Source organism: Dipteris shenzhenensis, chromosome 3 (assembly GCF_047967505.1).
Source record: "Dipteris shenzhenensis isolate YYH24624 ecotype China chromosome 3, Dip_SZ_1.0, whole genome shotgun sequence".
In the NCBI taxonomy this organism is placed as follows: domain Eukaryota; kingdom Viridiplantae; phylum Streptophyta; class Polypodiopsida; order Gleicheniales; family Dipteridaceae; genus Dipteris; species Dipteris shenzhenensis.
In genome coordinates, this window is record NC_141598.1 from 4,967,179 (window position 1) to 5,039,267 (window position 72,089).

General features: G+C 41.9%; 2 protein-coding genes across 2 annotated transcripts; one reads left to right on the plus strand and one right to left on the minus strand.

Moving 5' to 3' along the window:
- Positions 1–2,749: 2,749 nt before the first annotated feature.
- On the minus strand, positions 2,750–13,812 carry PUX4 (plant UBX domain containing protein 4). Its single transcript, XM_087373025.1, has 4 exons — positions 13,138–13,812; positions 3,611–3,959; positions 3,431–3,526; positions 2,750–3,274 (listed from the first exon to the last, which is right to left on the minus strand). Exons 1-4 carry the CDS (start codon positions 13,584–13,586, stop codon positions 2,900–2,902), a joined length of 1,269 nt encoding a protein of 422 aa, XP_087229151.1. The 5' UTR covers positions 13,587–13,812; the 3' UTR covers positions 2,750–2,899.
- A 22,526-nt stretch (positions 13,813–36,338) lies between these two features.
- Positions 36,339–39,319, plus strand: LOC147903263 (pentatricopeptide repeat-containing protein At3g16610-like). The gene is made up of 2 exons (XM_087371242.1): positions 36,339–36,465; positions 36,867–39,319. Exons 1-2 carry the CDS (start codon positions 36,339–36,341, stop codon positions 39,317–39,319), a joined length of 2,580 nt encoding a protein of 859 aa, XP_087227368.1.
- The last annotated feature ends 32,770 nt before the right edge of the window (positions 39,320–72,089 follow it).

Genomic DNA, 72,089 nt, shown 5'->3' on the forward strand with positions numbered 1-72,089 from the left:
CCATTCTTTTACTTCAAGACAAATGGGAGTATGTCGATAGGTCTACACCTAGACCATCGGACGATCCAGCATCCACTCCCACCATTGCCGCAGCACAAGCAACTTAACTTATGGGAGGATGTTAGAAATCGTTATGCAAGTGAAGCTCTAAGTAATGACAAGCACGAAGACGTGACGGTCAGGGTCAACACCTTCTTGATGCATCCTTGTATACAGCTCGATTCCACTATTCGCTCTAACATGAGGATAATGCGCTAGTGCATGATTTGTCAACGCATTGATGGCTCTCTTTGCGCTATCAAGAACAAAAGTAGCTTCAACCCAAGTTCTACTTCTTGGAATCCATGCACCTCTTCTCAAGTCGACATGAGCAAGAGGGAATTCTTCTGCTGCGTGAAACTATGGAAGAGTTGAAGACTGGGAGGACATTTGAAGAGGACTGTCCGAGAGAATATTAGTTACAATCGATTGTTAGTTGGAAGGAGACGAGCTTAACTTACGGGAGGATGTTAGAAATCCTTATGGAAGTCAAGCTCTAAGTTTACGTAAACATTGTTACGGTGAATTAAATCATGTCATGAATAGACACAATTTGAAAGGCATTCGGTTGTAATGTCCATCGCTCGAAGTTATGCCATCTATTTTATTTAGCGTGATCACAATAAATCAATGCAATGTTTTTCGCCCCCCTCGATCGTCTTGCTTGCCTGCCTTGTCTTTGATCATAATTCATTTGGATAGCCCTTGTTCTATTTCAGATAGTTCAAAGCTTGTGCTACGAAGGCAATGTTCAACGATCTCATTCTGGCTTTGCTATACTACTACCGCCCATCTCGATGATCCTCACATCTTAGCAGATTGTGGAATCGAGCTGTATCCAATGATGCGCCAAGAAGGTGTTGACCTAAACGATCACATATTCGCACTAGTCATTATTTCGAAGAAACGGAAACTATAGGAAACAAGTACCGGAAGTGTGAAATATCTTACTACCATTACCGTTTGCATATGCGTGTTTAACAACTTTGAAAGCCTTACGGAGTGAATTGTTTAAGGTCTTCTTAATTGGTGAACTCTTCAACAAGTGAACCATCTTTGCTTGGCTTTGCACTTGCTATAAGCAATACACGGGTCGTTAAGTGCCAATCCTAAACCAAAATCCTCATTGAAAAGCTCCACAGCATCCAAGCTATGTATAAGGAACCATGCCTAAAATCCTGGCTGCATTGAGAGAATTGTCTTACATAAATTCATCACTTTTTCCAACATCCTATATTATCTGCATTCTCGTGATAAAAACTAGTGCCTTCCCTCTTTACAAATCTCTTTCTCGTACCAATCAATCCGTGGGTACCCATAAGGAAGATTGAAAAAACAAAAAGGAAAATTACCCTACAAGATGGAAACGATGTCATGCAATTGCTAATCCTAATGTATTGGGACCTAAACGAGCAACCAGGCATATAGAAAGAAGTATTGGCAAGATACGGAGTTCAACACAAATTCCAGCCTATAAAATGCATTCATAAGCCAAATAAGGGAGGCGATGCAGTTGGCAAATTGCCACCTGTTGGGTCGTCACCTCCATAAGTCCCTAGGACTGGTCAGGGGGCCATGTGGCCCCATTATGGCAAAGTAAGGGTCCGTGGCATTCTTAGCAAGAGCACAATTGCTCAATGCCCTAATCAAGCCTCGTGACAACAAAATGGATCACCCTCACGACCTAATTTTAGTAGCCCAAGACATTCTGCCCAACAAATGCATCCCCCCCTCCTCCTACTCAACCCCCCATTGAGTTGAGAGCGAGAAGAATATTATTTTCAAGTACAAAACCTTAGTGTAAGTGTCTATTCCCCACATCCTTGTCCTTTGCAAACTTTGTAGCAAGCGTTCAATAAATCTTGGAATTTACCCTAACAAGACATCTATATTAAGTAAATGGGAAGAACAATTCTTCAAAGCTTTTTCATGCAAAGCAAAATACATTTTGTGGCAAAGTTTGTGCTTTCATTTTGAGATCACATTGGGCTCTTTTCAAGAACTTTTGAAAAAGCGTCCATGCCCTGAGTTGAGCTCGACCCTTGCTAAAATGAAGTGAAACATATATGTTCTATATTTTGACATGTTTTTCTTCTCAGAAGCCTCTGAGCACCTATGTTTGGAAGACTCATTAACAACATTCTTGGTAGGCCATTAAAGCATTCACCACAACTAAATCCCATGCAGTTTCACATTCACGAATAACCACTATGTCCTAGATTGCTGGAGGAACAAGCCCTACAAAGAGAAAAAGAAAGCTCTGAGATGAATGAAAAGATGCTACACCAAAGAGAGGGAGGGGATTTTGTTCAATTGACTGCCACTATCTATGAAGGTGTGACTTCCTGCACACAATCAAAGGCCTTCCTGCTGGCAATGGGGGCACATGAACCCATGTGCTTTTGGGGAGGGCAAGGCAAGATTACTCTTACAAGCATTATCTAGACAAGAAAAAACGGAATGGAAGAGGACCACAAGGAGGATCACTTACTTCTAAATAGTCTAATACAACCAAAAACGAATTGCATGAGCACCAGCTCATCAAAGCATTACGAAGACATGCAAAGTTGATCAGACAGCCACAAAAGAATTAATGTTACCGCATTGATCTTTCAGCAGGGTTCCGGTTGAATCCACAGCATTAGTACTGATTGTCAATACACGTCTTTGATCCCTAAGCTAAGGAAATATGTATTGCAAAAACCAAATAGGACTTCAGACCCACAAGATTATCATGTTGAAAAATATTCTGACAGGCATACTGCCCAGCCTTCAAAGTTTGATTAAGCTGACTAGATTAGTGCACTGTCCATAAAGAGAGTGTTTCTGGAGAAACCAGGATTCACATGAGTCGTCAATCTCAAGCCTTTTGAATGACAACTGCATTGATGAGACCAGCAGCATCGATAGTCTCAGCCTGATCAACTAAAATTTTGGGAGGAAATCCCATGGCCTGCAACTGGTAGTTTCCTAAATGACCAGGCCTAGCCGCATCGATGAAACGACGAATGTCAGCAACAGTATGATAATGATTGAATCGTGCCACCATACGCGTCCCATCGGACAACCGGAGCTGAATAGATGTCACAGGCTGAGAGTTATCGACAATGAGACCTTGTGAGGGCTGGTTACTGGTAGCCTGAGCAATAGGTGCAGGTGCTGCATCAGCTGCTGAAGAACTTCCTAAAGTCCGTCCCAACCCTTGAAAGGGAACATGCTTAGGTTCTGGAGGGGGCTGCAAATAACATAAGAGTAAGATATCAATTTTTTTGAAAAATCACATTCGCACCAATGCCATGCATGCTATCTACAGATCATCCAAGCAGAAGAAAGGTGGGGTTGAAACTTGAAATTGAAAGAAGACTTCCAAGACGACAAATTACGAACATACATTCCAGTCCTCATCCCTCCGCATGAGATTCACATGCACAGGAGTGCCTCGATCAGCTGGTTCCAACTCCTTAGGGCATTCAGACTTGCTAATGCTCTGCCACAATATCCAATCATTTCAGCTTCATGAGTTGCTCAGAAATTCCTTGGCACAATAAAATAGATGAAACCAATATCTTACCGCCAAGAACTGGGCATTGGCAGGATCATCAAGCCTTCTCAGAGGACCATCATCCACTGTAAAACCATTCCTCCAAAAGGTTATGCTGCGAACTATAGGATCTGTCTGACGCTCTGGTCCTGCCCCTGCCTCTGTGCCTGTGCCTGCGCCTGCCCCTCCCCCTGCTGCTGCTGCTGCTGCTGCTGGCTCTCCTGCCAGTGTCCGTCCTACCCCAGCAAATGCACTCCTACTGCTGGAGCGAGCCTGTGGTGGTTCTGAGGGTCCTTCCTGAGCACCCATCCGTCTCGCTTGCTCAAATATGGAATCAACATCCCTATTACCTTTCTGAGGATCCTGAACCAACATACCACTAAAAGGAAAAAAGAAATTAAATCTTCAGGATCCTTCCATACTCAAAAGACCTTCCTCTCCTTCTGAATACAAACAAAAAAACTCAAGTTAGCTTCTTTATCATTACTTCCAGAACATAGTAGTCCTAATCAACGGCTCAATGTCAGCCACAGCCATAAATAACAGAAACAGACCACAACCAGCCGACAAGACATGATTGGTAGCATCCCTAACATTACGACCTTCAACATGTCGCATAGTAAACTTACAGAAACAAAAAAATAAGGCCCCTTTGTAAAAGATCCTCATTTCCATGGTTATCATTTCTCAATTTTTGATAATTTATTCATTGTTTGTGTGCAACTTTACTAGTCACACATTTGTGTGAGTTCGAGTTAAAAGAGTTCACACCAGCCAGTTATGTTCAGCAAATCCCAATGCATTGTCTTCATCAATTACAAAAAAACTCTTTCCACGGTCTTCGCCATGAGATTTATACGAGCCAGCCATGGTGGTGGCAACACTAACACTTTCTACAATGTTCAGCCAATCACCACAAATGACTGGATGTTGGAAACCCATGCATGAAATTATGGCCTATTTCAGCTGTGCTGGATCATTGTACCCCTGATCACAATGATCAGTATGTCGTACAAGAATGAGATGCTTTGGATTTTCGCACGCACTAGGGTTTGTATACCCTTCACTTAGTATCACAACACCCTCATATCGGGTTTTCAAATCACTAGTAAGATGCCATTCAACTCAAAATGTTCCATGGCCATCTACTTGTAGTGTTTTCCCTTCCTCTTGTCTTTGGATCATTGATGGGAATCCTATTCTATCTAGAACCCACTTGAATGTCTCATGGCACTCTTTTGGAGTCTCAAATTCTGTAAGTCACCATTACTTTTTTCTGATCGAATTGAGAAATCTTGCTCTACTTCCTCTTTCCCTTGAACAAAGGCTATGGCTTTTTTCATAATTTAGATGCTCACTCTCTCTCACCAATTGAGCTTCATCCATTTTGATGACAACTATGAGCTTACCATTGCATTCTATACAACAAAAGAAAGAAATAGTTAGGATAAACACGATATAGGAAATGAACTAAGTAAAGTGCAATCCTATAATGGATTTCCACTTACCATCTTCTCTCATGCCATAGAATTTGACCATTTCTTGTTGCAGTTTCTCAACATCTAAGTAGACATTGTTGAAAGCATTCATCTCAAAAGTTTGCAAACCAGATTTCTTTTGACTCTTCCAAGTCATTGTGCCCCTTACGCAATGGTACCCTCCAAGCATTTCTCTTGCACGTTGGTTTGTTTCTCACTATGCATGCCTCTCAAACCAAGGTGTGGGTAGTGGTACTATAGACTTCTTATACTTTCCTAGAATAGCAGACTTGAAAATTTTGAATTTACAGATGTATAATCTTCACAACCTACACTGGAAGTATCACAAACTACAAGCATCTCCTTTGCATCTACAATGTCCTTGAAGTCCTTCATCACCTCTTCAACAACTTGCACATGTAGGCACTTGTATCTTGGGTCCCTTAGTATCACAATGACATTGCTTGACTTCAATAAACTAGCTAAAGCATATGGATAGTCAATATATACTCATCCATTCCTCCCATCACATCTTCCATAAAGTTCCTAAAGAAGAACACAAGCAAAACTTAGTAAAAAACAGTGTAGCATAAAAGAGTGTAATTTCATTGGAACATTTGATAGCCAACCTTATAGCCTAGATTCCCCCCTTTCTAGCACCACCAATGGGCATTGACGCAACCATGTTATGTACCTTCTTTTCCTATCCTTCAATCCCAAGGGTGTTTCTTTCATCTTTGCACTCATTCTTCTGCCTTCTCTCATTCCTTCTCTATGGCTCATTGAACTCAATTGTATATAGATCTTTCCAAGCCTTTTTTTATTTCAAAAAGCTAATAGATTGACTCTTGCAATTTTTGTTGCTCCAAGTCCAATGCTTTGGCTTTATCATGAAGATCCTTGTTCTGCCTTTGAAGCTCCTACATAGAGTTATGCATTGCAACAATGGTGCTATTTCCTAAATGTGCTAGCTACTTTGCTTGGGCTCTATGCATCTCCTTTCCTTGCATAGCTATTGTCTGAGGATTGTTGAACCAATTACAATAACCAAGAAACCTAGAATGTCCATTTCCAACAAACCAAACTAGCTCATGCATTGTATCAAAAGGAGGGTTCTTTTGGTTGGCAAGATCTAAAGGATACAAGGATCCTTCTACCCAAAGTTCAAGATGCTTCTTTCCTTGCAAACAAATACTGTGGATCTTGGAAGCTCCCCTCAATTGAGCCTCAATTCAAGACTACATGTGCTTGCATATTCAACCTCCAACTCTAAGTGAACTTGGTACTTGTTGGAGACTCTACTTGAATGGTGCTATGAGTAAACGAGTGTAGAGGAGGCATAAAGAAGGAGAATGTGTGGAGAAGTAGTCTTGAAAGAGTATTGCACAGGAAGGGGGAGGGCAAGGAGGAGGAGGGAGCACCAGATGTTGAAGAGGAGGGATGGAGGGGAAGGACCAAGGAGCATGGAGGAGGGGGGAAGGGAGCAGGACCATTAGGTGTGGAGGGCGAGGAAAGGGGAGAGGACCAACAGGTGTGGAGGGTGAGAACGAGCAGGCATGGAGGAGAAGGGAGGAAGGAGGGAGGAGAATGAGAGAGGAGGGAATGAGGGAGGAGGGAGGGAGGAGGAGGAGGAGGAGGAGGAGGAGGAGGGAAGGGGAAGGAGGGAGGGGAGGGGGAGAACGCGCACGCGTGTGTGTGTGTGTTGGGGGGGGGGGGGGGGGACCGGGGTGGGGGGTAAGGCTTTGTGTTAGGCAATGACGCTTGGTTTAATGTGCTAATCTATAAGGCAAACTTAATTTTGCATAGCTTTAAGCATTTTCGTACAGAGCCTAGCAAGGCCATGACAATATGCTTGTTCTAGGCCTATTGTGTCTATATGCGTAGAGGGAGTGAACAGGTAGATTGGTCTTTGCCATAAAATTAGACAGATGGGTGATATGAAACAAGTATTTTTCAATAAAATCTATCAGAGAGATGGTTGTTCCACGGGAAAAGTGGCAAGGCTACCATCAATCTTTACCATATTCACTTGGAAGACATGGACGTCTATCTTCATGTAGCAATGCCTTAGCATAATCACATTTGAGTCATTCAAAGCTTGTTGGGTCAGCTCAAAGACTAAAAAACAAGGTCACTATCAAGATTCAAAAAACAATGTACCTTTGTAAGACTAGAATAAGTCCAATCATACAAATTTAGATTTTTTGTTGTTCTAACGACCAAAAATCTACATAGACTATCAGCCTCAATCCTTTCTTTTTGGCTCTTGAGCTTTTCGTGCATTGCATGATGTATCCCGTATGGAGCTTGCTCTAACGGTTTTTCTTTAATACTTAATAGAAGCCTCTTTTTGCCCCCAAAAAAAAAAATCTACACAGAAAATAAAAGAGAAAATGAAAGAGAAGGAAAAAGAGGTACACTAGAAGTTTTATGGGAAAAAAAAAAGGGAAGACATACTTAGCAAGCAAAGCAACACTTATGTCGTCATAAGTGCCCAAGCATAAGCAACTATACTGGGTTTCTAAAGACCCACGGAGTCTCTTGGGCAATCCCAGTGCTTACTAAAATACGTCAAATAAACAAAAGAGAGAGAAAACAAGAAATAAAGAAGAAAGTCAAGAAACAAAATCTTCCACCAAAAAATTAGAATAATTTCTCTCTCTCTCTCTCTCTCTCTCTCTCTCTCTCTCTCTCTCTCTCGCATCATCCCCAGATTTTGCCTCCCTCCCTTCAGATTTTCTCCACATATTATCTTAGCTTCGCTCATCTCACTCCTTCTAGATTTCAGCGCGCCATTCTCTTGCTTATAAGCATGGCGTTGCGGCTTCCCGATCGAGCAATATGGACGCAATTCGCAAACAAGCAAGTAAATTGCGGGAGCAGGTGGCGAAGCAACAACAGTGCTGCTAAACCACCCTCTCTCGTATGCTCCATCATCCAAGTGTGTCCCTGGAGCTTCCGTTCTCTGAAGGGCACTCCTTCAACTGGTCCGAAGCTGTGCCTGTCGGTCGATCCAGCGAGGCACAAGCGTCGGAAGGAACAAGGGAGAGAGAATTCGACTAAGGCAGAGCTGGGGAACAAGGAGCACTACGAGCTGTTGCAACGCCTGCTGTGACGGTACACACATGAGGCTCACCTGAGGACTGCTTCTCTTCATCGAAGGACCGTCTCTCGCTCTCTCTCTCTCTCTCTCTCTCTCTCTCTCTCTTTGTTGATTTCATAAAAGCATTTGATACAGTACCACGAGGAGGTTTATGGGATAGAATGCACATCCTGGAGGTCCCTCTGACACTCAGAGTGGGCATCTCCCGGATATATGAAAAAGTTCTATGCTGATTGAAGCAATCTCAGGGACTATCGACTGCATTTCAAAGCAACATGGGAGTCAAGCAAGGCTGCCCACTCTCACCCACTTTATTTGGGATATGCATTGACAGGCTAGAAGAACTTGTAAAAGAAGCTATGTCAACAGAAGACATACAAGGCCCCAAAATAGGAGTGTGGGTAATATTGTTACTGCTATATGCAGATGATATAGTTCTTTTTGCATATGATCCCGACCACATGCACAAACTATTACAGATATTGAAGACCTTTTGTCTAGAGAGAGGGCTGCAGGTAAATGTCAACAAAACCAAAATGATGGCACTGTGCACCATTCAGCCTTTACATCCCCCAGACATTATATTTGATGGACAGCCCCTCGAATATGTCAATACTTTTAAATACCTAGGAATTGATATTCCAGCAGATCATAGATGGTGGCAATGTGTCCAAAGAAGACTAGACACAGGCTGGGGCAAATACTATCACTTTGAAAATGACTGCAGGCCAGCACACGGGCTGGTCGCAGCCTGCAACAGCACGTATAAGGGGTCTTTAGGCCTCACATGGAGGCTTCTGCAGCAGCGCAGACTAGCTGCCGAGGGCACCCTTATATAGGGGCCTGTGGCAGGCCAAGTCGGCCAACCAGGGCCACCGACCAGGGCCAACCCTGGTCAGTTTAATGGGGCCCATATGGTCGGCCACCAGACAGGGTACCGACCCTGCTGGTCGGTCATCTGAAGGGGGCTGGGCAGTGCCTATAAAAGGCCCACTTCTCCATTCAGCCCAGCATCCAGTGCGATACTGAAAGCCCTTCTCCAAGGATGTGTTTAGCACTCAGATCTGGTGCAGTTTGTGAGAGAGAGTCCATCAGTTTTCTCCAGCACTCTGCTGTGTTTTGTATTGCTCCCTTGGAGCCATTTTCTGCCCTCCATCCGGTGGATGAATATACTCTCTCTCTCCGTCTATATTTATTTCTGAGTGTGAATTTGTTGCATCTGTGATCATCTATCTGAGTTGAGTGTGTGAGAGTTGGAGAGTTTCTTGGGTGGAGGATTGAGTGATTCTCTCTTCTTTTGTAACACTCTGTTGGTCTGCTTATAATACTTTCATAGGTCTTAAGCAATCCAATATTCCAAGCCATGGGTGAGGAATGCATTTCCTGCAATACCAATAGTCTATAGGTAGAATTCTCCAAGCACTAGAACAATCCTCCCTTTGTACCATAATAGGCCATTGTACAACTTGTAGTTGGGATGGTCTTCACAAGAGGGATTTTGCAAGTCTTGAAATATGATAGCAATTGCCAGATCCACCCTTATTCCTTTGCATCTCACCTTGTTGGGATCCACTCTTATTCCTTTGCTGCCCACAATATGTCCCAAATATTCTACCTCATTTGCCATGAAGGTGCACTTGCTTGACTTAGCATAGAGCTGGAAATGAACTTGCTTGCTGAATCTATCAATGATAGTCCAAATCCCATCATTCCCCGACTTCGATCTTGGCAAATCAAAAATGAAGTCCATTGCGATACTTTCCCATGGTGCCTGGGGCACGGAAAGAGGCATAAGTAGGCCAGGTGCCTTCCGTCTTGTCATATTTGACCTTCTGACAGGTGACGCATTCTGTAACAAACTAATGTATATCTTTCCACATCGCTGGCCAATAGAAATACCTCTCTAATGCTTGAGTTGTAGCTGCAAGTCCTCTATGCCCAGCATATGGAGGTGCATGGCATTCCTCCAAAATATTTTTCCTCCTCTCTCGAGTGATGTACAGGCAGTCATCTTTCATTAGATACCCATCTTTCAAGGAATAGTGACCGGTGGACTGCCCCTCTTGCATTGCTGCAAAATCTCACCAAAATGCTCTCGCATGTCTTTTAGCTCCCTATGATAGCCAATAGTTACATTGTTCACCTAGGGTCTTCAAGACAAAGCATCTACCACTCTATTCTGAGCTCCCGGAGTATGGACAATCTGAAAATGATACATTGACAACATATTTGCCCCGTTCATGTGCTTCTCGCAGAGCTTAGTCTGAGTCAAGGGGTTGTGGCTTATAAAAGTCGCATTATACAGCCTCCGGAAAGGCATTTACAGATTTATAAGGAAGGAAATGTTGGCTGTAATTCACGCCCTTTCTACTTGGAAGCATTATTTATTGGGAGCTGATTTTACAGTACAGATTGATCATCATCAATCTTCGAGGTATTTCCTCATGCAGTCCAAGTTATCGGAAAAGCATATGCGATGAGCAAATCTCTTGTCCATGTTCCATTTTCAGATTATTCACTTGGAGGGTAAGAACAATTTTGGCTCAGAATTTTTATCAGTTATTGGATGGGCATCGCCTAGACCATTATGCTCTTAAGGAAGGGTTTTAAATGATGCATGGCCACTTGTGAGTAACCAAGCAGTTGAGGCCCAAAGTGTATATATACCTAGATGAATCCAGGAACAAGCAGTTGAGGGCCAAAGTGTGATGGACAGTCAGAACAAGCAAATTCAACGGTGTTGGATCTTCTGAAATGCTATGTCTCTGACCATAAGGCTCAATGGGAGCAATATTTAATACCTTTAATTAAATTTGCATACGATAATACGATGCGCACTGCCGCAAGAAAAAATCCGATTCAGATTGTTGAAGGAGGGCAGGCAGTTCCACCTATATTACATACCAAATATAAAAGCTTTGAGGCTGATAAGTTTGTAGAGAACTGGGATGAAGCTCAAGGGAAATCAAGCCTGCTCTTTAAAAGACTCGGGAGAAGCAAAAAAAGGCCGCAGATAAGCAAACAGCAAAATTTGTAGTTCACAGAAGGCGATTATGTGTTGCTGCATTTTGCAGGAACCAAAAGTGCAAACTGGAGCCAAGCTTGGTTTGTTGTGAGCAACAAGCATCCAAGAGAGATTGCGCCCAATCTTGTGCAAGCGAAAGCTGCCAAAGAGAATTACAATTTGTTTTTAAATGCTTCGAGGCTGGTCCGGGGCAGACCTGGCCAGGGCAAGTTGATTCTGGAGGTTTGCAGGCAGTTCTGGAGTAGGTTTTGCATGGGCGATTTCATCTGGGGCTCGATTCTAGTTGTCCCAAGTGCCAAGAGGCAGGGAAATTGCATGCAGGGATGAATCTTGCTGATTTTGGTGCCAATGAAGGGAGGCAATTTCACCAGGAGGGGATTTTTTAAGTTCCGGGGGCCAAGAAACAAGGCGAAATTCATCTAGAGGCGTTTTTTTAGCTGATTGCTTGGCCTGGTAGCTGGGTGACTTGGTTCTAGGGCTATGCACGTGATCCTGGAGTGGGCCAGGTCAGGCGATATGATCTGTGGTAGTTCTGAGCTGTTCCGGAGCTCCTACAGGCTATACAAGTTGCTTTTTGGGCCTTCTGGGCTGTGTTTTGGTTGGCTGGTCTGTCTTTTGCTGATTTCTAACAGAGACTAAGCTGTAGATGCTGTGGTTGGTCTGTTGCTGGGCAGATGAAGGCTGGTCGTTGAGATTTTGGGCTGATTCTAGGCTGGGCCTGCTTTCCGGGTGATTGTGCGGTGAGATTACTTGCAATTGGTCAGCTAGTGAGTCTTGCTGTGCAATGCAATCCACTGGTTGTAAGTCGGGCACCGTAACAACCAAGGGCTGAGTGTTGGCCTTGCTTTCCACGAGATTGATGTCATAACAGCTGGGTAGGCTGAGATTGTTGGGTGCTTTCGACTGCAAGAGCTCGAAGCAGGTTGTCCAAAGGGTTTTGCTCTGGGATTGGATGCCTACATGGTTTTGATTGGCTGAGTTTGGCTGGAAGCAGAGGCTATGCTGTGTTTTGGATGCCTACATGGCTCGTTGTAATCTGTTTTCAGTGAAATAAATAATAAAAAATAACCGCAAGGGCACCAGCTGATTTGGGGCCAAATTGTGATTCTACCACCCTTACTTTATCATAGGTCGGTTGCACCTATTATCCCTATTAAAAAGCTCAGCGCATTCATGAACTTACGTTACTTCATAGCCACTCGAGATAGATTCATCCTTTGATTCAAAAATTACTCAACGTGCGTGCCAAACTTAGTCCTTGGTTTGCAAAATTTCTTGTTGCCCACCAGTCTACTTGTCCCCACATTGGAAAACCTTCTCCTTGATTTTACTTGCATTATCTAGCTTACAGCTCTTACCCACAACTATGGAAGGCACGCATGAAGGCATTCTTCTAGAACCATGCAAATTTCTTGTCATGATGTATAAAAAGGCAATTTTAAGGGGCTAACTAACTGGTTAAGGCTTGTTAGAAGCGTTGTCATTACTATATGCTAACACGTCTAAGTTTCATTTGAAATGCAAGGCTCCTTCCCAAACTTAAGGAAGATAAAAGAAATACAGGCTTCGTCCATCGAAGCGTCGAAACCAGAATCTACATTGCGTCCAACCATGATATAGCACACTTAAACACTCTATGAAGCTGTACTTCACAAGACGATTGATTTGGAATCCTCTATACTATTTGCTCCGCAGCAGGCGTAATGCAATAGATCAATCAAGCACCGTGCATTTCACTTAATCAATGTAGTCGTAATGATTGACATTTAACAAAGATCCCCGCCATTGTAGCTTTACAAAGGATGTCACAAGGAAGCCTAATTTTTTGCATATTTCGCAGAAACTATGCGTACGTTACGATGCAAATTATGAGCTTGCAATAGTATAATGTAGAAGTATTAGGGTTTGTGCTAGGGAGGAACTTCACGAGGAAAGAGGAAAACGTTGATACCTCTTCTCACCACCAGTATAATACTCTTGTGGGCTGTCTTCGTCACTGTCAGAGTCGGAACGCCTGCCAAGATCGGACAGAGTTTTGATGCCTCCACGGCTACTGGCTGATTTTTTGTCTTTCGCAGGCTTGTTACTTCTGTTACCGGGGAAGCCCCCAAATCCCTGCACAGGTCCCGCAGCAGAAGTGGGAGGTTGGAAGAACCGCTGACCGGCTACAGGAGGAGGCACGGCGGAGGGCGGCTCTGTGGGCTGAGGCTCAGGCTCGTCCTCCTCACCTTCATCCCTCACAAGGCCGGAATCAGCTTCAAAATAGGTCTGTACAGCGGTCTCGAGTTGCCAAGCAGAGCTGTCCAGGAAGAAGCGGGCCTGTTCAGGGGTGGAGGAGGTGATGCTGCAGAACTGCTGGATCGCATCGTTGGGATCGATGTGCTGCTGAGTCAGATCCATAGCAGAGAAGGAAAGAGAACTCGACAGCTATATGTCAGAATGGCGATCCTAGCTATATATATATATATATATACATAGGTCTTTTGAGAGCCTTGACGCTCACGCATAAGAGAGAAAATGTCCCAGATTTGCACTCCTTTTAAATGTAATGCAAATACTCACAACTAGGTTGAGGGAGCCAGCCTTTTCGTCATGGCTCTAACTCCAAATTGGACTTTAATCCTCACTATTGTCCAATAGAGTTTCTGTAGCTTCTCTTATATTCCTTATGGGGACTAATCCCATACCTGAGAGAAGGGAGGTTTGTGGTAATCCCATTCGTGAGAGAAGGGAGGTTTAAGGAGGTCCGGTGGAGGCGTATAGGAGGTTCGGAGGCATTTTGGAGGTTTGGAGGGAGGAGGAGGCACGTTCAAGGAGTCCGTGAGGAGAAAACAGCCACGTGGCGCAATCTACAAGACTCAGTTGCTGAGGGGCAGCTCAAGAACAACCACGTGGCGAATGCGCAGAGGGAAACAAACCCTCCGCAGAGATAGAGGAACAGAGAGCGGGCCTACAGGGGATAGCCACGCGCAAAAATGCATGCAACGAGGCGCTTCGGTTGATGTGGCGATGATCTAGACAATAGCAGGCAACTGATACGAATGCACAGGGAGTCCATCAGACTGCGGCAGTCTGCAAGTAGTCCGTCAGACTGCAGGTAGGGGCAGACTGCGCAGTGAGGACACGTGGACTGGACTGTGCAGTAAAAGAAGAGCTTGCTTTTGTGTGGGGACACGTGGCATACGCAAAGTACCAGAGGAGCGCCGACTAGAGACAGCCGGTGGGCTAGAGCCACCAAATTTGCGTAGATCTGAAGTAAATCCGTGGCAGAGGCAATGTGGACACCACCACGCCACGGTCGACCACGTGGCCACACAGCGCAGGTCCAACATGCAAGGATTACGCTGTGAGGGTGCCACATGGAATGGCGGACCATTGTGGCGCAAAGCACAAACGGGGGCCCAAATCTCTAAGAGCAATTCGCCACATCTGCAAAAACCGCACTCAGAGCAACACTCAGATGCAGAAACATCACTCAGAGCAGGCACGGTTAGCAGCTCTGAAGCTCGGGTCCCTGGATCCTCGAGCCACATGGCACAGGCGCTACATGAGCACAACTAAATGGCATGAAGAATGCCACGTGGTGGCTCGAGGCCGCGACTAGCACGGGATGAATGGGGGCTGGGAGCAGGAGTACAGAGGCAGAGGCGCCCAAAAACAACGCGGGCCTTGGCCAGATAAAATGCCACATGGCACCCAGAAACTGTGCGGGCTGAGGCGGATTAATATGCATGGCAGTAGTTTTTTGAATGCCTGGGGCAGGCTGTGGGTTCTCCGCGACACATGACCGCGGGTGAGACGTGGAGAAATGACTCTTATTGCGGCTCGAGGTTGGTGGTTGGCACTAGACGAATGGGGGCTGGGAGCAGGAGTACAGAGGCCGAGGCGCCCAAAAACAACGTGAGCCTTGGCCAGATAAAATGCCAGATGGCTCCCAAAAATTACGCGGGCCGAGGCGGATTAATATGCACAAGAGATGGCGGTGGTTTTTTTAATGCCCGCGCCACCACCTTCAATGCTCTCACTCTCCAAAGCTCCCTCCCCATCACGTTTGGTCTTTTCCTCTCCATTCCCAATTTCCCACTCCGTTTAGCTCTGACGCCTCTGCCTCCATTCACGTCTGCCTCTAATGCCTCTGGCTCTGCTGACATCGCCTCTCTGTGTGTGCTGATAACACCTCTCCGTCGGACGATGTTAGACTCTCGGCGTCCGCTCCTGCTCACTTCGTCTGGCGCCTTCGCGTCAGACTCTCCCCTTAGCTGAGAACACCTCAACTTCCGTTAGAGTCCGTCAACGTGGCAGGCCACGATCTTCTGTCTCCATAATCCATCGACAGATTCCGTCCCCACGACCATCAAAATCCATCCTGGCCCCATCAAGTATTTGAAAGCATCTCTCTCTCTCTCCCTCTCTCCCTCTCCACATTCTCTCTCTATGTCTTTCTCTCTCTGCATGTCCACTCTTTCAATGTCTCTCTCTCTCTCTCTCAAAACATATTTAAAAAATATGGAGAGTTTTTATTATGTTTTTAGTATTATGCAATAATATTTTCAATATGGAAAGAGAGATTTTTAAAATGTAATAAGGCATTTTTTAATATTAAAAATATTATTTTTAATATGTTTTCAATGTGGGGAGAGAGAGAGAGAGAAGAGATTTATTATGTTAGAAAGAGAGAGATTGATTATGTTTTTATGATAATATTTTTTTAATATGATTTTATGATCGTATTAGTTCAATTATAACAGAATTATAATATGTTTCTAAGATAATGAATTTATAATATAATAAATATATAATATAAAAGAGATACAAAAGAGAGATTTATTATGTTTTTTTAAAAGATGTTTTTAATGAAGCAATTAGATAATAATAATTAATATTTCTTAGGTGTTGTATAATAAATTCATTCTAAGGTGTGCTACATTAACATTGGCTATTATATGATGCCACAAGCTCATATAATAATAATAATATTTTTAATACGATATTTCATATGTCTTTTATTCAAGAGAATGTATTAAATGTGGAGAGAGAGAGAGAGAGAGATTTATTGTGTTTTCAAGTTTGACAGACATAACCATAGGCACTTATAAAGATATGATTTGGATGTGATTGGATGTTTATTTAAATTGGATTGCATTCTACCATATGCTTTTAGTGCATGCTCTCTCTCTCTCTCTCTCTCTCTCTCTCTCTCTCTCTCTCTCTCCCTTTATATCCTAGAAAATGTTTTTATTCTAAAAAATGTTATCTTAAAGAATATTACACTCTCTCTCTAGGATAGTACTCTCTCTCTCTAGGATATCATTCTCTAGTAATATCCTAGAGAGAGAGAGTGAGAGAGAGAGAGTAATATATTAAAAATGTTAAAAACGTAGAAAATGTAAAAAACATAGAGAGTGAGGGAGAGAGAGAGAGAGATTTTGATTTTAATATGTTTTTAAAACAAAAACATTTATGGCATTTTTAGATACTAATATTTTTAGCATACTATAAACATGTCTTCAATGCGGAGAGACATTTTTAAGACATTTTTAAAGATAATATGCCATGCTGCTTCTATTTTGATAATATATTTTTAAGATACTATTTTAAAGATGTTTTTAATGAAGCAATTCGATAATAATAATTAATATTTCTAATGTTCAGAAAACATGTTTCAAGATGATTTTTAAGACATTTTTAAAGATAATATGCCAAGCCGCTCCTATTTTTTGAGCACATCTATGAATCATTTATCAAGCAAAGGGTAGACGATGAGTTCATTGGAAAATAGTTGTTTGTGCCCAACTAATATTTTTAATGTTATAATAGTATATAGAGACGCGGGAGGGAAGAGAGGAGGCGAGAGAAGATGAGGGAGGTAGAAAGAGATATATATAGATAGAGAGAGAAAGTGGAGAGAGAGAGAGAGAGGAGGGAGCAACCATAAGGAGAGGGGACGGGAAGGTGGGACACAGATTTTTCTTTTTTCTTTTGTTGAGGGGGGGGAGGACAGCAACCATATGAAAGGTTGGTGATTAGAGGTGAGGGGGTTGAGGGAGTCACCATGGGAGGGGTAGAGGGAGAGGTGGAGTGAACTTGAAGGGGGTTGAGAGAGCAACCCATGAGAAGGTGGTGGTGAGGAGTAGAGGTGCGGGGCTAAGGGAGTAGCTGCACCACAAGGAGAGGGGAGCGAGAGGTGGAGCAAGGACTAAGAGAGCAAATGCAAGGAGAGGTGAGGGGGATGTCCATGTTTTTAAAACAAAAAACATTTATGGCATTTTTAGATAGTTTGATGCTAAGGGAGAGTCAAGGCTCTCATCAAACATTTCTTACTTAATATAGGGCTTTAATTATATAAAGTACATGCATGCATGCATTTTTAAAAAGTAGCATACGCCACAAAATGGCTAGGGTGATCAATGTGTGTATGAAAGAGACATATATAAGCCAGATGCTTGATTAGGTTGTGTAGCCATAAAATTGTGCTTTCGAACCTACAAGACCAACATTGAGGCCTTTGTAGAAAAACTTTGCTAGACATAACCATAGGCACTTGTAAAGATATGATTTGGATGTGATTGGAAGTTTATTTAAATTGGGATATATTCTTTAATGCTAAGTATGCTTTAATGGTGACAAGTGGGAATATTGACATCTATACTAAATTATAGTGAAGATGGGAAGCCTATTCATTACATAAGAATGCAAGGAGAATAGTTATCATGTATGTTTGAAATATGGCCATATCTATAAAAAAATGCATGAAATGGGCGATAATGATCCACATTTCTTACTTAATATAGGGCTTTAATTATATATGTGATTGGAATGTCATCAAATGTTTCTTACTTAATATAGGGCTTTAATTATATAAAGTACATGCATGCATGCATTTTTAAAAAGTAGTATATGCCACGGAATGGCTAAGGTGATCAATGTGTGTGTGAAGAGACTTATATAAGCCAAATGCTTAATTAGGTTGTGAAGCCCATAAAATTGTGCTTTTGAACCTACAAGACCAACATTGAGGCCTTTGTACAAAAAGTTTGCCAGACATAACCATAGGCACTTATAAAGATATGATTTGGATGTGATTGGATGTTTATTTAAATTGGGATATATTCTTTAATGCTAAGTATGCTTTAATGGTGACAAGTGGGAATATTGACATCTATACTAAATTATAGTGAAGATGGGAAGCCTATTCATTACATAAGAATGCAAGGAGAATAGTTATCATGTATGTTTGAAATATTGCCATATCTATAAAAAAATGCATGGAATGGGCGATAATGATCCACATTTCTTATACTTTATAAGGGCCAACCTTCATTGAGAATGTGTTATAATGGAGGGCAATAGGTTAGGGGCTAATGGTGAGAAATAATAAGGTATACCTTTGCATCTCTTCTAATTAAATTTAAAACCTATGAAAGATAGAGTGGTGTACCTTATGATATTTTATATAGTTTCCTTATAGCTTAGAGTAGCCATCCTTAGTAATCTATTTGTATGATGTCCGTAAACTATAAAAGTGCATCGTGATTTGAGAGTCTAATAAGTAAGGTGGGACACATATTTTTCTTTTTTCTTTTGTCGGGGGAGGGGGGGCAGCCACAAGGAAAGGTTGGTGATTAGAGGTGAGGGGGGTGAGGGAGTCGCCATGAGAGGGGTAGAGGGAGAGGTGGAGTGAAGTTGAAGGGGGTTGAGAGAGCAACCCATGAGAAGGTGATGGTGAGGAGGTGCGGGGCTAAGGGAGTAGCTGCACCACAAGGAGAGGGGAGTGAGAGGTGGAGCAGGGACTAAGAGAGCAAATGCAAGGAGAGGTGAGGAGGACGTCCATGTTTTTAAAATAAAAACATTTATGGCATTTTTAGAAAGTTTGATGCTAAGGGAGACTCAAGGCTCTCATCAAACATTTCTTACTTAATATAGGGCTTCAATTATATAAGAATGTAAGGAGAATAGTTATCATGCATGTTTGACATATTGCCATATCTTTAAAAAAATGCATAAAATGGGCAATAATGATTCACATTTCTTATACTTTATAAGGGCAAACCTTCATTGAGAATGTGTTATAATGGAGGGCATTTTTTAGCATGTTAAAAACATTTATGGCATTTTTAAGATACTAATATTTTTAATGTTTTAATAATATATTTTTATAAAATTTTTAAATATATTTTATGATCATATTAGTTCCATGATCATTTAACATAATAATATCATAGTATGTTTTTAAGATAATAAATTTATAAGATACTAAATTTAATCTAAAAGAGAGATTTATTATGTTCTTTTGGCACTCGCCTGACAGCGATCGTGCCCTTCCTCATCCTGACAGATTTTTGGAGTCTCATCTAGTAGCTCTCCCTCCAACAAACAGAATCTTGGCTGGAGCAGATGGAATCAATTGAGCGGAATCTTCCCTGGAGCAGACGAAATCAATCGAGATCTCCAACGTTCCATTGGAAAAAAGGCATAGTCTTTTTTTTTACATTAGTGCATGCTCTCTCTCTCTCTCTCTCTCTCTCTCTCTCTGTGTTTTTATCCTAAAAAATTATCCTAGAAAATGTTTTTATCCTAAAGAATATTACACACACTCTCTCTCTCTCACTCTTTATGTTTTTAACATGTTCTACGTTTTTAACATCTTTAACATATTACTCTCTCTCTCTCGCTATGTTTTAAACATTTTCTACGTTAGAGATTTTGATTTTAATATGTTTTTAAAACAAAAACATTTATGACATTTTTAGATACTAATATTTTTAGCATACTATAAACATGTCTTGAATGTGGAGAGACATTTTTAAGACAAATTTAAAGATAATATGCCATGCTGCTTCTATTTTAATAATATATTTTTATAAAATTTTAACATGTTAAAAACATTTATCGCATTTTAAGATACTAATATTTTTAATGTTTTAATAATATATTTTTATATTTTTTTAAATATATTTTATAACCATATTAGTTCCATAATCATTTAACATAATAATATTATAGTATGTTTTTAAGATAATAAATTTAATTTAAAAGAGAAATTTATTATGTTTTTAAGATACTATTTTTAAAGATGTTTTTAATGAAGCAGTTTGATAATAATAATTAATATTTCTAATGTTCTGAAAACATGTTTCAAGATGATTTTTAAGACATTTTAAAGATAATATGCCAAGCCGCTCCTATTTTTTGAGCAATCTATGAATCATTTATCGAGCAAAGGGTAGACGACGAGTTCATGGGAAAATAATTGTTTGTGCCCAACTAATATTTTTAACGTTATAAAAATATATAGAGACGCGAGAGGGAAGAGAGGATGGATGGCATTTATATATCCCTTATAGAGATGTTCCTACTCATGTATCATTACATGATGTGCAAAGGAAAAATTGTGTGACACAGAGATAGTATTATGCGTACCGTCTGCAGGTAAGGCCTGATACAAGTGCGGCGTTTTCGGGCATAGAGTTGTGTTGCCATCCTCTTTTACAAGAGGACTGCGGTATATGTGCCACAGTTATACCAGGATGCAGTGGCAATTGTGAGAAAAAAGGGTAAAGTAGATTTGTTTATTACGTTCACTTGCAACCCAAAATGGTCAAAAATATCTGAAGGATTGTTGCTAGGTCAAAGAGCACAAGATTGCCCGGATTTGACAACCTGTGTATTTTATAAAAAACACAAGGATATGATGCAGTAGATTATAAAGCATGATTTGTTTGGAAAAGTTGCTTGGTATGTATGTGTGATTGAGTTTCAAAAGAGAGGTCTTCCGCACTCACACATACTATTGATTTTGGAAGGTGCATTCAAACCTACTCAGGTTGGTCACTACTCAGGTATGTGTAGAAGTTCCAGATAAAACCCTTTTCCTTGAGTTGCATGAGATTATTGCACAATGCAATGTTCATGGCCCATGCGGTGCACTTAATGTCTATGCTACTTGCATGTTTGATGGCAAATGCAGTCGTCACTATCCGCATCCCTTTTCTCAGTCTACTGTGGTGGGTAACGATGGTTACCCTATCTACATGCATCGAGATGATGGTAGAAAGATATGGGTGAAAGAGGGTATAGTGGATAATCATTGGATTGTGCCATTTAATCCTTTCCTCTCTATGAAGTACAAGGCACATATCAACATTGAAATTTGTTCCACAATTACTGCAATCAAGTATTTATATAAATATGTGTATAAGGGACATGACAAAGCAACCGTCACGATGTAGATAAATCATGTGGAAGGACAAGGACAACTACACAACCCAATCGATTGTGGAATTGATGAGATAAACAATTATTTAAATGCACGTTATGTATCAGCATCAGAAGCATGTTGGCGCATTTATGAGTATGATATGCATGATGAAAAGCCAGACATACAAAGGTTGCAGGTCCATCTTCCGATGTTGAATAATGTGATATTCAAAGATGATGATGATTTGCACAATGTGGTGGATAGGGAACAAAACATAAAGACCAGCCTCATGGAATGGTTCACTTAAAAATGATTGCAACATGATGCTTTACAATGACTTTCCATGCGAGATGGTTTGGAACAAATCCAATAAAAAGTGGTCTAGAAGAAGGCGGGGCAATAGCATTGGTTGGATGTATAACATTTCTCCATCTACTGGTGAATTATATTTCATGCATATGCTACTTAACGTTTGCAAGTGTGTAAGTGTTTTGATGACTTGCGCACTTTTAATGGGCAAGTTTACCCTACTTTCAAGGCATCATGTGTAGCTAGAGGGTTGTTGGAAAGTGATGAGGAATGGTTTATCTACATGTGAGAGGCCGCTTAACATCAAAATAGCACACAGTTGAGGCACCTTTTTGTTGTAATTTTGATTTTTTGTGAGCCAACATCTCTAGGAATTTTGTGGGAAAGATTCTCAAACGATCTATCGGATGATTTTTTCCATGCATTTGAATCAAGTATGGTTGACCGTCGTGGATTGGCACGAAAGGAGGCTCTATGGCACTTGGAGCACACTCTCCAACAACATGGGAGAAGGTTGGTAGAGTTTGATGGATTGCCTACCTTGGATAGATCATGTGTATTGGCAACTACAAATGCTCTATTGCAAGAAGAAAGAATGTTTGATATTGAGAGTGAGGCACGACTTGGTCAACAGATGGAAAGTACCTTAAATCATTGTCAATGGACTGCCTTCGATCAAATTCTGGCAATGGTCTATGCAAATGTTGCTGCGGTGTTTTTTCTTAATGGTCTAAGAGGATTTGGAAAGACTTTCCTTTACAATTGTTTGCTTTGTCAGTTGCGTGGGGAGGGGCATGTCGCTTTGGCATGCGCTTCTTCTGGGATTGCAGTGTTGGTACTAAGCAATGGATGCACAACACACTCGCGGTTCAAGATACCACTGGATTTGGATGCCACCAGCAGTTGCAATATAAAGGCTAACTGTCATCTTGCAGATGTTTTGAAGATAGCAAAGTTGATAAAATGGGATGAGGCACCTATGACTCATCGATTCACATTTGAGGCATTGGACAAGATGCTGCAAGATATCATGTCAAATGACCAACTATTTGGTGGAAAGGTGGTGTTGTTAGGGAGGGATTTTGGCAAGTCTTACCGGTTATTCCCAAGGAAAGACGAGAAGGTATTGTCAACTCTACATTGTGCCACTCAAGGATTTGGAGATGCATCAAGGTATTGAAGCTGGTACAGAATCTGCGGGTTATTCAGGAAGGTGATAATTCAATAGAGCAGGAATTCATACAATGGGTGTTAGATATTGGAAATGGAACTAGCAGGTGTATAAGAGAAGACATTATTGCAATCCCATCAAAGATGCTTTTAAAAACAAACTCTATGGAAGGTGTGATTGAGTAGGTGTATACAGGACTTGCAAGGGTTGTGGATTATGCACCGTATTTTCGAGACCGCACTATTCTCGCACCTCAAAACCTTGAAGTTGATGCAACCAATGCTACTACACTAAAGGTAATGCCCAGTGAGAAAAAGGAGTATTTAAGTGCAGACTCAGTAGAGAGCTCATGTGGAGATTCTTTTTTGTATGCAGTAGAGTATCTTAACATGCTCAACCTTGGTGGTGGATACCCACCTCATCGGCTGGTTTTGAAACAAAATGTTTCCCTCATTTTGTTGCGCAATCTAAATCCTCAACAAGGATTATGCAATGGGACTTGGTTGATATGCAAAGAGTTCCACATGAAGGTATTGGACGTTGAGATTATCATTGGTACCAATGCTAGAGATAGGATGTTCATTCCAAGAGTAACTTTCATTCCTAGTAACTTGAAACTTCCATTCGATATGAGAAGAAGACAATTTCTTGTTCGGCTAGGATTTGGCATGACGATAAACAAGGCACAGGGCCAAACAATGTCTATCCTATGCTTATACTTGGCGACACTGGTGTTTAGTCATGGGCAATTATACATGGCTTTCTCGCATGTCCTATCATCAAATGCAGTCAAAGTATTCCTTCCAGAGAGTGTGGATTGGGTTAGTGATGAGGATGTTGAAATGAGTTGTACCACAAATGTTGTATACAAAGAGGTTTTACAATTGACATCAAGAAGAACCTAGTAGTATGCCAGTGCTCTTTGAAAGCCTCTTCAGACTTTGTTGGGTGATAAATTTTCACTATCTTTTTTATATCATTGTGTTCTTTTAGGTGATCAAAGGTCTATCAATTGTAAGCCTTTGAAGTGTGGATTAAAAATCGGTGATGACTATTTTTGTATAATTTTCATGAGCTCATTCCATATTCCTTTCAAACAATGTCATCTCTAGAATTTTGACAATGTATGATTTTTTTGAGTTTTATGGGTTCACACATTGTTATTTTTTCTTCAAATTATGGATTATCAAATGTACTATAACTAATGTTCTTTTTAATTTGTGGCTTGGTGAAGCCTTTTATTTTCTTCTCTATATATAGGTTGACACATCTATTGTTACTATAATATGATATGTATTGTTATTGTAATACGATATGATAGGATGGCAGCGTCATTTACATTCACCACTGAGACAGTTGCACGGGTAGCAGGTACATAACTGTGTAGTAGTCAGTTGCTAAGTTGACTTATATTTAATAGTATAGTTATTTACCTTTAGGAATATATAGATCCCGATGGTTGGAGAGCTGGGGTGCATGCCCAGCTATTGTTTGACATCTTGGAGTTGGAGAGCTTTGTTGGGTAGATAAATTATATATTTATTTGTTTTGTTGTTTTCATATAGGTGAACGTTACTTAGGTCACATATATAAGCGAATAAACATGATATTATTTTCCTTTAGGGTGGTTCTCAACTCAAGTTTTGCAATGAATCTCCTCGGTCCAGCGTATGATGGGGTGGAACATCTCAATTTTTGATATTTTGTCGTGAGTTCTTAGTGTCTTGCTGGGAATAATAGTCCTCAGACCATCTGTGTGCACTTCATTGGGTACTTGGAGCCGATGGGAACATATGTATTTTATTGAGGGGTGAATGGAGACTTTGTATATGCATTTATGTACCACATACACACTCCTGTGCACCAGTGTAAGCATTCTAATTAATGTGTTGAGTATTATTAAGACACAGTTCTAAATTTTCCTTGATCTAATGATTATAATTCTTAAATGATTTTTTTGCCTTGCATAGGTTGACACCGCATGTGTGTGGTGGTGCATGGGGTGGGACACAGACGTAGTTTATTTTCTTAGGGGAGTTGATATAGACACTCTATATCTAAATATATGAATTTGTAAGATTTTCTAGTATTCTTTTATAGAGCATATATTTTGTTAGGTATGCTATTTTTAAGTAAATCTTTTTTTGTTGTGTTTATTGAAGCATGCACATATATGTTTATACTAAAACAAATTCATAAATTCTATTTATTTATACTCAAACACATTTAAATCAAAAAATTCATGAATTCTATTTATTTATATACTCAAACTAATGTATCCTATAAACCAAGATTGATTGTGTTGCAATCTAGCACCACATTGGCATACAATGCATTGCGCACATAATCTTGCAAAATTCCATATATGAAAGCAGAGAGGGGATATGCATACAAACATGTTTGATTCAAACAAATTCATGAATTTTATTTATTTATACTCAAACTAATGTATTCCATAAACCAGGATTGATTGTGTTTGCAATCTAGCACTACATTGGCATATAATGCTATTACGCACATAATCTTGCAAAGTTCCATGTATGAAAGCAGAGAGGGGATATGCATACAAACATGTTTAATTCAAACAAATTCATGAATTTTATTTATTTACACTCAAACTAATGTATCCCATAAACCAAAATTGATTGTGTAATCTTGCAAAATTTCATGTATGAAAGCAGAGAGGGGATATGCATACAAACATGTTTAATTCAAAAAAATTCATGAATTTTATTTATTTACACTCAAACTAATGTATCCCATAAACCAAGATTGATTGTGTTGCAATCTAGCACTACATTGGCATACAATGCATTATGCATGTAAGCTTACAAATTTTATGTATGAAAGCAGAGAGGGGGTTTTAGGAAAGCTGGTGGACAAAACTACAACAATACCCTAAGGAGTAATCCTGAGTGAGCCAAGCCAAGCAATTCCAGTGTTGGAAGGGGTCATCAAACTTCAGAATTTCTCTTTTGAAATTAAAGATCCCACCTTGAGACCCAGCAGAGCGGTCTCCAACCCATCGTAGATGGGCCAAGCTACTCGTCGTCCAACAATTATGCAATCAAGTGATGGAAAGAAAGAAAACATGTAATTATCTCCCTCCTTATATAATAGATTTGCAGGAAGAATGAATAAAAAAGTATGCTTTTGGGTCAAATTTGGAAGGAGTGTTGTTTTAGTCTTTTAGATCAATCTAAAATAAGGGGCCTAAAATTATACGCATGGATTAAGGAGAGCTCACAAAAGTTTTGCTTTTCTAGAAAGCACGTTTCAAACCCTTGGATCTTCATAAAAATCAATGCCTATAATCATGACACATGGCTTAACGTGGGCTTAGAAAAGATATCTTGTCAGACCATGCTCTAGGTGCTTACTTCAAGCCATACAAGGCTTTCTTCAACCTGCAAACAAACTCAAGATGAACAGCATGAACATAACCTAGTGGCTGCTCCATAAAGACCTCTTCTTGCAAATCACCATGCAAGAAGGCATTCTTTACATCCATCTGATGTAAAGACCATCCCTTTGATGCAGCCATAGCAATGACTGCTCTTATGGTTGCCATCCTTGCAACCAAACTGAATGTTTCTTCATAATCAATGCCATATGTTTGTGCATACCCCTTGACAACTAATCTTGCCTTGTATGTGTTCATAGAACCATCTGCATTGTGCTTCACCTTATACACCCACTTACAGCCAATTGCATTCTTGTCTTTAGGCAAAGGCAATAATTTCCATGTAGCATTTGCTTCCAAGGCATCCATTTCTTCATCCATGGCTTTCTCCCATTTTTCTTTTCCCATGGCTTGCTCAAAAGAAGTGGGTTCATGTTCCTGTATCACTTTGACCATATAGGCATAGTGAATGGCTATAAATCCATCATATTTCAGCCTATCCACAGGATACCTAGCTCTGGTAGACCTGCGCAAAATAGGCTCACTTCCAGGTGCTCTCAAAACATCCCCGATCTTCCTTACTCTAGGTGTAACAATAGAAGGAATACCCAACTCATCATCAATGCTCTGTTATGAGCCACTGGATTCACCATCCACGTAAGAGTGACCTGCATTCACATCGAACATGAGCCGGCTATTCTACCTTCTCTTTTCCTTTTTGTAAAATCTCCATACCACTATCTGCATTGCTTTGAGGAGATTCTCCTGATCTCAATCTGCCTGTCCATGGCGAAGTATGTGAACCATTGCCAGAGGACACTGCAGGTCCACTAATATTTTGTGATTGCTGCTGTGAATTCTGTGCAGCATTACCATTTTGTGCATCTACATCATCAATCACATTTACTGGTTTATACCAGCTGCTCATCTCATAAAAAACAACATCTCTGCTCACTGTAAACTTACAAGGGTTATAGCATCTATATCCTTTCTGCTGCATCCTTTCTGCTGCAGAGAATAACCAATAAAGATGCACTTCTCAGCTTTTGTATCCAACTTGGACCTCAACTCATCTGACACATGAACATAGGCAATGCAACCAAAAATTTTCAAATGAGAAATATCTGGTTTCCTACCAGTATACATCTCCTCTGACGTCATGCCATGTATTGCTATAGTGGGAGTCCTATTCATTATGTAAACTATTGTAGCAACTGCTTCAGCCCAATAATAATCTGGTAGGTCTTTTTCATTTAGCATGGCTCGAGATACCTCTCCAATATGCCTGTTTTTCCTTTCTGCAAGTCCATTTTGCTTTGGGGTATGATTGCATGAATATTGTAGCTTTATGCCATGCTCCTGTAGGAACCTTGCAAACTCATTTGAGAGGTACTCCCCCCCTCCATCTCACCTTAGGCATTTTATTTGCAGGTGTGTTTCTTTTTCAACCATAGCTTTAAAAGCTTTGAAATGCCCAAACACTTCACTTTTCTTTTTCATAAAATACACCCAAACTTTTCTGCTATAGTCATCAATAAAAGTGACAAAATAATGACAGCCTCCAATAGATGCAGCTTTAGTAGTCCACACATCAGAGTGGATTAATTCTACTGGCTTCTTACTCTCTTGAACATGTCTAGAAAATGGTTTCCTTGCCTGTTTTCCAAATTGACAGGCTTCACATACCTTAAGCATTTCTGCAACCTTGAATTTAGGCAATCCTGCAATAATATTTTGGGCCTACATTGATTTAAGTCGCTGTACATTAACATGACCAATGCGTTTATGCCAGATATCAATATCTGCAACTACACTAGTCCCATGTGCAAACATTGTTGCACTCAATTCAGGCATGTCCGCATCCAACGTAAACATCCTACCCTTCTTCTTTTCTTTTGCTATCAAGCGACTGTTATTTTTCATATCCTCAACAAAGCATCCATGAGGATTAAATCTAACCTGCAAGCCCTGCTCAACCATTTGACCAATAGAAACTAGGTTCTTGGTGATATTTGGGACATGAAATACATCAGACAGGTATTTCCTTTTCCCATCCTACATAGACAAAGGAATTTTACCAATCTGCACAATAGGATGTGCAGTATCATCACCAGTCTCCACAAATCCTAGTCTTTTCATTTTCCTTGCATCCTGCATCCATTCTGCATGACCTGTCATGTGGTTTGATGCACCTGAGTCAACATACCACACATCATTGCTTTCTTCTGCACTTGTCACAGAAGTGGTCATGTGCTGTACCATAAACAAATGCTCATTTTTGTCATCACCCTGTCTACTAGAAGATGCATAATTCCCTTGCTGCAATTTTCCATTCATGATGTCATTCTGCTTTTTATAGCAAGTCTTTAGCCATATGACCCATTTTACCACAGTAGTAGCATTCAACATTGGTGTTTGCATTTTGGCCTCTCTGCCATCCACCATGACCTCTTTGGCTCCCCCTGCCCTAGAGTTACCATGTCCTCCTCCATAGGACTGGTTTTCTTGAGTTTGGTGCATATTCTGATTTCTACCATGGCCTCAGATCGGCCTCCTCTACCTCTGCCTCTACCTCTTCCAGCATTTGAGTAGAAGACAGTTTCTTTTGAATTTCCTCCTGAAGAAGATGCACCACCATTTCTCTGCTCTTCAAAAATTAAAAGAGCAAACAACTCCTCAAAATCAGGAAAATTTTCATGGATGGCAAAGGATGTCCGGAACTGTGCATAGTCCTTTCCTAGACCATTCAAGGTCACAGAAACTAAATCATCATCTTCCACTGGCAACCCAATGGAAGCAAGTGCATCTGCAATTTTCTTCACCTTCATGTGGTAGTCGTTGATGCTCATTTTTTCTCTCTGCACAATGTGCAACTCCTGCTTGAGCTGCATTTTCCTGGCTTGCGTATTTGTGATGTACATTTTTGCCAAAGTATCCCATGCCTCCTTTGGCGTACTTGCATCCTGAATATGCACAATCATAGAATCCGAAATACTGATAGACAGCCAATACATAACTTCTCTGGTTCTCTCATGCCATCCTTTAAATGCTTGTTTGTATGTCAACAGTGACTATAACCATACTAGGATTTGACATTGACTAGATTGGGTCAGTTGTGTGGGGTGGAACTTACATGGATGAAAACGTATTACGTGACATTTTTAGAAATTCCCTGCTCCATTTCTTTTGCTCTCCTTCTGTCACTCTAGCTACTTGAAACTCCCACTTCTATTTGTCGTGGTGTTCTGCCCATCTCCAAGGATTTCCCTCTACTTTCTTGTTGCTCCCACTCAACTCCATGAAGCCATTACTCTGCACTATCCACAAAATGCAACTAAGAGCAAACTTCCATCACTCTTTCTAATATATCCTTATACCATTGATTTATATTCCATATTTTCCTTCTAATCTTGTTCCCCAATCTCCATCTTTCTAATGCAACCAAAAATAGCCTTCACTTCTATGAGGCTCACACACTTGCCATTAGATATGACATAGAATTTTGTGTAATTTCCATTCTCGACATTTGACCATTTTACTATCCAAGGAAGTGACATTGACATGCACCGAGATAAAGGTGTTGATTTTTTCACTCTTAAGTTCATGGAAAACCACAATCAACTCGGTAGCCCATTCAAACTTGGCATCTTTCTTTGTCAACTCATACACTGGAGCTACAATCTTGAAAAAATCTTTGATAGAGCACATATAGAAGCTTATAAACCTCACAAAAGAATGTAATCAAGTTAGATATTGAGGCTCAGGCATTTGTTGTATGGCTTGAATCTTACCTAGCTTGGTTCGTATTCCATCTTGAGAAATGACATCACCGAGCAGCATCCCAATTCGGACATAGAATACACTTTTAGCTGGGTTGAGTGAAATGCCCACTTGTTTGCATCTTAGAAAGACCTTTTCAATATAACCAAGATGATCTTTGTCTAAGGAGTAAACACAAAAATAATATAAGTAAATGGCAATGAACTCAATGAGATAATCTCTAAAGGTTTCTACCATAAACTTCTGGAAGGTTGATGGGGAATTTCTTAATCCAAAGGCATTACTCGAGGGGTTGCATAAGCTCCCCATTTTGTAATAAAGGCACTCTTAAACTGATCTTATGGAGCCACAATGATTTGATTATAACCACTATAACCATCCATAAATGAGTACATCTCATATCTTGCAACTTGATCCAAGATTCCATCAGTGAAGGGTATTGGAAATGGATCAAGACTATCTATGCGTTCACCTTTCAGTAGTCCACATAGACTCAAAGTTTACCATTTTTCTTAGACACAACCACAATAGGAAATAGCCAGTCACTCTGCAATCAATAGCATAGATAAAACTAGCACATAGAAGTTAATCCAACTTGTATTTCACCTATTTGGCATAGTTGGGATTCCTTCTATCCCTTTGTTGTCAAATTGGTTTTGCATCTGGCACCAAAAGTATCTTATGTTGACACAACTCAAGAAAAACTCCTCGTAGATTAGTGTAACTCCAGAGAAAAACATCCTTGTACCTGACAAATAAATCTCTTATAGCCCTTAGTTGCTCAAAAGAAAGGTTGGCACTAAGCACTACCATTGCAGGGTTATCTTTTGTTCTGAGATTTAGTTCTTGTGTTGGATCTGGTACTAACCGTTTAGTATCGAGTCTGGTAAAAGTCACTGGCATTTTAGCTAGCTCTCATTCACCTTCAATGTCTTCAATGAAGCTACTTAGAAAGAGATCTTTTTGTTTAGCATTTTGTTTGGCTTTCAGCTTCTATTTGATATCTGCAACAACCACTTGAAAAGAATCAGTCTCACTCACAGGTAGGATTTGTAATTCCATCAGTTGTTGTGATTTATCATCCTGAGGAAATAGATCTGTGACCTCCAAATTTTATGATTGATAATTACCTGCAACCTTCCAAGGATTTGTAGGAATACACACATCTTAACTATCTATTTTAATGATCATCTCTTCTAAATCCCAATCATGGAGTGCTTTTGCACTTATAAGCTAAGGTCTTCCCAATAAGATTGGATAGGCATGCTGCTCCATAGCCTGTAACATACCTTTTGGGTCAAGTGGTCGTTGATCTACCATACGTACTCAAAAAGGTGATGTTTTGTAGAACTTAAACTTCATCCTCTTAGCAATTTCTTCAGAAATGATGTTACTCTAGAACCGCCATCTTCTATCACTCCTAGTATAGTTTGTTTCTTAACCTTGATGGGAATCACTGGCAATTCCACATCCACTACTAGAGTGTCAATTATAGGTATAGTGGCTAAAGAAATCTACCACCTTTAGTTGCTCAGAGGATTCTTTAATTTGTTGGGAAAGAAATCCCAACAATATGGAGCTATCCACATTAATTTAGCAAATGTCAAACTGACTTGCATTTTCTTGAATATTTTCCATACTCAAACTAGCTTTGTACCATGTTCTATTGAAACTATTGGTTCTAATGCATTTGCCTTATATTTTGATGATTCTCCTTACTTGGTAATGGATTTCTGAATCTGTTCAAGCATTTCCACTTCTGGAGCTTTCTCCTTTAACTCTCTTGTGATTTTTGCACAGCTAACTCCTTTTGAGCCTTCCAATTGATGTCTTTATTTGAAGAATCCATGTCTGCAATGGTCATAACTGATCCTTTCAACCAAGTAGCCACTTGGACATCTATTGCATTCGAAAGCTTGATTACAACTTCTCATCATTCTAGATCCACTTCTTTTCTTTCCATGTTAGTTTTGAGAAACTTCAAATCACAATGTAGATGATTTTCTCCATAAAAAAAACACTTGATCTTAGATGGATCTGTTTTTTCCTTACCATTCTTTCCTTTTTCGTTCTACTCAAGACATGGTGGCTTACCAATTGGTGGTCGAGCATTAGTCATCACCTAGTTTGTTGACACTTGGCAATTTTTACCATTGAACCAACATTTTGAGTCATCATGTCCAAAACTGGTACAAGTATTGCAATACTTAGGTTTTCAGTCCTCTTCTAAGTGTCCACCCCTTGAACACTTATTACACCATTTCTCATTGTTTCCTAGTTTCCCTTGAATGCCCAATTCTTTTAAGGCCTTCTTTAACTTAGTTTTGAGCTTATCTTTTTGCTGGTGTCTCCTCGGTGTCACAGTCATCATCTTTCTTCTTTGCCTTTTTCTTCAAAATTTCACTCTTCTCTAGGATGACATCTCAGTCTAGCAATTCTTTATAAGTCTTAGTCGAATTGACTATCTCTAGCTTGCACAAATCTACCTGAGTGCAGCCTGTAATCAACCAGGCTTGCATAGACTTGTAATCTGGGAAAGTGCTCAATTGATTGATAAGAGCTAGAGTTTGTGAGGAGTGCAAGCATAGATGCAAACCATTGTTGTGGAGGTTGGCCATGATCATCTAGACTATAGTGGTTGCTTGTAAGTCATGCATGGAACCTTTGGAGGAAATTAAGGACCATTTGTTGATACTAAATATTTGACATCATGAGTGGAAATCCTAGACTTGCATGGCATTGTATGCTTCCTTGCTTTCATATGCAGCCAAGGAGTAGAATGCAAGAGCATCCTGTGTTTTGATCTAGTTCATGTTGGAGGAGTGGACAGACTATGCAAAAGGCTAGGTAGTGGAGGGATCTGTGTGTTGCTATGCCACGGGCTGAGGCTATGAGGGGTGTAAAATATTTTGGAGTGAGGTGAAGAGATCCAAGATATGTTGTTACTCTTGGCCTATCTGATGATAGACATCGAGGATGGCTTTGTCATGTAGTTCTACCACGTCCTCCTATTTGTTGTGGATCTGGCTTCCACTTGGGCCTTGGATTGCTTTGCCTTTTTCTTTTTCTTTGTAGGCCTCCTAATTTGCATGCATTTTGGCCGCTTCATGCTCTGCCTTTTCTTTTGTGTGTGCTCCATGTAGTCCTTATATTCTTGTTTGGCTCGTGCCTCCTCTGATGCTTTAGCCTTTTCTAGCCCTTCTTCCTTAGTGGAGTTCTCTTTGTTCCTTTTGGTTGGCATGTGGTTGGGAGCCTACCTTGAGGCAACTGCGAGACTTTCCAAGGCAGTGAGGGCAAATTCTTTGGTTGTTGCAAGACCATAAGTGTTGTGGGGAAGTCCCTATTCTTCATCATGTGGTAGACGATGCGCATGAGAATAATTGGGTTTCAAATCTTTTGATCATGATGGAAGTAGAGGTTGCAAAAATCCTTGACAAAGTACATAGCCCAATTAGTAGGTTGGGGTTTATGCAAGCGAGCCAATGGATTAGGGGTAATCTTATTGAGATGGTCCACCATTTCCACCTTGGTCAGGAACTAAGTCCTTGTGTGGGTTTGACCAAGGTTGGAATTTGGATTGCATCAAATGTACACCACCCCTATGCTTCTCTATTGTGTATGCAACCACCCCCCCAAGTTGTTAGTCCAAGTTTTAGACATTCTTGTACCTTTTGCCATGACTAGAAGATGGTATTGCCCAAACTATGTCCATATCAAGTTGATAGGGGGTAAGTTAACCCTTTGCATTATGGATGAATGTCACATCCGTTGCTAGATTGTACTTGACAAGAAATTCTATAATCAGTGGCATGTCAATGTAGTAGGTTAGTAGGTCGGCAAATTCTTGATCTCCTAGGCCTAGTATACAAATATGATTGGACTTTTGGGTCATCGAGGGCCTTGTAACATGATACCATGTGGTAGTATAGGTTGTATTCATATGTGGAATTGTATTTGTATCTTGAGTGGATGGCATGGCCACCGATATTGTTGAGCCATTGTGCACCCAAATGCAATAGTGTTGCATTGGCTACAGTGCATTACTATTAATGCAACAGTGGTGCATTAGTGGCATCACATTAGTATTATCACAGTGGGCGGGCTTTAAATTTGTCATGGTGGTAGTGGGTTGGCATTGACATGATGGCCATGGCGTTAGTGTTAATGCAACATCTGACTATACTTAGCATTTAGAAGGTGTTGGTCTGCACCATGTCCTTTGAACGTTCTCTATGCATACACTTATTGAGTGCCTAGTGCAAGTTTATGTGCTCAATTTTTCCCACTATATTTGTCCCAGGATCATCAAGATGGCCTCCATAAACCTCTTCTTTGCTTGCAATCACCTCCATTATCCCCTCCATCTATGTGCTCAATTTTTCCCACTATATTGGTCCGTCAAGATGGCCTCCATAAACCTCTTCTTTTGCTTGCAATCACCTCCATTATCCCCTCCATCCCTTGTGTCTTCACCACCACCCCCCTCCCTCCCCTTGATCATCCCCCCTCCCAACCCTACCATCTCCCACCAAATCCCCCCCTCTTTTCAAATTAGAGAGCATCGATGAAGGCATCCTAATTTGTGGCTGCAAACAATCAGGTGGTGCATGTCAAGAGTGAGAGAAATAATTACAACACATAATAAAGCATTCTAAAATCAGTTGTCTTAAACTCTAGGGCCTTAAAAGAAGACATTGATGTCTAGGGAATTTTAAAGCCACAAAGAAAGCAACAAATGGAGAGGAAAGGACTCGGTAATAATAATCCATGTACCATGTCCAGACGAGTAAATATGTGTCACATCCAAATGAAGAGTCAGTAGTAGACATTGATGTCTAGGGAATTTTAAAGCCACAAAGAAAGCAACAAATGGAGAGGAAAGGACTCGGTAATAATAATCCATGTACCATGTCCAGACGAGTAAATATGTGTCACATCCAAATCAGGTGGTGCATGTCAAGAGTGAGAGAAATAATTACGACACATAATAAAGCATTCTAAAATCAGTTGTCTTAAACTCTAGGGCCTTAAAAGAAGACATTGATGTCTAGGGAATTTTAAAGCCACAAAGAAAGCAACAAATGGAGAGGAAAGGACTTGGTAATAATAATCCATGTACCATGTCCAGACGAGTAAATATGTGTCACATCCAAATGAAGAGTCAGTAATAATCCATGTACCACGTCTAGACCGGTACTCAAGTAGTTAGCCATATGCCACGTCCAAATGAGTAGTCAAGCAATTAGCCATATGTATTCATAAATGTTGTCACCTGAAAGACGTTGAACCTTGTCACGGTCAAACGAGTACGCAATAAGTAATCCACAGGTGCCACGGCCAAATGAGTACTCAATAAGTCAGCCATATGTGTTCATCATGAAAGACATATAAGTATACCTCACCACATAAAGGGCCAATTAAAGTATGCCTTGCTTAAAGATATAAGGTGAACCAATAAGTTAATACATACCATAAGTCAATAAGAAGTTAATCAACACTACAAGGCATAGGTCCTTTTCCTATGAAAATACCAACCTTTTTTACACTAAAAAGTTTTTTTTTGAAGGGTGCAAAGGTCATTATTTACGTCGCGATAAGCGTCGAAAAAGAACGGTCGCTATATAAGCGTCGCTATATAGCGACACTAATAAACGTCACTATATAGCGACGCTGGTAAACGTCGCTATATAGCAACACTGGTAAATGTCGCTATATAGCGACGATTAAGAGAAGGTAAAAAAAAACATTAGTGGGGCTAAACAGGGCCACAGCAAGCCCTGTTTTGCCCCACTAATGTTTTTTATTTAGTAATTACAAAAGAAATGTTTTTTATTACAAAATTTCCCTTGTGGAAAGGGTGATACAAAATCACTCAAATGAACCGAGTGACAAAAGCATATACATGTCGAAGATATACAACATTGTTTGTTACAAAATTACCCTTTCGAAAAGGGTGATACAAAATCGCTCAAACAAGCCAATATACAAAAGCATATATATGGTGAAGTATATGCAAACCGTCGATGGAAACCAAATCTCCACTGTTGGATAGAAGAGCTTTCAAAATCGAACTCGAGGTAAAATGACAATAGGAAAAGTAAATACGCCAACAAAATCCATCAAATTTTGAGACATCAGCATTTGCACAAGTCGAAAAAGACATCTGACTAATTTTCCAATCGCCAACTGTACCTTTGATAAGAGGCGATTCTGGCATGGTGGCGCCACATGCACCAGTATTAAATCCACCTCAAGCAGCCTGCCTCTGACATTGGGCAGTTTGCTCGCCACATGGCAGTTTGCCCCTCTACGCATCTTGTTGGTCTGGCCGTCCTCTCATCCATACGGGCGGCTCTGCTTGCAGTGTCTGTTCATGCTCAATCACCTCTGCCTCATGCGGCCATGCCACCTCTGCCTCGTTAGCTTTGCCCCCTACGCCCCGAGTCGCAGTCATTTACTATCGTGGCATCTCTGCCCAACTCGTAGACCATCCATACTAAACAAGGCCGCCATGTGTCGAATCGCATGGCCGCCACATCACGAGCGCCTCGTCCACCTCTATAGGCCGCCGTGAAAATCGAAGTTACTTTAAGCCCTCCTCCCTGTGACTGGAAAAGTGCCCTTTTCCGGTGCTGGAAAAGCCAGCGGGCCCCTCTCCGCCTTCCTGCTTTCCTTCCGTAGAGGTAATGTGGAAGCATAAACCGTTCTAGTAAGAACATATGCTACATATACCGGTCTCAAATGATCGCTTGAACGAGGCTTCCGTTGCACTGTACGGCTAGAACGCGCAACTTGACCCTGCCTGCCTCCATTTGCTAGAGCGCAAGCGTAATGCCGAAGATTACAAGCTGGGAAGACAACAAGCTCCTACGGGCACGGTGGCCAGAACGCTGATCGAAGCGGTTCGGACGGTTTGTGGTTGGCTTGCAGCTATGTTGGTTAATGAAGCTGACTTCTGCACGGGTGCTAGGCTTGTGGGATTAACCAAGGAGCATCACGAACTCGAGTCCTGTTTACAGAAGAGACCAAATCCTCCTACATCTAAATGCCATCGGAGCCGGTCTATGTGGACGGATACCCTGGACAGATTGGAACAATCAGCCATCCCGGCCGATTTTTGTACCTACGCTGCTTTGATACGCTCCTGCGGGCTTGCAAATGCCTTGATAGAGCTGAAGCGCATACATGGCCACATCATCAAATTTGGGCTCCACCGAAATGTATTCCTAGGAAGCCTTCTCATAGAGATGTACGAAAAATGTGGAGCTTTGGAGGATGCACTGGCATTGTTTGCTAACCTTCATCCACGAAATCTCCTGCTCTGGAATTTGATAATCAAGAGCTGCGCCCGACAAAGGCAGCTCAGGAAGGCGTTCCAGCTATTTGACCAGATGCAGCATGAAGGGATAATCCCGAGTAAGGCCACATTTGCCTGCATCCTTTCCGGCTATGCAAGACACGCAGGCCTAGCTGAGGGCAAGCAGACGCACGCTCGCATCTTGGAGCGAGGTTTTGATTCCCATGTGATCGTCGGTACTGCCCTCATCAATATGTATGGAAAATGTAATGAAGTCAAGGATGCACGAAAGGTATTTGATAATATGCCTCAGAGAAACCTTATATCATGGACAGTCATGATTAAAGTGCATGGGCAGCATGCCCAAGGCACGGAAGCTCTCCAACTTTTTGAACAAATGCAGTGGGAAGGAGAAGTACCAGATAGGGTAACCTTTGTCAGCATCTTTGCGGGGTGCGCCAGCATAGCAGCACTTGCTGAAGGCAAGAGGATGCATGCACGGATCGTTGACAAAGCATTTGACTCAGATGTGATCGTAGGGACAGCCCTTCTCAACATGTATGGTAAGTGTGGCAGCGTGAACGACGCACAGAGGGTGTTTGACCAGATAAGTGAGAAGAACGTTGTTTCGTGGACTTCCATGATTGCGGTGCATGCTGAGCATCGTCAGGGAGTAGATGCCCTCCGTCTATTTAGTCAAATGCAGCAGCAAGGAGTCTTGCCAAACAAAGTCACATTTTTTAGTGTACTCAATGCATGTGCAACCTTAACTGAAGGTATGCGGATGCATGCCCGTATAACGGGCTTAGAAATAGATGCGATCATAGGCAATGCTCTTGTCAAGATGTATAACAAGTGTGGCAGCTTGGACTATGCATGCAGGATGTTTGATCAAATGCCCAAGGAGCTTGTGGTTGCTTGGAATGCCATGCTGGCATTGTATGCAGAGCATGGAAAGACTGGAGAGGTCATTAAATTAATTGAGCAAATGCAGTTGGAAGGAGTCATGCTAGACCAAGTCACTTTTGTCAGCATTCTTGCTTCTTGCAACACGCAAGGATTCCTACCAGAGGGCAGGCGGATGCATACTCGTGCTGTGGAAAGGGGATGGGGTTCAGACGTTACAATAGGAACAACTCTTGTGAACATGTATGGAAACTGTGGCAGCATGGTGGATGCACAAATGACGTTTGACAAAATTGTGGAGCGGAACAATGTTTTATGGACTGCTATGATTGCAGTGTGTGTCCAGCATGGGCAGGAGCAAGAGGCAATTCAAGTCTGGTACCAAATGCAGCAGGAAGGAATCGTGCCAGACATTGTTACATATGCAACCATTCTCGCTGGTTGTGCTAGCGCAGCTGCACTAATTGAAGGTCAGCAGATACACACCTCCATTTTAGAGAGTGGATTTGATACAGATATTGCTGTGGGAAATGCCATTATTACCATGTATGGCAAGTGCGGTGACCTGGAGGATGCGGAGGAAGTATTTAACAAGATGACTGATCGGGACGTGGTTTCTTGGAATGCAATGATTGCTGCTCATGGCCAACATGGGCAGGGTAAGAAGGCCATCCAGTTATTTGACAAAATGAAGCAGGAAGGATTATTGGCAGATAAAGTCACCCTAATTGTTGTACTTATTGCGTGTAGTCATTCTGGTCTGATTGATGAAGGTTGTCAATTCTTTACTTCTATGAACCAATATCATCAGATTGTACCTTTGGCCGATCATTATGTCTGCATCGTAGACCTGCTAGGGAGGGCAGGACGGCTGGAGGATGCAGAGAACTTAATATACAGCATGCCATTTCCACCTACTGTACAGTCCTTTATTGCATTACTTGGTGCCTGCAGATATCAAAGTGATGTGGGGAGAGGAGTACGTGCTGCAAAGCATGCGTTGGACTTGGACTCACAGGATACTGCAACGTATGTAATGCTATCAAACATCTATGCTGCAGCTGGATAAGGGGACAATGCAAATGCTTAGTTTCAACGTGATACTGAAAAGCATTCCATTACCACTTAGCGAAACTCAAGGTAAAAAACAGACATATAGTATATGAAGCTGCCACTCCAAAGGGATGAGATTCTAACCTAGTTGCAAAGCTGAGAAGGCAGATAGGGACAGGGCATATGAAGATATGGAGCCATGTTGAAAGGTTCAGGGGAGATAAAGACACTGAATTTACCTAAAGCTAGCCCTATCTGGCTACGATTTGGCCTCATAGCTTGCCTTAGGGCTTCTGGCAAATAGTGTTTATCTAGCGATATGGCAGAGAGTATCATTGCAAAAATGCTGCAACAGTATACAACCATGACGTGTAATTTAGAGTTCACCTGCAGGATTGACAAGGAGCTATTGTGGCTTGAGAAGCAAGGTATGCGGACTCTGCTGCCTGGGTTTGATGGATGGAACAGGAGAAAGGCTATAACCAAATTGAGGGGGAAAGCTGCAGAATTTTGACTTGCTGGCCAATCGATTTTCCAGTTCCAAGAGCCTAGACCGATGGAACAATCCTCAAGCTGGCTAACAAGTTCTAGGCACCAGGCTGATCTGTAGTTGGACCAAGCCAAATTTTGCCACTGTAGGCACCTGCCAATCTGCTCTGTGCTGTGTAGGGCTTAGGGCCTACATATTCTAGACTCTGACCTTTTCCAGAACAGCCCAGTGGATGTAGTGGAGAAAAAGCCTTTACAATTTGTATGAATAGGAGACGAAAAAAAATGTCTGGAAGGAGCAGGTTGATGTGGCAGGAGGTTTCCAGGTTGTCTTCGTTGGTCCAACGATCCCTTCTATATATATGTCCCAGATAGAAGATAGTCTAGATGATGTACCTCCTTCAACTAGGATAATACTTCACTTACGTCAGGGGAGGGGGAGTTACCTCCTCAATATATATATCATAGAAACCAATAGTGTCTTTGAAGGTTTACATTATCCACATTCGAGATTCTCAATAATGAGCATCATCATCTCGAAAGACTCAGACACGCTCATATAGTCGATCAACCAATAGAGGATTCAATATCATCCCTATTTCAAGCTCTAATAATGGATAGAAGACTCCCTTCTCTTGGACATCAAGCCAGTATAAAATGGGTTGCCGTATGAATGCATATTTTCCTCCAATCTACAGGAAAATGGCATATCACATGATGTCACAAGATCTAGTTATATCAGGGTTGCGATCCATTGGTTATTGATACATGGCCTCCAATAGGTAACACCGGTAGTTTTACCATCGTGCTCTGGCTGCATTTTCTTGTCATCTTCATATACTTTGTCGAAATACCACGTTTGTGAGTTCGACAAACACCTCATGTGCCTATGGCCAATGGGCATATTTACATTGCTAAGGAGACATGCTGCTAGGCATGCTAACTTTTAGTCACATATTTGTACAGATTAAGGGAGATTTGAGTCTCATTGCTTTTCAAGAGCACCTTCTTCCGACCCTCTAAGTGCATTGGCTTGGTACTATACACTAAAAAGTCATCTAGAAAGATGGCTAGAAATTTGTCAATGTATAATTGGAATGTCTTCACCCTGAATCTCTGAAATGTTTGCTGCCATATTTTTTCAATCACTTTACTCGATATGCCCACTCTACCCTTGTGCATCTCATGCCTCGTGAATTTTCTAGAATGTTGTCAGTTAAGGGTTGTGGGGTCTCCAATTTTTTTGTTCTTCCTTTTTGCTTTCCTTGGGAATGAGCTTAATGATGCTCCCATTAACATGCCAAGGTGACTGTTGCTCTAGGACGCTCTCTTGCCAAAGTAACAAGTGAAAAGGCTCTACAAGCTCCCAAAAGTTCTTACAAAACTCTATAGGAAGCCCATCCTCCCCCGAGTGTCTTTTTATCAGACATTACCTCCATAGCATTGCGCAACTCTTTTTTAGTTAAAGGTGCTTTCAGGACGACATTATCAAAGTTCTAAGTAGTCTGTGTTCTAGCTTAGTGACATTTTTGCTTGGCTCTTATCACTCATCATTTGCCTCCATAGATGTAGAAGTAATTGCTGAAGTACCAATTGCAAGTTATCCTCAAAGGAGGCAAGGAATGAGTCATTCCTTTTGAACAAAGGGATTTTCTCAATAATTCTCTTCCACTTGATGAGCTAAAAGGTTTCTCTTGTTGGTTTATCCATCTTTCTTGCCCACCAATCCCTAAAGTAAATTTTGCTCTCATGTAGCTTGATTTGTTCTTGAATCCTAACTTCTCTCTTATTCTTATTGATATTTTTCCCAAGCACTCTAATCCTCCTATCTTGTATGCTTCCTCTAGTTCTTCAATTGTGATCCTGATGTCATCCATTTTTTTAGCCCTTATTTTGACATTGCTTTTTCTAGCCTTTCTCAACAAAAATTGTGTGCTTTCTATTGCTACCTACCAGGACAAAGGCTAGTTTGGGTTTTGCGGTAGTCGCTCTCCATACAGCTTTCATCTCGTATTGAATGCTTTTCAACTAGAAGAGCTTTGGTCATCTTTAAACCTAGAGGGAGCTCTTTTTCCCAGTCCAAAACCAAAGGCTATGAGAATTGGTCTATGATATGAAAGGTTGAGAGAAGTAGAGATGATTCTTCTAGGTAATAGTTCTTGAGATAAATACAACTTGTCAAGCTTAGCTTCCGTCCTGAGATCTCCTACTTGCTTGTTGTACCATGTGAATATCCCAAGTACCAACATCAACCAATGAAGGTATCCTTCAAATTTTCCACGTTTGCATTCCAAAACCTCTAATTACAGAACCCTAGCCACATGTCCTTCTATGCTCCACCATGTTAAATTTCCCCAAGTATAAAGGCATTGCTTCCTACATTAGAACAAGAGTTCAAAGTTTGAGCTCTACTTTGGACTCCTGTGGGGACATAAATGAATATCCCAAGTACCAACATCAACCAATGAAGGTATCCCTCAAATTTTCCACGTTTGCATTCCAAAACCTCTAATTACAGAGCCCTAGCGACATGTCCTTCTATCCTCCACCATGTTAAAGTTCTCCAAGTATAAAGGCATTGCTCCCTACATTAGAACAAGAGTTCAAAGTTTGAGCTCTACTTTGGACTCCTGTGGGGACATAAATTGAGACCATAGTGGACAGCCTCCAGTTTTAGTAGTCGGAGATAATCTTCCATATAGTCCTCCTGGAAGATGCCAACACTGTATATTCATGCCTTAGATTTATCAATGCAAGACCGATAGAGAGGTATGCCGACTCACCTAGCACCATCACAACCAAATGAAAGTTAGAACAATTCATTCAAGCTGTGGTAGCTAGTAGGCTTCAATGCCGGCACACTGTTGTTATCCATGTCACTCTATAGACTAGCATAATCAAATCTTGGCATTCTAATATTTGAAAGTCACCCGAGGTTGGCATTTAGACAGTTAATGAAATGCTAATAAAATGTTAGAGCAGTTTCCAAGGGAGTATATGGATTAAGCAAAGGCCCCATTGTCCTTTTATCAGTTCTCAACTAATCATGATGTTGAACATGCTGGGCCTGCAAACAAGAACCATTAGGCCTACCTCACCAATCAATGAGAAGCTAGTAAAAAAAATAGGCACCATAAAAAGGTCAAAAGTCCCATATTACTTTCCTTCAAGCATATAAAAGAATCTCCTTTCACATAAAATTAAAGAACTCTAACAATGACTTATAGCTTGACCTTATGAATTATAGACCATGTTTAAAAATGCAATCCTAAACGTATCCATTTTATCTAACATGAGTAGATTGTCTCCATAGCTTAATCTACAGCATATGAAATCTATAGCATAATGCATAGCTTGTGATGAATTTTTTTGGTTGTAGCAAGAACAACAGTCGGCTATTTTGGAAGCATCATGACTTTCGTTAGAAATGTCAGGCAAGTTTGCTTCCAAAAGCAAAGTTGTAGACCAATTGAAATTGAGAAAGAGCTTAACTTCTCCTTGGTTACCACCTTAGTCAACATGTCTATAGGATTTTGGCTAGTGTGTATCTTTTTTAGCTTCAACTGTCCATCCTCCAATATAGATCGGATGAAATGATATATGGGAGCTATATATGTTTGGTTCTTGAATGGAAGGTTGAATTATTTGCAAGATGAATAGCACTCTAGCTATCACTATACAAGCTGCAATTTTCTTGCTTCTTCCCAATTTCCTCCAAAAACCTTTGCAACTAAATCATCTCTTTACTAGCCTCTATAGCTGCAACATATTCTACTTCTCTTTTGTAGAAAGTGCAACAACATATTGCAACTTTGAAACCCAGCTTAGTGCTATTCCATGCTTGAATCTCTCTCAATCCTTGAAGATTTGAAGTCTGAGTCCAACTAAGAAGTTTTAGATCTATGAAAAGCTACAACTTTGCTTTTGGAAGCTAACCAATCTGAGATTTATAATAAAAGTTATGGTACTACCAAAATAGCCAAAAGTTGTTTGTGCTAAATATCTTGAAGTTGTAGAAATTTTTGGACAGCTAGATTGCAGCCCGAATATCTCTCAATCTTTGAGGATTTGCAATGAGTCCAATTGAGAAGTTGTAGATCTATGAATAGTCTTCAAGAATGAGAAACAATATGAGAGATAGCTTGACCTTATGAATTATAGACCATGTTTAAAAATGCAATCCTAAACGTATCCATTTTATCTAACATGAGTAGATTGTCTCCATAGCTTAATCTACAGCATATGAAATCTATAGCATAATGCATAGCTTGTGATGAATTTTTTTGGTTGTAGCAAGAACAACAGTCGGCTATTTTGGAAGCATCATGACTTTCGTTAGAAATGTCAGGCAAGTTTGCTTCCAAAAGCAAAGTTGTAGACCAATTGAAATTGAGAAAGAGCTTAACTTCTCCTTGGTTACCACCTTAGTCAACATGTCTATAGGATTTTGGCTAGTGTGTATCTTTTTTAGCTTCAACTGTCCATCCTCCAATATAGATCGGATGAAATGATATATGGGAGCTATATATGTTTGGTTCTTGAATGGAAGGTTGAATTATTTGCAAGATGAATAGCACTCTAGCTATCACTATACAAGCTGCAATTTTCTTGCTTCTTCCCAATTTCCTCCAAAAACCTCTGCAACTAAATCATCTCTTTACTAGCCTCTATAGCTGCAACATATTCTACTTCTCTTTTGTAGAAAGTGCAACAACATATTGCAACTTTGAAACCCAGCTTAGTGCTATTCCATGCTTGAATCTCTCTCAATCCTTGAAGATTTGAAGTCTGAGTCCAACTAAGAAGTTTTAGATCTATGAAAAGCTACAACTTTGCTTTTGGAAGCTAACCAATCTGAGATTTATAATAAAAGTTATGGTACTACCAAAATAGCCAAAAGTTGTTTGTGCTAAATATCTTGAAGTTGTAGAAATTTTTGGACAGCTAGATTGCAGCCCGAATATCTCTCAATCTTTGAGGATTTGCAATGAGTCCAATTGAGAAGTTGTAGATCTATGAATAGTCTTCAAGAATGAGAAACAATATGAGAGATAGCCACATCCAAAGAATTTTAACAAGTGTAGTAATGGCGGAGTTATTATGATCAGTCTCTCCAGGTGGGAGATTGTTGTATGTGGAGCCTGATCTTTTTTAAGAGCTTGTTTTTTTCCCGTGCTTTGGACCCCAAGCATGTTTATACCTTGAAAGGGGGTAGGGGGAGGAAATGCCACCCCTAGGACTGTCACCGAGGGGTTCCAAGGGGGGCCAACAACACATGACTTGTGTGGTTAAAGATAAGGGTGTGGCTCACATAGCAGGAGAGTAGTGGATATACTACTTGTATCTTGTATCTTCTCACTTGTTGGATAAGAAAAATGCAGGATTGGTTGTTTCTCCATGGACATAGCCCACACTGGGTGAACCTATCATTCTCTCTTCTATTTTATGTGCTTTCTATATTGTGTATTTAATGCATTCTTCTTCTCGCATTGTTGCTTTGTTATCACATTGCTCCTAACATCTAGGTGAACACATCTCTTTATTGCATGAAAAATTCTTTGATTCCTTGGAGCTATTCACTATTTAAATATGTGGCGGGGGTCCTAGTGGATGCTTTGTGTGGTTAGTTGGGGACTCTTGACTAGCTTGTGTCTTTACCTTGCTAGATGGTTGGCAGCACCCTTGAATCCCACAGCCGTCAAGGTTCTTCTTTTCCCACCTGACAAGCAACAAGTACAACAGGCAGTTTAGTCCCTCTAGGACAAGGCGCTTGTGGGCAGAATTGTGGGCCTCGCTCCCACAAGGAGACAGGTGTGCGAGAGTGGATCCAGGCGAGCTTGGCACTAGAGGGTGACCACATTCAAGAGGCCACCATCTATGGAAGAGGCATATTCCTCATCCAGGTGAGCTCCCCCGACATTGCCTCAACACTCATGGAGTATCTAAGTCCCATCTTCATTGGGCTGCCCCTTCAAGGGTCTCTAGGAGGATCAACTATGGGAGGGACTCTGGGCTCTCAACCACCAGTTTGATCCTGGGGACCCCATCATCTGCTACCACTGATGCACTTTGCCATCAAGTGGAGATTCTGGGTTACCAGGCTAGTGTCTTCATTGTAGACAGATGGGTCACCTAGCTAAAGATTTCCCCCACGGCCAAGGGTGTGCTCCTCCCCCCACCCCTCTAGAGTAGGCAGAGCCAATAGGCCAGAGTCTAGCTCCCCCCTAGATAGAAGTAGCAAGAGTCCCAGGCACCCTAGGTGACCCCTTCAGAAGGGGACTAGACCCAAGTTAAAAAGAAAAAGAAACCAAGAAAATAGGCCTAAAAGTGTTGCAGACAAAGGGCTAGATGCAGAGAGAGAGAGAGACAGACAAAGACAGAGACAGAGTTCCTCGAGAGGCACCTAAGGAGGAGCAGCAATAGCAGGAGCCCACACGTGGAGACCCACCCCCCAATGGCAAGTGCCACTGCTCAGCCAAGTGATCCTCCTATGATGGAGGCCTAGAGTCTTCATTCACCTTTGCATCAACAACAATGAGCCCCAGGAGCTCCTGATGCTGCAATGGTGAAAGCTGTAGATGTTAGCTCTGCAGTGGCTAAGGGGGAGTGGATTCAAAACCCCAATGAGCCTGGTTCAGTAGGGGGGCTTGTGGTCTCTCCTTCTCCCCCCTGCCCCCCTAGATCCCTCTCCCTCTCCACTCCCCCCCTCCCTCCTGGGTTCCCTTTGCCTCCTCCCCCCTCCCCCTCGCCCCTCTTGCTATGGTCATCCTCACCACCCATCCCCCTCCTTCTGCCTGCCCCTGTCTCCACCTCCTTAGCAGGTTCTTCAGCCTCCCTTCCCTCCCTTGCCTCAATACCATTTTGTGAGTGGGCAAGGGTAAGACAACATCCCCTTCCACTTCCCCTTTGCAGCATCCCGTCCCCTCTTTACATTTGGGGGGGGATCCAGAGGGAAGGGGCTCATCCTCTTGGTCAGCCGCTCCCAATTTCTAGCCTGGGCATGCCTTACCGCAGGACTTCTAGAGATTGGGACCCTGTAATTATCTAGAGATTCCGTACTCTTACCCTCTACCCCTGGAGGTAACGCTTGTGATCTTGCAACCTTGGAAAGGAGGTTTGATCAGCGTAGTGGGATCCCAGACACACCTAGTTTGGAGATTCCAGTTCACATCCCCATAGGGTTGGAGAAGTGGTCCCCAGTGGTGTTCGATGCTATACTGGAAGATTAGTTCTCATGCATGATGGACAAGTGGATGGGGCCACAGGGACTGGACTTTTCCTTAATCCATACAAGTGTGTTTTCAGTGCGTTCTCAGATGTGATGCTAGGTCACACCATCGCAACAAAGGCATTGTCACCAAAAATTTATGTTGTACAGGAGATGACCAATCAGAACAATATCCAACAAGTGTGTTCTTTTGTGGGATACCTCAATCTCTATCAAAGATTTATCAATAAACTTGCAGGTGTTAGCAAACCACTTTATCGGGGCTAAAAAGAGACGAAACAAAGTTTGAGTGGAACAATGAGTGGGGTGAGTCCTTTAAAGCCTTGCAAGGGATGGCAAGTCAAGCACTAATCCTAACTAGAATTTGCTCTTCCACATGCTTGTCAATGCATTAGATATGGCCATCACATCCATCTTGGCCATGCCTAAAGGGAAAGTGGACCTCCAGATCTATACGTGAGTTGGATGTTCTCATTGGACAAAGTGAAAAATTCAACAACAAAATGGGAATCCCTAGGCATGGTTTACAACATCCAAAAAATTTGGCATTACCTCTTGGGTAGCCCCTTCGCATTCTACATGGATCATTAGGCATTGTTGTACATGATCAACAAGACAATAATGAAGCCTTGCCTGATCTATTGGATGAAGCTTCTCTAGAAGTTTGACTTCAATATTATCCATAAGTTGAGGGTGTCCCATTAAGGAGATGACTACCTTCCTACATAAAAAACAAAGCAAAGAGATTCACGATAGTCTCTTCGATGTCAGTGTCTATGTATGACAACTAGCATGATGAGATCATCTTGAGAGGGACATTTCTAATACATTTAGCAAAGAAAAAAGGTGACTTAAAGCCATGGAAGTACTCACTCATAGGCATGCATCTGTATAAAAATGGTAGGGACATGATCTTCTAATGATGTATCCTCCCCCCACAAATGAACCAGGTGTCATGGAAGAAGGCCACCAAGGGGTTGCCTAAGCACACTTCTCCACCGTAGGCACTGTGAAGAAGATTTTGTGTGTAGGGCTATGGTGGAGCATGATCTTCATCGATGTGGTGCAGCATTGTAAGCACTACAATGTGTGCCAATGAACCATTAGGCTAACCTCTCAAGATCGGATGCCATTGCACCCCACCCAACCAAGGGAACCATTTCAAAAGTGGGTGTTCCACATTGTGGATCCATTTAGCGTGGCAATGAATCCAAGGCAAAACAAATATAATTGGTGGAAACTAACTATGTCACCAAGTAGGCCAAATCAAAAGCCCTCAAGGACAACACTGCCCATAACACGGCATAATTTTTGTAGAAAAATGACATATGTTGATTTGGATGCACCATCAAAATCATGTAAGAACAAGGAGTTCACTTCATAAATTCAATCATTGAAGTGATGCCAAAGGAATTGCTCATTCAACATAAGAAAGCCATGAACTACCCCAGATGTGAATGGTCAAACTAAAGCCACTAGCAAGACCTTCAAAATGATCCTCGAATGAAAATCAAAATGAATGGGATCACAAATTACAGATAGCACTATGGGCATATTGCATAGCATTCAAATCCACTACGATGCACACTCCCTTCTAGCTGGCATTTGGATTAGAAGCGGTGGTGTGCTAGTAGAGTTCTTAATGCCAAGTCTCCATGTGGATGCAAAACATAAAAATGGCCAAGAAGAGGCAGTTTCAACGGTCCTAAACGAGCTAAATTTCCTCAAAGAAGTTTGACTACAAGCCACTTGGACCCAAGGCATGCTCCAGCAATAAAGAAAAGCATGGCACTATTGCCACTTTAAGAAGAACATTCTCAAAGAAGAACATTGCCACTATTGGCACTATTGCCAATTTAAGAAGAACATTCTCAAAGAGGACACAATAGTACACGTGTACAGTGCCCCCTTGGGGACAAAACTCTAGCATCAGGCATGGCTTGGCCCATATGAAATTAACCATTCCTTCAAGAATGGGACAGTTATCTTGGAAGATGTAGAAGGGAACAAATTTTCAAAGTGCATCAACGAGATGAAGTTTAAAATGTTATGACTACAAAGTCAAGTTGAACTCTCAAAGGATGCCCTAGTGAGACCTCAAACCAAGGCCAAATTAAAGTCGCCAATTAACATCAAATTAGGTCATCTAGATAGGTTAGCATTAGGAATCACAATAGCCCTAAAATGGAAGAATCCCATGATAGATTGCATAATTATAGCAGGGAGTGGCATGAAGGGCCACATGAAGTGACAAGTAACAGGGCACTGGGGCAAGAAGTGGCAAATGACAAGAAGTGAGAAGGACGGTCCCTCCCACCATAGCCATATAAGGGCCTCAAGGGGGAAGAACTCAAAACACATATCACAACACTCTCCCTCCCCTCTCCCTCCTCCGCTCTCAAGGCCCCCATCCCCACTCCTCAATGAAGGCCCAGTGCTAAGGCACTAGCCTCTATGCTCCCTTTTATAGACTCCAACTGGCCATGGTGGATGACAAAGTGCCATCATGGACCACAAAGACAAATCATAGCTCCATAGATGGAGCAATTCAGAGGCTAAGAGGTGGGATCATGGTTTTCCTCAGCACACCATCCTACAATCCTCAATTGGCCATGAGTGACCTAAGGAGTGGCAAGATGTGGAGCCCAAGTTAAGTAGCAAGTGCATACACTCTAACACATGTCAATCCTCATAAGCAATGACACCAAGAGAGCAACAAAGGAATGCACCGCATCTGATACCACATGTCAACTTTCAAGTATGGCACAACCAACCCAAACCTTACTCGACCTAAGCACAAACAAACAAGTTGGGTCTAACCGTTGCAGTTGTAGCTAGTAGAGATAAGGAAAAAGAAACCATAAGTAGACCACTGAACCTAGTAACACCATCTAGGCACAATGGCACATAATGCCCCGGCAACAAACGAGCGATGTCAAAATAGTGGTGGGAAAAATGTTGAACCCTAAAACTGACAAATCAAGGGTTCAATGATGTATGAAGAAGAGATTACTAATCAGAGGATGGATAATGACATCAAAGCCTCCAAGTGAAGGAGGGCAAACAAATCTCCTTAGGGACAGTGAATCGAGCTCCTTGACAAAGAGCACAGGGAGTTGATAACTAAAGGACCAATCAATGTGAAGATCAGCTCGAATCTAACTCTTGACATCTTGGCCAAGCTTCAAGGCCTTGTCTAATAGGAGGCATCTTGGCCACGTCTAAAGGTCACCCAAGGACTACAAAGCTAGGCAACAAAGTGGCGCAAGACAATTAAATGGGTCAAAGGTGTTCATTAGCACAATCACCAAAAGAAGTGCCATAATGATGACTGACCCCCAATAGTCACCAGTTTGACTGACCTTCAAACAGCCACCATAGCAAGCACCATAATGCCAATCCATCTTCATGTTGACAAAATGGACAAGGGATGTAGATGTGAAGGTTTCGTTCCGATGAACCTTGTCACCCCATACCAATGCAAAGTTACTCCCCTGAGACATGCAGGGCGAGTCTTGTAAATGAAGTGGGTAGACCCACCATGAATGCTAGGTAGTTAGCTTATTATAAAAGGATAGATAGTCTAAGGTGCTAGGCTCTATGAGTATTGTAACCAAGTCTACTTGTGTGTGTGGAGTGTAGCCGAAACACTATTGGAATCTAACCATGAGACTCCCAGTAATAGAAGTCAATAATTTGAGAAAGCATCTCTCTATCTCTCTCTCTCTCTCTCTCTCTCATTCTCTCTCTCCCCCTCCCTTTGAGTTGTTCGTCCCATTAGTTGTCACCACCCGCTTTGCATTTTCTCGCCCCCCCTAGTCATTTGGGAAAGGCAATCACCCTGCCACAAAGACAAACAAAGGGCTTATGGGATAAGCACCAACTGACACAATAGCAAGCATTTATTGGAGTTTCTGGATTTGGTGTTAATAGAGATCTCAATAAAAGGATCATGTTTTCCATGAATACATAAAATCAAAATATAAATTCTCACAATCTTTCAAAATGCAATGCAAATTAGCTTCAATGACTCATAAAACTTAGACATAGGATATTTACTTACATGACTACACACTGGGCCACAACATCATCTGGAGATCATCTGCTATTGCATTCTCTTATATCTCATGCCTACATAAAATAAATTTATTTTAAAAATATCATTTACATCTTAGGTAAAAATGACAAACAACATTGATAATGAAGGAATAAGAAATTACTCTTTAAAATGTGGCAACATCTCATCCAAGCAAATTCTTTTGTGTTCACCCAAACAAATAGGCAAAATAATATTTTTGTCCTTGGTCCCCTACATTGACATTGATGATGTGATCCTCATTGAATAGGGCCTTTAGAGCCACGTTTGGATTTTTTCTCTTTCCTATGAGAAGGATATTTGGATCATCCTTTGCGTGCATTTTCTTTTGACCCTTTATCCACACTTAAGTCCCACATGCAAAAGATCAGCTCGAATCTGACTCTTGACATCTTGGCCAAGCTTCAAGCCCTTGGCCAAAAGTAGGAATATTTGTCATGCCTAAAGGTTAGCCAAGGTCTACAAAGCTAGGCAACTAAAACCAAAAGGTCGACTCTTCCACACAATAATAACCAATTAATCAATTGGAGAAGAATAACACAATCACACCATGATAGCCATGGGTACAATCTCCCCCCCTAGATGAGTAGCTCATGCTTCCTCAGCTAGAGTATTTATAATATTTCATTAAAGCACAAGGAGCCAAAATTATCCCTCTCTTCCAAAATAAGGGATTTGCTTTACATAGCCTTTTGGGCCCATAATTGATTTATGTCCTCTCTAAAATATATTTCTCAAACTTTGAAATATTAAAGAAATACAAAATTGGCCCATGGCCATAAAAGATGCATAGGGTGGACTACAGGAGGTGAAAGAGGGGATGGTGGCAAGAGGAAGAAGAGTAGGTGGGGGGAAGGTGGAAGAAGAGACGGGGGGCAAAAGAGCAAGCGGGGGAGAGGAGGTGGGGGGTGGAGGGAAAGGGGAGAAGAGCTAACGGAGGGGAGGAGGTGGGAGGTGGAGGAGATGGTAGAAGGGGCCAAGGAGCGGGTGGCAAAGAAGGTGAAGGGGTGGAAGAGACAGTGTGGGGGGAGCTGACAAGGGGAGGTAGAGTAGGAGGAGGGTGGGGGGGAGGTGGCATAGACTGCAAAAGGGAGGATATTGGTGGGGCAACAACAGAAGCTTCCCAAGAGAGAGGATCAACTTTGGTTCTTTGAGCATCCCCACATTAATTTCCTTGATGGCCTATGCTTAGGTGATTCGACCTCAGTTCCCTAATTTGGCTCATTTGACTCCAGTTCTTTAAGGATCCTTCAATTCCCTTCTTCACCCCAATGAAGCTTTTAGGAAACCAGGGGGGCTCTTCTATTTCCTTTGTGACTTTAGTTGCCACCCTTAGTGTCTCAATCATTATGACTTGCTCTGTGTTCAGTGCTAGGAGCTTTTCTTCGCTATTAGAGTTGTAACCTTTCTTGACTTTTAGAAATTCTAGTTTGCATTCTTTTATAATTGTGCCTTTACTCATTGGTATTTACACTTCATTCCCTTCCTAGGTTCAATCCCATCCTTTGTGACTTTAGTTGCCACCCTTAGTGTATCGATCATTGTGACTTGCTCTATGTTCAATGCTAGGAGCTTTTCTTCGCTATCAAAGTTGTAACCTTTCTGGACTTCTAGAAATTTAGGTTTGCATTCTTTTGTAATTGTGCTTTTACCCATTAGTATTGACACTTCATTACCTTCCTGGGTTACTAGTACATCTTTGCCCCTAACCATGAAGTACCTTGGCACCTTTGAGCTCCAAGTGATGTGGCATGCCCTACTTTGTTCTGCATCTCCACCTCATCTTCACCACAATGAACATTATGGTGAAGTAGGCTTCATTGAACTTTATGCAGACATCTTTTAGCATGCCCATGAGCATGACCAGCCTTTGGTCTACCATTCAAAGTTTGTATGGGTAAGGCTTTAAGTTTCTTAGCTTGAGACTCTTTCACACTTCATGTGTATGATGTTGATGCCCACACCCAAGCCCCATTGACTATCAATCTGTCATCATATGGTTTTGGACCTTGATATCCATTACAAGTACTTCTTGATTCCCAAATCATTATTCAATCACTTTGATGCTTGTTTATGGTCTCCTCACCCCTTGGTTGGCCATACCTAGTGCTTGGTGCATGGTGATTGGCACTCAGATAAATTATGCCCTCACTTGTGTCCTTGGCATACATAGCCTACTCGATGCTTGGTTGTAGGAGTTAGACATCAAGTGTGCTATCACAGGGTTTGTGCTACATGGGCAAAATTGTATAAAGATGGGTAGACGAGCATGCAGAATAGAAATACTAGTGTTGTGATATCTGAGTTGAAATGTCAAACCAATATGAGTGTTGTGAAATATGAGTTGAAATGTCAAACTGATATTATATTAGATGGAAGTCATCCTATTACAAACAACCATAGTAGCAACAACTATGCTCATGCAATAAGTGGTGAGTGGCTCTTAGTCTCTTACCTCAACTTGAGGCATTATATTAAGATGGGTCTCATCCTATTACAAACAACCGTAGTAGCAACTATGCTCATGAAAAAAGTGGTGAGTGGATCTCACTCTCTCGCCTCAGCTTGAGGCACTACATTGACTAAGAATAGCAAGGCTCAACCCTGTGTAGCCTACTCAACTCAAACTTAGCAACTAGCAAAGCAAAGGGAGCAAGCTTGTTTTATCTTGGACTCTACACTAGTCAATTCCAGTGAATTTCCTTTCAATCTCATACTTGGAAACCTACAAAACCACTACCAAGGATTGGCTCCATGACCTAGCCTGTATTGGCTCTTCCTAGATGCTTGGGGTTGTGCCACTGGCTTCTCAATATAACAAAAGGCATAAGATGAGACTCGGGGTCCGATAGAAGTAAGGCTTGGGCCATTGTTTTCTCTTCCTAATTAGTCCACTATAGCTTGCTTGGTGGTGGGAGCCTCTACTTCCTTAGCCACCATAGTTTGTACCCAGTTTTCTTCACTTAAGTGGCCAATGTGCAAGCCTTGGTGAGGGGATATGAGGCTTAACATGGTCCACCTTGTCCAAAGTCTATCTTTATCATCATCATCAAGGCCCTTACATTGGGGCAACTGAGATGGTTTCTCCTTGGGTGCTGTAATAATGCCTAGATTTGCTCCAGGGTGAACATTTTGTTTTAAAATGAGGCATTCTCTTAGTGCAGTGTGGTAATGATAGCAGTAGGCAAGGTAGCAGACTTTAGCTTGCGTTTATTTTGCACAATGAGCCACCATTGGATCTTCCTTTTAGTAAATGAATCCTTGAGCATTGTCTGGTTTCATGGAGCTATTTTGTTAAGCATGCATACTCATCCTATAGCTTAGTAAGGTTGTCCTTGAGCTCCTCACATTCTAAGTGCAACTTCTTATGCTACATGCTTTCAATATCAAGCTCCTCTTCATAAAACGCTAGAAGCTATCACTCATAAGACATGTGCTATTGCTTGTTATGTGAAAGAACCTGAGGCGGTATCCATTGTCTAGCAAGATAGCATAACATCTGATTTGGAGATAGGGATTCTTCTTCAAGTTGATGCTAGTTGGCCACAACAACATCATGTGGAACATTATTATTAAATCAAAAAAATCCATTGATGTGTTCACTCATGGTGACCCTTCGGGGTGGCAATAGTTGTGTAATATGTATGGGGAGATTGGGGTACAAATAACCCTTAGCATCATCTGGTTGTTTGGATGGGTTCTTGATGGGTTGCCAACACCTAGGTTAATTGGCTCTTCAGCATGGTAAGTTTGTTTGGGGACAACCCCTACACTTGAGTCATGAAACTCAATGACTATCCACTTGACCTTGGAATCCAAGCCTACTGCAAAACTGCTCATGTGTTTGCTTCTTCATTCTTGAGTTTCTTGGTCCTTTGGGTGCTCAAAAAAGGACTTTGTTGCTGCATTTTTTGCATCCTTCCAATAGATAAATTGGTGTCATTGTAGAGCTCTTTATTGTTGGCTGCATGTCACTGGGGCCAGTCAAAGTGTGGGGCTCTTCTGTAGCACCCTTAAGAGTTGTTTCTTTTATTAGAGGGGGAGGAATCGTAGAGCTTCCTTTAGTAAGAGGAGGAGGCATGGGTTGATAAGGCTATGGGCTAGCTGGAGTCTTTGGAGGAGGTGAGGGAGCATGATTTTGTGGTTGAGAAGGAGGAGGAGTAGATGTTGATGTTTGTGATTTAAAAATTATCATAATGGGCTTTGGGGGAGGGTTGTCTACTTGGGAAGCAAGTTGTGGCTTAAGAATAGGCAAAGCTTGGGCCAAAGAGCCTGCTTGGTCTCCCAAGCTCAAAACCACAAGGACCTAGGTTAGTACTCTAGAAGAAGAATTGAAGGTCAAGGTCAACCTTCCAAAGCTAAGGCTCTTGCCCAATGTACCTCTTCAAATATTAATTTATGGCAAATCAAACACAAATGCAGGTTGAGATTGCAATGGGCATGGCCCTCGCCACTAATTGCTTGAAGTTGTTGGGTCAAAATTCTTTTGAAAGAACAGGACCATTGAGGGAGAATTCCGCTAATGACATCATTGTGATACCAATGTAAAACAAGTAAAACCTTCCCAAAATCATCACTTTGTGAGCTCAACCAATTATTGTTGAGAATTCATCCTCTCTCCCTCTCTCTCTCTCTGACTCACATAACACTAGGGCCTAGGACAATTGTACACACACACACACACACACACACACACACACACACACACAAACTCTCTCTCTCTCTCTCTCGCTCTCTCTCTCTCTCTCTCTCTCTCTCTCTCTCTCTCTCTCTCTCCCATATGATATTCATAGGAGTTTGTGTTTGTGTCTACGGCTGTTAATGCATGCCATTCTCAAGATGTAGCAACCTTGCTTTTTAGTTACCTCCTATGGAAAGGAAATCTCTAGGAAGGTCTTTACTCCTCTAATCTCTTGGACCAGTGGTGTTCGGATGGTTCCTCCTCAATGGCTGGAGGTTCTCTGCCGTTCAAAAGCTGCTTTACCCACTTCGGGAATGGCCGTTGCCATTGTGGTTCTGCAGGCTCTTCTTCCTCTTCTTTATCTTGAATCCTCCCAAGCACCATTGGGGGAGTTCAGTCTACTATTGGTGGTTGTACTGGATGGATATGCTGGTCCTGGTTGTCTGAGAAGGAAGCATCCTCCTCTAATTGATGCGGCTGTTCTGAGAAGACCACATCGTGACTTACTATTACCTTCTTAGTAACAGAATTATAGAGATGGTAATCCTTCGCCTCTTCACTGTAGCCCAAGAAAATACACTTCCGGCTCTTTGGTTCCCATTTGGTCCTGTTAGCATCAGGGACATGCACAAGACAGTCACATCCAAAAACTCTGAAATGTGCAGATGAAGGTTTCTTATCAGAAAAGGCTTGCAGTGGAGTCATCCCATTCATAGCCTTCGTGTAGCTACGATTCAGAATGTAAACTACCGTGTTACATGCTTCAGCCCAAAAAGTCTTTGGCAAATTTTTCCCTTTCATCATACTCCTGCCCATTTCGCAGATGACGTGCATCTTGCGCTCTACTACTCCATTTTGTTGTGGTGTATGTGGTGGGGGTTTCTGCCTCTTGATCTCGTGACTTTTGCAGTAACTTTCGAATTCACTTGATGTGAACTCACCACCTCTGTCTGATCTCAACTTCTTCACCTTTCTCCCCGTTTCTTTCTCGACCATTACATGCCATTCTTTGAACTTACTAAAAGCCTCATCTTAAGTCTTCAGGAAGTATATCCATATCCTTCTACTACAGTCGTCGATCAGCATCATGAAGTAGTAGGAACCACCCAAAGCTTCCATCTCCATCTTTCCGCAGAGGTCCATGTGAACGAGCTCTAGAGGAGCCTTTGCCCTACTGGCCTCTTTAGGAAAGGGCTGCCGATGCTGCTTGCCCATCATGCAAGCTTCACATACATCGGGCAGATCTGTAATTTCTAGTAGGTCTGCAATCATTCCACTTTTATGCATCTCCTTTAAAGAACTAAGGTTTAGATGACCAAACCTCTCATGCCACAGCTTAGTGTTGCTCACATCAGCTCGAGCACTGAAAGCTGAGAGTTTGTAGATGTTGTTGCACCGTGTAACTTTACCAATGACCTTCCCTTGAAGATCCAAAATCTGTGTGCCATTCTTATCAAATTGAACTTTGAGGTCCCGATCCGTGATTGCAGAAACGGACAACAAGTTCCTCTTGATATCTGGCACATAAAGAACATCGGACAACTGTTTTACAACTCCATCTGACTTGAGAGCAATCGTACCTTTTCCTTTTGTTGGACATTTTGCATCATTACCGACTGCTACCAGGATGTCATTCCCTATCGGATGTAGAGAGGTATACCAATCCTTCCGACTGGTCATGTGGTGTGATGCACCACTGTCAATAATCCAAGGTTCATTCATAGGTACATGAACTGCCTCTGTGCAAATCTCCTCAATTGTACGAACAGCTCGACTGGTACTGCTTGCGTGCTGTTGCTGGACTCTTTCTTTACTCCGTTCTTCTCATGTGCAATCTTCTTCTGGCACTCATTTTGCTTGTGCCCTGCCTTGTTGCAATAGAAGTACTTGATCTTCTTCTATCTCTTTTTATCATCAAAAGAAGATGGGTTACCAGAGTCCTTACCCTTACCTTTCTTTGATCCAGCCCAGAAAGTCGAATCTTCTCTAGGTCCTCATCTTTTGACGCATCTCCTCCTCTAGAAGCATTGCGTTGAAATCCTCAAAGTTGAGGGGCAGATTTTTGTTCTGCGTATTCAGCACTGTAACAAGACCGTCGCACTTTGGTGGGAGAATCCGTATGCACCTTCATGCTAGATTCTCACTGGTGATGGTGATGCTAATTGCAATCATCTGATCGCGTATATTCTTCACCCTGGTGATGAACTTCTGTGCCATGAGGGTGTGCCAGTGGCAACGGCATAAGACTCTCTCTCTGACAGCACAATCCAAAGTCGGTCTCTAATCAAACTCCAAATCTATCCCAACTCATGTAAAATGGCTCCATCCAAGGGAATAGTACTCTGGCGTGAACCAAGGAGCTGAAAGTCAAACCAACCAGCACTCCTGGGCAAATCAAAGTCTCCCTGAATCTCAAAGAACAGAAATAGAAAGGCCCTGCCACTGAAGCCAGGTCGAAGAGTCCCAGGGCAAGAATGAATCTGCAAGCCGACAAAATGGTAAACCGATGAAAACTGAGTCATGCTCATAAGCTGTCTAGCAATCTCACTGTCAAGTAACTCAGCTGACCAGCATTCGCTCCCCCGAGATCGAAAGCTACCAGCGGAGAAACGAAGAACATGCCCCTCTCTGGAGAGAGTAGCTGATCCCAAGTACTCCTCTACCTCCTCTGACCATCGACAAAACACCGGTAGAAGTTCCAATCGAGTGAGGGAGTCTGTGATAACCCCTCGAGCCAAAAGGGCCAAAACTCAATGGGCAGATCTCTGTCAACCATCCTAGGGTTAGGTCTAGGAGTCTAAAGAGCTAAAAAGGGCTGTGCCATCCTGACTTTGCTCCTGGAATAGTTGAGAGGGAGAGGAAGAATCTGCAACGAGGTGCTTGTCCGCATGGGTGACTGAAACTCTCGCTCGATCTCATCTGCTAGGATCTCCCAATCCTCACCCCTGTCTAGGTATTGAGCAAAATCTGTGACCACACTCGCAAAAGATCTGGATACACCAGGAGTGAAAAGCTACGAGGACGAGGCTGTGCTGGGAGGGGTGTCCAAAAGGACACTCCGCATAGCAACAAAGGAAGGTACTGTGCGACGGGCTATGAAAGGGGTCTCAAGGGAACCTCGTACAGGTGCATGAGATCTCGGGACAAGCTCTGACTCTGACCTATGTCATAAAATACTACTCTCTCGATGAGCTATTGGGGAGAGGCATCCATCACCGTAACTGCAGCCTGAGCAGTCTCCTGCTGAAAAACTGTCTCCATAACCAATATCTGATCCTCCGAGGTAGTGGTGTCTAGAGTCATCAAATCCTAAACTACTATCTCTTGCTCAGTGAGAAGACTTGCCTGTGGATGGTCCTCTACATCTCCCCTTTCTGGGGTCTCCTGCACATGTAACTCGACACCCTGATCTACCATCTCCTGCACAATGTCAAGACCTGCCTGCGGATGGTCCTCTACAACTCCCCTTTCCGAGGTCTCCTGCACAAGTGACTCGACTCCCTGAGCGACCGTCTCTTGCACCGTGTCAAGACCTACCTATAGATGGTCCTCTGCATCTCCTCTTTTCAGGGTCTCCTACACATAAGTCTCAACTCTCTGCCATTTGTGAGCTCGTACCTGGGGCTACTCGTGCTGCTGGCTCTCCCTCTATCTCCATCTCCTCCAAGCTCTCCGTGAAAGATGTTCCACTGGAGGCACCTCTAGGTCCTCTGATTCCACTGGAGGCCCACCCAGAGGAGTCTCCTCTCGCTCTACTGAATGAGTCAAAGCAGGCTCAGAGACCCCTGGAGGTTGAACTGAAGGCTTTGGGTCTCTCGTAGGGTGAGAAGGATCTGGAGTCTTTGATCGAGGCCTATGACTAGGGCAATCCTTAATAAAGTGACCTCTCTTCGGACAAAAAAGACACTGATCAGGAAGCCCCTCTTACAAAACCATCTGCTGCATCTGGACCCCATCTCCCATGGAGTACGAAATCAAAGTAGGCAAAGGTCGAGGAGGGGGGAACTCTAAAGTGAGTCTAACCCTTGTAACACCTATACCAGCAAGTGACTGAGCATAGGAAAGTCTAGTGCGCCTGATGGGATGACTGTACCTGCCATGCTAGCCATATGCTCCACAGCTCTGCGACAAGAGCTAACCTCATCAGGAAGTCTAGGGAAAAGCATCCAAAAAGAGACCTGACGTGGTCCTGGGGACGTAGTACTGAAGTGCTTCCGCCAAGGCCACAAATGGATGACTCTACTCTAAAACTGAATCGGAGAGCTCATAAGTACGCTTTGAGCCTACTCTATGGACTGAAGCCCAAAAGAAAAGTACCCTCTGCCAAGCAATCGAAAAACTATAACTGAGACACCCAATGAGGCCATGCTGGTGTACACCCAATCACGTAACTATTGGCCTCTACCAGGGAGAAAGCCAATGATGTGCATCAAACGAAAACCCTCCTCCACTACCTCAATCATCTACACAATGTCAGGAGGAAAAGAAACTATGACTTTGATCTCCTCAGGTTCGGCGACGGGAGTGGCATTAGTGTCCTCCATTGTCTCAGCTTGCACTGTCCTGAGGGGAGGAGCTATCTCTGCTGAAAATACCCACCAAGAACTCGCAACCAACCACTAGAATCTCAAAAAAACCCCTGGGTAAAGAATACTCCCAACTTCAGCTTGCGAGGAATGACAACAGACCGCTCAATGTAGAAACAAAAAACCTCCGCCAATGCCTGGAAACAGCCCAAGAACATAGCTCCTTGGAACTCACGCAGAACAGTCTCAGAAGAGGGCCCTGAAGCCCAACCTAAGGTGCAAGGGAGGGGGCAGATGGCAGCTACTGGCGGCCTGAAGGGCGGCCTAGAAGGCAGCCAGAAGGGATGACCTGAAGGGGACAAGGGAGCTCGACCAGCAAGGCGCGACCTGCACAGCGGGCTAAAGGGGGGGCGCAACACGAATAGGCTAAGGGGGGGCTCGACCACCAGGGTGCCCTTGCAACAGCCAAATGGGCTGAGAGGAGGCACAATGCGAGTGGGCAAGGGGAGGCAACGCACTACAAGGAAGCCTGCACAGACTTGGCAGTAGGTCGCTGCTAAGGGGGCAGGTCACGACTAAGGGGCAGGGCACTGCCAGGGGTGGCTGATGGCGATGGACGAAGGCGGGGGGCAACATCAGACAAAGCTCCTTCTATGACCATTTTCGTTCCAATTCTTAAAGGCACATTGCCCTTTAAGTGGGAGGTTGTGGGGGTTAAAGGTCACTGTGCCTTTACCCCGGTTATGTACAATACTCAAACACATATATAAATGAATGAAAAAGAATATTAGGGTGTTCTGCACCCACCAAAATCTTGTGTGGCTCGTTGTCTCTCTCTCTTCCTCTTCCGTTCTACTTCCGTTGAGAGCACTCTCATTGTCAAGGAAAAAAGATAGAGAGAGTTTCTATCACTTTGATAAATTGAGCATTTGATCAATCGATCACAAAGTACAGCTTGCCACAATGGACCCATCATCGAGCTACCATTCCAAAAGGGAATGGTCGAGACAAGCGATCAAAGACTACAATTCAACAACAAAATCCCAGCCTATATGGAATTTCACTCGGCCTTTCCATTTCTATTCATTTCCTTTTGCCTAAGGGTAAGGGAAATGGATGGTCATGGTGTTAGATATCAATGCTCCACTCTCGTGTAACTACGCGGGAACCAGCTAACTCTACTTGTAAGCCCCCCATATGAGGAGAAGGCATTTGAGTAGCTCGATTATCTAGTAGGTCCTGGTTTGGACACCAAATGGGGGCCATGTGTGGCCTAATGGCTGGACGGCTTCAGATAGAGTTGGCCCATTGCCAACTAGGCTACATGCAAGTGCGGGAAGGCATCCTTTGACTGACCGCACTAAGGGTAGATGGAGCATTTCTCAGGGCAGCCCACTCTCGGGTTGCGGGGCCTGTTTGGAGCCTCAGATGATCTCGGATGGCTCTGGGCTGAATAGAAACCGTAGGTTAGTTGCTTTGTTTTGTGCACTGGTTCTATCGTATGGTCAGTGGACTATTTTCAGACCGACCCCTAGTCAACCGTTTTGGGTGGACTGGGTCGCTCACCCAATTGAGCCTAACTGACTATGACTGGTGGCTATAAGAGCAAGCCCATGAAGCCCATTTCATCACTATTTTTATAAACTATCTTTGCATGTAGATGAAATCTCTTTTGTTCAATTTTTGCTTAATGAGGATCTCAACAATTAACACACATTTCATTAATTTTGGATTGTACAATGTCCAAAATCATTTTTGTAAGTAGTTTTGGACAATCTACTCTCCAAAATCATTTGTATACAAATTTTGAAGTACTTCATGTAATTTTTTTTAAATATCCACTCTTAAAGAACCAAATTAAAACAAGAAAGTAACATAAGTCTTTGAAAGTGCAAGAAATGAAAATTGTAAAATTTAATGTACCATGTTATAGAGACTAAGACCTAACTTTTTCTTAACTTATTAACAATTTAAATTAATAAAATAATATAAATGCATATATATGTATACATGCATACATACACACACACACACACACACACGTGTGTCTGTGTACTTTTTTAGAAGTAGTAAATCCTGGACTTACCATAAAAGCTAGACCATGTCCTTTTGTGTTCAAACATTTGCTAATCCATGAGGAATTGCTATTAAGGGATATTGTTTTTAATTACCCATGGGACGTTGCATGGAAATGCACATATAAGGTGAAACGTTGCATGAATATAGACCGATGGGGTCGGCTTGAATACGTTGAAGGCTATATAAAGCCTCCCACTCAAGCCATTGCGATTCAAAACGCAGCTTCAAGGTTAATGCATTGTGCTTGGTCGTTTCTCTTTCTCTTTCTCTCGCTCATACGATAGCTTCTACCGCCAATACTCTTGTCCATCCCTTTGCAAGATTGATAGCGAAAGAGGCAAGCTGTGTGGATTCCTTATAAAGGAAAAAAGCTACTGGTATAGACGTCCACAAGACATCGTAGCTCTTATGACCATAGACATCTTGAGCGTAACTTTGCCTTGAACGTAACACTTGAGAGGAAGGATCTCGCGGCATTGCTAAAGGCCTGAAGACCACTCACTATTGATGGAAAGTTTCTACAACGGAAGCAAGCCAGGTATACATCGATTGACACCCAAATAAAGCCATACCACGAACAAGTATTCATAGTGGCGGTCTAGCTTGTTAAGCTTTGTATGATCGCTCAATCTTGATAGCTACACAGATTCTTCACGTATTGGCCAACGGAGTCTTCTACGTGAAAGGTGGGTGCACAAAGATACTCCATACATCTACATAGTTACACTTCAGAGTCACAGGGAGTACGCAATCACAACCAACTACTTTGTGCTCATTCAACGCTCCAGCATATGACGATCTGTGCTACCAAGGCCAGTTATCACGATATGCGTTCCAGGATATGACGATCTACGCATGCTTATCAACAAAACTGTTGACTATAAGAGGTAATCTAGAGACCGGTAGGAGCTCCTTTTCAAATCTATACGTTACTCTTTTATGGTTGTATATGATCCCATAATCTAATAACCCACCATCAGTTAGCACTAATATTTGGGCCCTGGTGAAGCTTTATAAGGGCTAGATGGTGGTCAAAATTTTCGTACTTTAGTTGGAGCACTCGAGCTAGTAAGAGGTAACTACTATCTCAAATGACAAGAATTTTAAAGACTAATGATAGGGTAAAGCACTCAGTACTTTACACCATTTATAGCATGGTAATAGTGAGTATAATGCCAACATACCTCTTAAACATATACCATTTTTTCATGGGTATATACATAAATGAAATTTTCTTGTTCTGAAAAGGGAAAATAATCAGGCATTCACTTGGATCTTAGACGTGATTTGGTGGAGACTCAGGAAATTCATACTCTACTTCCTTGTTGTCTCTTACTCTAAAGGTATGAAGATTTTTTCACTAAGCATATTATTGTCATATTCCTATAGACATGTATCAGGACCACTGGATGTCTATTTCTAGTTTTCAGTAAATGGTAATCTATATGATTATATCCTTGGTCTCTATACGAAGCTTGTTTATAACTTCAATGGAGATAAAACTTTCTCCATATCAGACTAGACTAAAGTTTCTTCTGTCCTCCGTCCTGGGGTAATTTGTAAAAATATGTTTCAGAAAGTGTGAAGAGCTCACACTGTAAACATGGAGCATCTGGTTGCCTGTGACTCAAATATTGAGGTGCCACACGGTGTACCACCATCCAAGGTCGATTCAATTTTGCTATATTAGAATAACCTATGATATTGTGACATCGATAACAAGTGGAGCTGTGCATTGAAGCCTGTAGTCCCACAAATAAGGGGTCTTGTTCTAACTTGTCCTTGTTGTGGATGGATGCAGGTGATTGGAGCTCCTTCAATATCATCCTGTATTTTTTTGAGCAAAATTATTTGATCTTTTCGGAAGCTTTCTTGGTAGAGGATATCCTATCACAAATTGTCTTGATTGATAAGTCTAAGATGGATAATGTTTGTCTTGTAATTGCACACACACACCTGGGGGATGGAGAAGGGAGGATAACCCTCATCTATTGCCATCCATAACATTATCCTATCTTTTTCTATCTTTTTCTGTTTCTTTCTTTGTCCATATGTACTTTCACAGGACTATACTTGGCACGGTGTTCTACACAAAATGGGCTATATGGATCCCCTTCTGGCTCCTTCCATTGGAGTCCAAGGATTTTTATCTATTATTTCTAGCAAAGAAATCCATAAATTCATCCAACAACACGACAATGGTTTGCTTTCTATTGATCTAGAAAACCAACAACTACTTTTGATCCAGTTAAGTATTTCAGATTGGTGCCGCATCTGGGAACTTTCTGCAAAATCTTCTGACAATGCCCTTTCCACTGTACAAAAGCTCTCAAAGGTTATTGGTAAGATCATTTCCAATGATGAATCACAATACGAGGAATATAAGAGAAAATCAAATGGGGTAATTAAATATTTTTACCGCTACCACAATGCGGAGTATCTTTTCGATAATATTGGAGGAAGGAAACGTAACGCCACGGTTATACCTTTTTCCACAAAATTACATTCTCTGATTCCTTTTGACAATTTATCTCAAGAAGAGAGAAATGTCCTTACGCAGGACTTCCCTGCACCAGACACTTTGACTCTTAATATCAAGGATATTTCAGTTAATCCCCTTATCCCAAGGAGGATATTAGAAGGGACATTTGCACATCAAGTGGACCATAAATTGTGGTCACTCGATGACTTAAGTGTTGCAGCACCCATCACATTTGAAATGTGGTCAGTTTTAGTTGGTATTACTGAGAATATTGACGCTATTAAAAAAGAATACAAGAACATGGCTATTGAAGGGAAGACGGCACATACGGACAACATTATCCTACTAGAGCTCTTTGCACTAAATGATTTAGAAGAGTCTTTTTGCACTTCAAAACAAGGAATTTTTTGTGGCCACAAAACTTTATTACCTGTTAAAAAAGTGCTAGATGTGTGGAATTATATGCGACCCTACTTAAAATGCAACTGTAACAATATGGGATTACAGTGTCCCAACAAGGTAATGTGGTTTGACCATGCTATATGGTACATACTCAATCATGTACACCAATTTATGCATGGCAATAGCCTTACAGTCAAAATGTATGCCTTCATACAATGGTGCTCTTCTTTTCTTCAATTCTCAGTTAAACAAGCCATGATTTTTTCTTGCTACCGGGATTTAGTCAATGAAGGTGTCAAGGCCACAGTAAATAATCCAGACATTGACCCATTTCAGGGGCTTAATGGAAAAGGGATTAACTTTTTGGCCAGATCTCTTAACCCAAAATGGGCTAGAGTTATGGATGAGAGGCAACCTAGAAGTTCTAGAGGTGGAAACAACTCGACACGTGGTGGGAGACATGGTGGTGTGCCAAGAAGAGGTGGCTTCCGCCCTCCAACAGGTAGAGGCAGAGGGCAACGTGTAGTGGACTCCTATGGGTTCAATAGGGGCAATGATACTGCGAGAAGACAGGATACTATCGATTTCTCCCCTAGTAGATCATCCATGATGTGTCGCTCAAGACGTGATAACACAGGATATGATACAGAGGAGGGTAGTAAAAACTCTTCCAGAATATCTCTAATAGAGGAGGGGGATCCTACTAAAAGGATTCTATTTTGACACAGGTTCACAGATGTATCTCTTTTTCGGTTCACGGAAGGAGGATGTTGGAAAGTACAAGAGAAAATAACTTTTCACACTTCATCCATGTTCTTTTTGATAACCCATTACTTGAAGGCATAATTTTGAGAGACTTTTTTCTAAATGCATGTAATTTTTGCAAAGTGATAGTGGAAAATACTATCTTTGATGAAATCTTGTTAAATTGGAAACTCCACAAAAATCTACTGAGGTACATTTATTCTCCAAAAGATACTTTTTGCGATAATACTGAGTTACAATGCTCATGCCACAAATTTAGTAAATTTATCGATAAAAAATGGAATCATGTGGTTACTTGTGATTTGAGTATAGTTGATTACGAACCGTTAAGACATGAGCTCAAAAAAGGACTTAACCACATACCGGTTAAAAGGCCTTGTATACGTGATGCTCATAAAGCACTTGAACAAGCCTGGAAAAATTTGTGCCACATACTTGGCATCTCCCTACGGGCTACTTTAAAATTGTTCGAAAAATTCTCTTATGATTGTCTATGGAAACAATACAGAAAGTTACCCAACCATAAGAAATTTATGAAAGATGTATGGGGTGATAAATATTTTTGGGAAAATCTTAGAACTCTCAAAGACCATTTTTTCATGCATGGTATTGACAAGGCTTCTAATAACATTGCATTGGTATGTCAGAAATTTGCTCATGACTCGGCCTTCGAAAGACTTAATGATGGAGATTTCGAGTTAGAAAATAAATTAAATATTGAAGTCAAAATTGAAACCGAACTCCAAGCATTTTCTGTAACACCTCTATCCACTAAATTACCATTTATTATGGGTATATACAAAGCCCATAAGAACACCTTTAGATGGATTACCAATGCTGCTGGTTGCATTTATGATGAAATTGGACTTATCAATACATGCATATTAAAAACATGCGTTTCACAACTTAAAAGTAAATGCGCTAAAACAAAACATGAGCTCTTTCTCAGAGGTGGTGTAAATTGTTCTTGTTGGTGGGGGATTGAATCCCTCTATGACTATACTCTAAATCTTCCCGACAAAATATTTAGTATTTTTTCAGCTGACATAGCACAATGCTATGAAAACATTCCTCTAGAAGGTGAACTTGGTCTAGTTAACATCATAAGGGAGGTAATCATTATGACATTCAAGGATAGTAGCTTCAACTTTATCTCTTTTTGAAAAAAGCCTCTCTCCAATTGAAGGTATATGGACTTTGATAGGTGAACTTGAGCTAAACTATGATATGGAGACGGTCATTAAAATTAATTCATGGCTCATTTCCAACATGTACGTTCAACTTAACAACATAACCTGGAGGCAAAAGAAGGGAATTCCTATGGGCTTATCTTGCTCACCCATTTGGTGCAATCTTTACCTATTTTACTTTGAATACAAATTCTGCATCAATTTGGCCAGACAAGGCAGATGGAATATTTTGAAATGGTTTCAATCCCTTTAGATACATTGATGACATTTGCCTGGTCAATATACCTAACCCTATGATATTCTGTTCCATTGGGGATAATTGTATTTATCCTCTTAAGTTCGTGGAGATTATTGCTGATACCACAAGTTTTTGCCGATTGGAGAATGGTTGTATAATTGGTACTAGTGCTAAGTTTCTTAGCACAGAGGTCATTATCACATTAGTACATGATGGGGCCTTCGTCATCTTAAAATATGACAAAAGGGATTCCCTCCCTTTTAAGGTTTCGAGATTCATCAAGGTGGATAGCAATAGACCATCTAAACTTTGCTATATGGCTATATGCTCTCAGATTATGCCTATCATTTACATTTGCAACAATGAAAAACAGGCGGCTTATTTTATTCGTAAGCTTTTTAGATACTTTTCGAAAAATGGTTGTAATAGCTTGAGACTCAGGAGGGTTGTTTCTAACTTCCTGAACAGTGATTTTCGTGGGACTTCAATCAATTCTCGTGATCTAATAAAAATTATTTGATATCACTCAAAACAATGCTCTTAAACTATTATTTGTCTAAGTTCTTTCTCTTCAAAAGGTGGACACCATGACCCCTCTCTACGAGGAGCATGGCGACCCTCGTTTGTAACTTTCTCAAGGGAGATTTCCATGGCATTTTGATCATGACTGAGGATCTAATAAAATTTGTATATATTCTACTTTTTCAAATCAAAATTTGATTAGGGATTATAATTGACTTTCTCATAAATTGGTGTTCCTGAAACATTGATCAAACACTCATGATCTAAACTAGGCTTGTTCGGATGTCTTTCAGTTCTAAAGGTGGGCACCATGATCCCCTCCCTACGAGGGGACATGGTGACCCTCGTAGGGTGTGGGTTTGTGATTGTGCGGGCGGACGGTTGGGCACACACACACACAAATACACACACACACGTGTGTGTGTGTACTTTTTTAGAAGTAGTAAATCTTGGACTTACCATAAAAGCTAGACCATGATCTTTTGTGTTCAAACATCTACTAATCCATGAGGAATTGCTATTAAGGGATATTGTTTTTAATTACCCATGGGACGTTGCATGGAAATGCGCATATAAGGTGAAACGTTGCATGAATATAGACCGACGGGGTCGGCTTGAATACGTTGAAGGCTATATAAAGCCTCCCACTCAAGCCATTGCGATTCAAAATGCAGCTTCAAGGTTAATGCATTGTGCTTGGTCGTTTCTCTTTCTCTTTCTCTCGCTCATACGATAGCTTCTACTGCCAATAGTCTTGTCCATCCCTTTGCAAGATTGATAGCGAAAGAGGCAAGCTGTGTGGATTCCTTGTAAAGGAAAAAAGCTACTAGTATAGACGTCCACAAGACATCGTAGCTCTTATGACCATAAACATCTTGAGCGTAACTCTGCCTTGAACGTAACACTTGAGAGGAAGGATCTCGCGGCATTGCTAAAGGCCTGAAGACCATTCACTATTGACGGAAAGTTTCTACAACGGAAGCAAGCCAGGTATACATCGATTGACACCCAAATAAAGCCATACCACGAACAAGTATTCATAGTGGCGTTCTAGCTTGTTAAGCTTTGTATGATCGCTCAATCTTGATAGCTACACAGATTCTTCACATATTGGTCAACGGAGTCTTCTACGTGAAAGGTGGGTGCGCAAAGATACTCCATACATCTACATAGTTACACTTCAGAGTCACGGGGAGTACGCAATCACAACCAACTACTTTGTGCCCATTCAACGCTCCAGCATATGACGATCTGTGCTACCAAGGCCAGTTATCACGATATGCGTTCCAGGATATGACGATCTACGCATGCTTATCAACAAAACTGTTGACTATAAGAGGTAATCTAGAGACCGGTAGGAGCTCCTTTTCAAATCTATACGTTACTCTTTTATGGTTGTATATGATCCCATAATCTAATAACCCACCATCGGTTAGCACTAATATTTGGGCCCTGGTGAAGCTTTATAAGGGCTAGATGGTGGTCAAAATTTTCATACTTTAGTTGGAGCACTCGAGCTAGTAAGAGGTAACTACTATCTCAAATGACATGAATTTTAAACACTAATGATAGGGTGGAGCACTCAGTACTTCACACCATTTATAGCATGGTAATAGTGAGTATAATGCCAACATACCTCTTAAACATATACATTTTTTCATGGGTATATACATAAATGAAATTTTCTTGTTCTGAAAAGGGAAAATAATCAGGGATTCACTTGGATCTTAGACGTGATTTGGTGGAGACTCAGGAAATTCATACTCTACTTCCTTGTTGTCTCTTACTCTAAAGGTATGATGATTTTTTCACTAAGCATATTATTGTCATATTCCTATAGACATGTATCAGGACCACTGGATGTCTATTTCTAAATTTCAGTAAATGGTAATCTATATGATTAAATCCTTGGTCTCTATACGAAGCTTGTTTATAACTTCAATGGAGATAAAACTTTCTCCATATCAGACTAGACTAAAGTTTCTTCTGTCCTCTGTCCTGGGGTAATTTGTAAAAATATGTTTTAGAAAGTGTGAAGAGCTCACACTGTAAACATGGAGCATCTGGTTGCCTGTGACCAAATATTGAGGTGCCACACGGTGTACCACCATCCAAGGTCGATTCAATTTTGCTATATTAGAATAACCTATGATATTGTGACATCGATAACAAGTGGAGCTGTGCATTGAAGCCTGTAGTCCCATAAATAAGGGGTCTTGTTCTAACTTGTCCTTGTTGTGGATGGATGCAGGTGAGTGGAGCTCCTTCAATATCATCCTGTATTTTTTTGAGCAAAATTATTTGATCTTTTCAGAAGCTTTCTTGGTAGAGGATATCCTATCACAAATTGTCTTGATTGATAAGTCTAAGATGGATAATGTTTGTCTTGTAATTGCACACACACACACACACGTGTGTGTGTGTGTGGCCCATGTATGACATTAATGTACCATAAGAGTTCTCTAAAAACGATATTGATAAGCATCTTTTGAGAGTTTCCAAACCCTAAAATCTAGAAAGTATGGGATTACAGGATGTTGCACATGTTCACATGTCACCAACATGCCTTCAATTCATCAATGGAAGGCCATTGGTACATATGATGGGGTTCATCGATGGAAGGCCATTGGTACATATGACGGGATGGATGCACTGCAATTGCCCATGTGGCATATCGATGGAAGGCCATTCGTACGTATGGTGGGATGGGTGCGTTGTACTTGCCCACATGACACGAACATGCCTACATGGCTTTTAGTTCATCTGTGTCAGTGTGGGATTCATGCTGCGACTATTGACAAAGGAAAGGGAGAATGAAAGAGAGAGAAAGGGAGGGGATAAGAGAGAGAGGGAAAGAAAGCAAGGGAAGGGTAGGGGGAAGGGAAGGGGAAGGAAAGGGGAGGGAGAGAGAGAGAAAGAGGGAAAGGAAGGGGGGAAAGAAGGAGAGGGGAGGGGGAAGAGAAGGAAGAGGGAAGATAAGGGAAGGGGAGGTGGAGGAAGGGGGGAAAGAAGGAGAGGGGAGGGGGAAGAGAAGGAAGAGGGAAGATAAGGGAAGGGGAGGTGGAGGAAGGGGGAAGGGGAGGGTGAGGAAAGGGGAAGGGAAGGGGAGGGGTGATGGGGAGGAGAGGGAAGGGAAGGGAAGGGAAGGGGACGGGTGATGGGAAGGAAGGGGAGGAAGGGAAGGGAAGGGGGATGGGGAGGAGAGGGTAAGGGGGAGGTGAGGAAGGAAGAGGGGAGGGGAGGGAAGGGGGAGGGAGGGAGGGGGGGGAGGGGAAACGGGGTGGGGGGGGGCAAAGGGTGAAGGAGGGGGGCGTAACCACAGTTTTGCAAGAGGGGAGAGGAGGGGGAGAAAGGGGAGAGAGAGAGGGGGGAAGGGTAGAGAGAGAGAGAGAGAGAGAGAGAGAGAGAGAGAGAGAGAGAGAGAGGCAGGGTACAACCATGACCGTACATCTCCTCTTCCCCTCAAGATCCACTTTGCCTTTTCTCGCGAGCATGGGCATGATCCCTCACCCCAAAAAAAAATTGGAGGCGCATGTACGGTCACATCATTTTGTGTTTTGTAGGGCAAGGGGGAGAAAAATTAGGAAAACGAAGAGAAGGAGAAGAAGAGGGATAAGAGAGAAGAAGAAGAAGAAGAGAGAGAGAGAGAGAGAGAGAGAGAGAGAGAGAGAGAGAGAGAGAGAGAGGAAGGGAAAAGAGAAGTGGGGGGAGGAGGGAGGGAAGAAGGAGAGGAAGGAGAATAGCCTCCATTGGGTTATGGGAGGTCTATATAAGTCATCAAACCCTTAAATATTCAAATTTGGTTCTCTTTTCCCTCTCCCTTTCCCTGGATCCTAGAATTCAAACTTCCTTCTCTCCCTCCTCTCCCTTTCCTTTCCTAGAATTCAAACCTTCCCTTTCCTTCCCTAGAATTCAAACTTCCCGCTCCCCTCCCCTCCTTTCCCCCCCTCCTCCCCCCCCTCCCCCTCCACCTCCCCCGCCTCTACCCCTCCCCCTCCCCTCCCCTCCCCTCCCCTCCCTTCCCCCCCCCTCCCCCCCCTCCCCTGCCCCTGCCCCTCCCCCTCCCCTCCCCTCCCCCTCCCCCTCCC

Coding starts and splice junctions, on each gene's coding strand:
- PUX4 (XM_087373025.1), bottom strand. CDS start 13,586: ATGGATCTGACTCAGCAGCACATCGATCCCAACGATGCGATCCAGCAG. Junction 3,960..13,137: donor TATACTGGTGGTGAGAAGAG/GTATCAACGTTT, acceptor TTTTCCTTTTAG/TGGTATGTTGGTTCAGGATC. Junction 3,527..3,610: donor CCAATGCCCAGTTCTTGGCG/GTAAGATATTGG, acceptor ATATTGTGGCAG/AGCATTAGCAAGTCTGAATG.
- LOC147903263 (XM_087371242.1), top strand. CDS start 36,339: ATGGCAGTTTGCCCCTCTACGCATCTTGTTGGTCTGGCCGTCCTCTCA. Junction 36,466..36,866: donor GGCCATGCCACCTCTGCCTC/GTTAGCTTTGCC, acceptor TCCATTTGCTAG/AGCGCAAGCGTAATGCCGAA.